Genomic DNA, 61408 nt, shown 5'->3' with positions numbered 1-61408 from the left:
TGGACAGTTGACGCCCCATTTTAATTAAGTATATAGTATACTGCAAATCCAAATGGCAAACAAATTTGTTGGTTAAATGGTTTGGCATTGTTTTATTATGAAATCTATTAATGTTACATACCATACCACACACTCCCTCCATTCCCAGTCACTCAGTCATCACACCTGTCAGTAATCAATCCCATCATCCTCAGTATTTAGACAGCTCCTCATTTTGCATTCTTTATATGAACATTTACAATAATTTGCTCAGTGAATACAGTTTCTAACAACATGATCAAAGTTATATGCCAGTGCCAGATTTTTTTATTTGTTATTTTTAAATGATAGATGAACTCTGAGTGATAATCAGTGACAGAAATGTGCTTGTTTCTATTTCCTGGCTCTAAAAGTGACAATTCAGTTGATATGTAAAATGGGGCATATACTCTGTTTTATTGCTTTAAAACATTTTTTACATAATTTTATTGTAATGCCTTAAAATATGTAATTAGCTCAGTGGTACTCTGGTTTATGCCTCCAGTGGTACATACTCACTGTAGGCCGCCTTCTGTCCCCATTTTAAAAATTGTAGATGACTGTTTTTCAAAGTCTTTGCTAACCTGATAATCTTTATGTGACCTCGATTTTCAAATGTGTGAGCTGAAATTTAAGTGACCTGTCTTTTAATTTAAATAGCAGTTGAAAGCTAATTTCTCCCTGTTTTTAGATCATTTAACTTGAAGATTAAAAAAAAAAACCTCATTAAAAATAATAATAATTCATCGGAATCAAGAAGGGGGAATGTCCAGAATTTGCAAACCAACACAATCTGTTGGTGACAGACATTTGTTACTGAATGTGATGCTTCACTTCTTTAAGTAGGACAAAAACTGTGTGGGAAGAAAAGACTGATTGTTGTGGGTTTCTGTGACATCAAGAAGACATTCCACAGATGTGTCACAAGAGATCATGTTTATCTGCATTTTGCACATGTGCAGAAACTGATCTCAACCTATTTAAAACAACAGCTGAAAACTTTTTTTCCAGTATAATTTCTCAGTGACCTATCAGAAAACAAAGGGAGGACATTTCACCGTGGTGTCACTTTAGATTCAGCTCTGAGCAAAAAAAAAAAAAAAAAAAAAAGAAAGAAAGAAAGAAAAATTATAAATGTACTTACTTTAAAGAATATTTACAAATGTTTCAATGTTTTTTCTTTGCATTCTCCTTTCTTCCATTTTGTCTGATTTTATGGACAGTGTCGCCCCCTTAAGGCAGCGTGATGAACAGCAGAAACGTGCCCAGAATGTTGCAGGAAAACAGAGTACTGTATGCAAAAATAAATAAATAAATTAAAAAAAAATCTTTCTTAACTCATGTTAACACCAGGTTTCATTTAAAGTGATAGATTTAGAGTTTAGGTTACACAGGCTAAGGGGTTCAAAAATCAACAGAATGCAGGCAGGAACACAAAATCACCACTGCAAAATGTAAGAATCCATATTATAATTCAAAATTACTTGAAAATAATGTGCACAATGTACAGCACATGAGGAACGTCGCCGTACAATCACAGGCCACTTGAAGGAGTGGGAAAAACTATGCTAGCTAGCTGTATCATCTACCGCCGGCTTGTCCAACCAGTTGACCGCGGGCTGAGTTCCGGTTGATCACAGCTCTGAAAATAACAGTAATCTCGATCAAAAGCAAAATGTGTACAAAAATTTATAAGAAATGAGTTTGTGACTAAGTTAGCATGCTGCACTAGCAAAGACGCTAACCAGCTATGGTTTAAACCTGAGATATTTTCATCTACCATGTTGGGAGCAGATTAGCTAGCAACCAGAAATACACTGCAGAAATGAACGCTGTACACATCACGTACCTTCTCTATCAGCCACAATTTTCAGTGTTTTAGGGTATTAATCAATAATTGTAAAGAAGTGATTGATTGATTTTATTTTGCCAAGACACACACACAAAAAGTAAACTGTAAAAACACCACATAATATTGCAGCAAATAAAAGTTGTCTTAGCAGAGAGTACCAGAAAGACAAAAATTTTTGTCTTTTTCCACTGTGGACGCGTAGAGGTCCATACTTCTTCAGAGAAAACAATAAAAACACAACATACAAAATAAATCCATTCAATAAAATAGTAAACCATGTCATACCAATAGTGATTACTTTAAAAATGAGATGTAAACAGTATAATATCCCAGATTAAGTTCAAAACTTAAAAATAGTCTCCAATAAAAGTCTTTAAAACTTATCCATATAATGAATATCAACAATTTTTCATAAATTAGAGGGCTGGATGTCCCCCTCTCCAAACATTTGTGGTGTAAGTATTGACCATGTTGTGTTGCTGACATTGTGTGACATCATTCATTCCCATGATGGCGGCCTGAGCTAGCATGACTGGCTGTTTCAAATGGGTATTAATGCCCCCTCTGGTCGTTGTAATCTCTGTGGTTTGTACACTGTTTAGTTAACACATAGGGAGTAACTACTGTCAGGCTACTGGTCCATTGGATGTTATCGTGTTAACTAGTTATATTTCTAATCTAGTTTTAAAAGGCACTGGGTCAGAGGTTAGGAACATAAAACCTGGACAAGATGCAACTCTACTGCAGGGACACCACACAAAGACAAACACACTGAGTCACACACTTGCAGTCAATTTAAGGAGGGAACTGACATAACCTGCCACACAGCAAGTACTGGGTTGGAAGCAAAGCAAGGACCTTCTCGCTGTTAGGCAACAGAGCTAACCACTAAGCAACCATGCTAAATCCAAGATTTATACACTAAAATACATTCATGAAACTGGACTGCACAGTATTTTGTACAATAGGTTCCTGAGCTAACAAGTCATGAGGTAGCTAGTTTTCTGTATACCACAATAATAGCAAAAGCTGAAATATGCAAAACTGTAAGAATGTTCTAGTGACAGACATGAAAGAAATACAGTCAGCACCATGATTAGCATAATGCAGAGAGCTTTGACCACAATTGTTTCCATTAATAGTGGCCAAGAACCTTCAAAACATTCTGTTCAGTTCCACCATGACAAATAGTATTTTGTTGAAGTTGCCATAGTTTTACCGTTCAGGCAACTTTAATGTTTTAAGACATATGTTAGGGTGACAAAATGTCCTGTTTTCCCAGGACATGCCCTGGTTTCTCTGAGAAGCCTGTCTTAATTTGTGTCTTTGGTTATAGAGTTTATTTTGTAATATAACAATTTTCTATCCATACAGAGGAAGCATACTTTAAATGTATTGAAATTATAAGGCATCGTTGAGTAAACTTCAAGTATCTCATTGCCAGACCAAGTGTCGTGGTTTTTCAGTACTCAAAATATGGTCACCCTACATACGTGTACATGTTGGACCACACAAGACAATGGTCTACAACATTACCAGCAGCCAGGAAAAGAAAGTGACAACCAGTTTTTTCCCCAGTTAGTCTTAGTTGCTATTACCTCCCTACCAGCTATATTGATCATAACGCCAGCCACATATGTTTTTGAAAATCAATTAATAACTTTTTTAAAACAACATAATCATAATAATGTATGTAAATGTTGGCGTCAACTGATGTTTCTTGGAAAGAGGGAACTTTTTTTGATTAAAAGCCGCACACAGACCTCCAGAAGATTAGAATGTGCTTTGCCTGTTTCCCCCCGAAATGCAAAGTTGTATGCAAACTCTGAGCCTTAGCAACTGTTTGCACGGCAGTGTGATTCACACAAAACAGACACAACACATCCCTTTGTTTTACCATTTGCTGTTATGGGATAAATGCAAAACACAGTATTTTATTTTGAATATCTTCTTTGGTAATGTTGACATGAGTATGTTGTTTTATATATATATATATATATATATATATATATATATATATATATATATATATATATATATATATATATATATATATATATATATATATATATATACATATATATATATAAAGTTTGGGCACCCCTGATGATTTCCATGATTTTCCTTTATAAATAATTGGTTGTTTGGATCAGCAATTTCACTTAAATATATCATATAGCAGACAAACACAGTGATATTTGAGAAGTGAAATAAAGTTTATAGGATTTACAGAAAGTGTCCAATAATTCTTTAAACAAAATTAGGCAGGTGCATGAATTTGGGCACCCCAACAGAAAACAAAAACATCAATATTTAGTAGATCCTACTTTTGCAGAAATAACAGCCTCTAAATGCTTCCTTTAGCTTCCAATGAGAGTCTGGATTCTGGTTGAAGGTATTTTGGACCATTCTTCTTTACAAAACATCTCATGTTTGTTGGTTTCCGAGCATGGACAGCCCGCTTAAAATCACACCATAGATTTTCAATAATATTCAGGTCTGGGGACTGAGATGGCCATTCCAGAATGTTGTACTTGTTCCCCTGTATGAATGCCTTGTTTAGCAGTGTTTAGGGTTGTTGTCTTGTTGAAAGATCCAGCCCTGGTGCAACTTCAACTTTGTTTTTTTTTTGTTTGTTTGTTTGTTTTTGTTGTTGATTGTTTGTTTTTCAAGCTGTAACAATGAATGCTTTTTATCAATTAAATATTATTCAGTGACGATTACTCGGAGTGTTGTAGTTTACTATTACAATTATGCACTCAGTGGAATTGACACATAAAAAACATCTGTGTACTTTTTATTTTCTTAATGCATGGCAGAGTTGTTAAAGTGACAAAGATATAGAGTGTAATGAATTTCATGCATTTGCATTCTGCTGTGTGCAAGTGTAATATGGAGAAAAATACAAATATTGGATTTTGAACTTGGTATTTGTAGATAATATCAAATCTACAGCAGGTAAAATAAGTACTGAACGCATCACCATTTTTCTCAGCAAATATATTTCTAAAGGTGCTGATGACATAAAATTTTCAGTGAATATAAGAACCCAAGTAATCCACACATACAAAGAAATCAAAACAAAGTACAAAAATTACGTTATGTGTCATAAAATGGAATGACGCAGGGAAAATATACTGAATACATTTACTGAAATTTATTTAATAATTTGTACAAATGCTTCAGATCGCCTTCTTATGGAAAAACTCACATGCATTGATCAGGTGTAATTTTGGTCCATTCTTCCACACAAATCTTGAAGGTTCGGTGGACCTCTTCTATGAACTCTGATCTTTAGTTCTTTCCATAGATTTTTTTTTTTTAATTGGATTCAAGTCAGCTGATTGGCTGGACCATTCTAGCAGCTTTACTTTCATTCTCTGACCCCAGCTGAGTTTTTCTGTCTGTGTGTTTAGGATCATTGTCTTACTGAAATGTCCACCCTCGTTTGATCTTCATCATCCTGGTAGATGGCAGTAGATTTTCATCAAGAATGTCTTGGTGCATTTTCCATTCATCCTTGATGATGAGTATTTTCCACAACATTTTGAGTTCCTTCTAAATTAAAAGACATATTCCAGCTGATAACAGATCTTTTCCTGGTCATGATTAAAATCTGAACCCTCATGCTTTTAATATTCAAATCTGTGACATTCGGTCGACTCTGTCAGAGGCACAAGTATTAATGTGTCACACACTGAGAGGAAGGACACAAAGTGAAGGTGAGAAGAAAAATTACAACATGTAAGAATTTTACTGTACTCTGGATTAACATTAACTTTTCAAAATTGTTTGATGAAGGACATTTTTTCTCTTTTTTAGTGTTTCTGTTGACTTTTGTAGAAATAAAACTAATTTTATATTACAATTTGTAGGTTGTTGTCACGTCTGTCAGAGAGATTTTCAGCACTAACGCTTGTACTTGGTAAAGTTATGCTGATTGCACAACCAAAAATCAGAAAAGTGGGATGCTATGGAAAATACTACTAACAATAAAAAAATTTTTTAAAAAAAATGCAGTGATCTTTACATTTATTTTGACTTCTGTTTCATTGAAGATGGTATGAATGAAAGATATTTCATGTTCATTCCAACTTTATTTCATTTATTAATATATATTCCTGCATTTCAGGACTAAAATACATTCCAAAAAAGTTGAAAGCAGGGCAATTTATTGTAAATATAAGGATTAAATAATCACTTTTACAGCCAGGTTTTTTTTTTTTTTTAAGACCGGTCAGGGGATGGATACATGAACAGGATCTAATAAATATCCACCATTTGAAGACATTTCAAAGCATTTTTTTTCCCTACATATACATATAACAACAACAACAACAACCACAATGAATTTTTTTTTAACAATTAAGACATTATTCAGTGAGTATTACTCTGAGAGTTGCAGTTTTACTATTACAATTCTACACTTAATGGAACTGAGACATTAAAAAAAAAAAATCTGTGTGCTTTTTTTAATACATAGTGAACACAAACATTAAGAAGCAGAATGAATTGTGGGAGTTTTCTTAATGCATGGCAGAGCTGTTAAAGTGACAAAGCTATACAGTGGAATGAATGTCATGTGTTTGCATTAAAGTGTAATATGGAAAAAATACAAATATTGTATTTGGGACTTGGTATTTGCAGATTATAATAAATGCATATGTATATACAGACAGGCTGGTTTAATAATTGTACTTAGTTCACTGAATGTTGAAGTGAGTTTCTTTTCACAGTGCAGTGATGCTGTGGTTTGTGCTCCTTGTTTTGGGTAAGTTCTTGTTGTCCCTACATGACTAAATTTTATTTTTGTTTATTTATTTTTGTGTGTGTGCTTTTCAAAAGTACGTTGTTTTACGTGTTGACAAGTCCAGTCAGCTTCATGTTAATATGCTAAAACTTTTATCCTACAAATGTTTGTTTTGGACGGTTTGTCGTGATATTGAGAGTTAACTTTGGTTTTTTGGGATGCGTGGGGACTTTACTTTTCTAGTTTGGCAGAAATCCATTTGAAAGTGTTGTGAACATCGCTGCCCCTTTGATCTTTGATATTTGATATTTGACTGTTTTTCTGGAATGTCAGCATCATTTTTATCGTATTTCATCCTGTGAAAGCAGTTAATACCGCAAATACAAAATCATGCGCCTCAGTGTTACATTTCAGCGTTTTCTCTGATTCCAGGTCAGTGTTTGTCGGTCACGTGTCAGCTGTATCACTACTACTTTATTAACCAGGAGAAGACCTGGGAAGATGCTCAGAACCACTGCAGAGAGAAACACACTGACCTGGCAACAGTGATGAGTATGGAAGATGTGACAAGCCTCCTCAATGCTGCATCAGAAAATACAGGTGTGAAATTAACTTTTTTTTTTTTTTTTTTTTACTTTGTTTCACTCCACACTGCTCACATAGTCAAGAAGAAAAAACTCAATGCTGTCAGAGGTAAAACATTTGTCACTTTACAGGTTAAAGTGTGTGTTTTTTCTTGTTGGGATGAAGACTGATTTCCCAGAACGAGAGCACAAAAATCAGCTCAGAAATATTTGACTGAGGTTTAACACTCCAGTTTTTTTGCCTGCGTGCAGGCAACACACGTGAAGCTTGGATTGGACTAAAGAATGACGGCAACTTCACATGGCGCTGGTCTCTGCCAGGGGTGGACGGCAAAGAGACGAACTGGGATGTAAATCAACCTGATAACCCCAGGAAGGAGAATTGTGGGACCATGTGGAAAAGTGGCAAATGGAACAATCTGGTTTGTAGCGAAATGAGAAACTTTATCTGCTACGATGGTAAGAATACATTTATCTGAATTAGTTAAATTATTCTCAGCATGTTGCCGTGCATTTACTGTGCATGTGTACGTGGCATAGAACCGTTAAATCTTAACACTTTTGACACTGTTTTAATGGAATCTGTACAGTGGTCATTGGCCACCAAAGCTCCCTGAGGTGAAGCTTTCCCCACTTTCTCTCTTTTTGCCATGACTGTTATGTTTCATTTCATGGTTGTTTTAAAGTCACGTCATTTGTGTATTTTACACATAAACGTCTCCTATCGCTGATACAGACAGGGAGGGAGGGAGAGACGGCTTCCTCGTAAAGTGTTTTTCTTCCAGGTGTAAAAAATACGATACTGACCTGCAAAAATGTATGTATTTATTTGAATATGATGTCACATTGTGTCTTTGCTCCACAGAGACAAATAAAAAATTCCATCTGATTAAAGAAGAAAAGAACTGGTTTGAAGCTCAGCATTACTGCAGAGAAAAACACACAGACCTGGTCAGTGGAATGAATCAGTTAAATCAGGAAGAATTAAAAAAAGAGGCAAACCCCAACAACGTCGGTTCCCAAGAAATCTTCATCGGTCTGTTCAGCGACACCTGGAAGTGGTCAGATGGGAGGAACATGTCTTTCAGACACTGGCATCCAGACTTTTTTACAGATCAGCTAAATGTCACACGATGTGCGACGACCTCATTCAATCAAACTGCAAGAAACAGCAAATGGGGTTACAATGAATGTAACCAAACAAAAACGTTCTTCTGCTACAATGTTGGTAAGTGAATCATGAAAGACTCATCAAACTCCATCCTGACTGGAACCAGTTAAAACCAGTCAAAAAAGAAAAAAAAAAATGATGGAAACTATTAACCTGATGCAGTCCAGCAACATGCACACGATCATGTTTTATTTTTCCCATAATTGTGAAAAATTAAACAAATTAAAAAGTAAAACTTCAACAAGAAATCTGAAATGAGGTCAGATTAAAAAAAAAAAATCCCAGTTACCTCCACTGAGACAATTTAGATTTACTCCATTTTTTACAGAATTTATTTATTTATTTATTTTTTAAAAATGACAAGTTTTCACCAAACTTTGAATGACGGCTCTGACAGCGAATAGAAATCATAAAAGACCTGCCAGCATAAAAAAAAGTAAATAAAAATAACCTTGATGATCCACATTTGGATTGGTTGAACGGTTGTTTTTCAGCACACAGATGTTTTAAAAAAAGCTTCTGCTTTCAGAGCTGGTCCTAATCAAAGCCAATAAGACCTGGACTGATGCCTTGGATTACTGCAGAAAGCACCACAAAGGTCTGGTCTCCATCACAACCCCTGGAGATCAGATGTTGGTCCAAGACATGTTGCAAGAAGCCACCACAGAGTACGTTTGGCTGGGACTGCACTACTCCTGTGTTGTGGATTTGTGGTTGTGGGTCACTGATGAGCCGTTCTGCGACGACAGCTGGGAGCGGTACCAACTACGCAGGAATGAATGTGGCGTTTCTGCAGCGATGAGCACACAAAGCCCATACAACTGGACCACCAAATGTGATCAAACACCCTTTAATTTCATCTGTGTTAAATAGTAAGTTGGAATGTTGCTCTATAAAAAAGCCCTCCGTAAAGCTAGGACATCTTTCTACTCATCACTAATTGAAGAAAATAAGAACAACCCCAGGTTTCTTTTCAGCACTGTAGCCAGGCTGACAAAGAGTCAGAGCTCTATTGAGCTGAGTATTCCATTAACTTTAACTAGTAATGACTTCATGACTTTCTTTGCTAACAAAATTTTAACTATTAGAGAAAAAATTACTCATAACCATCCCAAAGACGTATCGTTATCTTTGGCTGCTTTCAGTGATGTCGGTATTTGGTTAGACTCTTTCTCTCCGATTGTTCTGTCTGAGTTATTTTCATTAGTTACTTCATCCAAACCATCAACATGTTTATTAGACCCCATTCCTACCAGGCTGCTCAAGGAAGCCCTACCATTATTTAATGCTTCGATCTTAAATATGATCAATCTATCTTTGTTAGTTGGCTATGTACCACAGGCTTTTAAGGTGGCAGTAATTAAACCATTACTTAAAAAGCCATCACTTGACCCAGCTATCTTAGCTAATTATAGGCCAATCTCCAACCTTCCTTTTCTCTCAAAAAGTCTTGAAAGGGTAGTTGTAAAACAGCTAACTGATCATCTGCAGAGGACTGGTCTATTTGAAAAGTTTCAGTCAGGTTTTAGAATTCATCATAGTACAGAAACAGCATTAGTGAAGGTTACAAATGATCTTCTTATGGCCTCGGACAGTGGACTCATCTCTGTGCTTGTTCTGTTAGACCTCAGTGCTGCTTTTGATACTGTTGACCATAAAATTTTATTACAGAGATTAGAGCATGCCATAGGTATTAAAGGCACTGCGCTGCGGTGGTTTGAATCATATTTGTCTAATAGATTACAATTTGTTGATGTAAATGGGGAATCTTCTTCAAAGACTAAAGTTAATTATGGAGTTCCACAAGGTTCTGTGCTAGGACCAATTTTATTCACTTTATACATGCTTCCCTTAGGCAGTATTATTAGACGGTATTGCTTAAATTTTCATTGTTACGCAGATGATACCCAGCTTTATCTATCCATGAAGCCAGAGGACACACACCAATTAGCTAAACTGCAGGATTGTCTTACAGACATAAAGACATGGATGACCTCTAAAACTGAAGTTATTGTACTTGGCCCCACAAATCTTAGAAACATGGTGTCTAACCAGATCCTTACTCTGGATGGCATTACCCTGACCTCTAGTAATACTGTGAGAAATCTTGGAGTCATTTTTGATCAGGATATGTCATTCAAAGCGCATATTAAACAAATATGTAGGACTGCTTTTTTGCATTTACGCAATATCTCTAAAATCAGAAAGGTCTTGTCTCAGAGTGATGCTGAAAAACTAATTCATGCATTTATTTCCTCTAGGCTGGACTATTGTAATTCATTATTATCAGGTTGTCCTAAAAGTTCCCTAAAAAGCCTTCAGTTAATTCAAAATACTGCAGCTAGAGTACTGACGGGGACTAGAAGGAGAGAGCATATCTCACCCATATTGGCCTCTCTTCATTGGCTTCCTGTTAATTCTAGAATAGAATTTAAAATTCTTCTTCTTACTTATAAGGTTTTGAATAATCAGGTCCCATCTTATCTTAGGGACCTCGTAGTACCATATCACCCCAATAGAGCGCTTCGCTCTCAGACTGCAGGCTTACTTGTAGTTCCTAGGGTTTGTAAGAGTAGAATGGGAGGCAGAGCCTTCAGCTTTCAGGCTCCTCTCCTGTGGAACCAGCTCCCAATTCAGATCAGGGAGACAGACACCCTCTCTACTTTTAAGATTAGGCTTAAAACTTTCCTTTTTGCTAAAGCTTATAGTTAGGGCTGGATCAGGTGACCCTGAACCATCCCTTAGTTATGCTGCTATAGACGTAGACTGCTGGGGGGTTCCCATGATGCACTGTTTCTTTCTCTTTTTGCTCTGTATGCACCACTCTGCATTTAATCATTAGTGATCGATCTCTGCTCCCCTCCACAGCATGTCTTTTTCCTGGTTCTCTCCCTCAGCCCCAACCAGTCCCGGCAGAAGACTGCCCCTCCCTGAGCCTGGTTCTGCTGGAGGTTTCTTCCTGTTAAAAGGGAGTTTTTCCTTCCCAGTGTAGCCAAGTGCTTGCTCACAGGGGGTCGTTTTGACCGTTGGGGTTTTACATAATTATTGTATGGCCTTGCCTTACAATATAAAGCGCCTTGGGGCAACTGTTTGTTGTGATTTGGCGCTATATAAAAAAATTGATTGAATTGATTGATTGAATGTTTTTCTTTGTGTTTGTTGAAAGTCATTTTTGGAATTGTGAGCACCTGAAAACACACGTGTCAGCTGTAATATTGCAAAACTCCCACTTGTCTCCTTGTCTCTATTCAGGAACGTCTGATTACAATAGTCAACGGCCAAGCTTTGGCACTGTGTGCAGGTGCCAAGTCCTGTTGGAAAATGAAATCTATTCAGGAACGTCTGAGTGTCTCTTCGTCGTTGTTGGATCCAGGAGACGACAACAAGCTGTGATAAAGACATTTGGTTTTTGTTTGCATTATTTCTTTTTATTTCTATCCGTGTGTTCAGCAGATGGAGAGCTGGTGGCTGAGTGGGATAAGGACTTGGGCTCCCGATATGTAGATTTGGGTTTGATTGTCTCAGTCCACATATCTGGAAATGTGTCCCAGCCTCAGCTGGCAAAGAAACCTGCAATGGACTGATGTCCTGTCCAGGGGGAGTCCTGGACTCGTGTTTTATGTGGCAGCATCCTTTGATGAGCACCAGTTAGCTTCAGGACCTACATAAGAGTCACTATGTTTGTGTTCCTATCAACCCCTGACTGTCTATTATTGACTATTGTAACTTTTTTGTTTGTTTGTTTAAGAAAAATAATTTTCTACTGTTTACAATCTGGTGGTGGTTCTATAATCATATTTTTTTGGTGTGATTACATTTTTGGGAATTTTGCTGGAATGGTGATTGGATTGTTGCCATGTTCAATAAACTATCATAGTGATCCTCTCTGTTTGCCTTTTTTAAAGCACTCGATATTCCATATAAAAACATCACATTCAAATTTAAGTCAGTGTTGTGGTTCAGCCAACTCACATTTGACCCCAATGACTCTGTCTGTAACACAAATGTATCCATTTCCATAAAAAGAAATGGTCTTTAAACGAAAATATGAACAAAAGTGAGAACTTATACTTTTTAAACATAGAAATAATACCTTAGGCACAACACAAGAGTTTTGAAAGTACATTATTCAGTCATGTTTATGCAGTGGCGGCGCCAAGGGGGGGCTTGGAAGGGCTTAAGCCCACCCAATAATGAGCCAAGCCCCCTCACAGCCCCCCCCCCCCCCAATAATTTTGCCAATAATGTAATAGCGACTGATATATTTGTGGATCTCAACTGCAGTTTTACGCTGAGAATATCTCAGTATTGCGTAACTGAGCAAAGTGATGAATGTGCGTGTTCGGTGATCCACCAATGCTGAATCACCCTTCACAAACAGAATTTTCAGTTTTGCAAATTCAGATCAGGGAGACAGACACCCTCTCTACTTTTAAGATTAGGCTTAAAACTTTCCTTTTTGTTAAAGCTTATAGTTAGGGCTGGATCAGGTGACCCTGAACCATCCCTTAGTTATGGTGCTATAGACTTAGACTGCTGGGGGGTTCCCATGATGCACTGAGTGTTTCTCTTTTTGCTCTGTATGCACCACTCTGCATTTAATCATTAGTGATTGATCTCTGCTCCCCTCCACAGCATGTCTTTTTCCTGGTTCTCTCCCTCAGCCCCAACCAGTCCCAGCAGAAGACTGCCCCTCCCTGAGCCTGGTTCTGCTGGAGGTTTCTTCCTGTTAAAAGGGAGTTTTTCCTTCCCACTGTTGCCAAGTGCTTGCTCACAGGGGGTCGTTTTGACAGTTGGGGTTTTTCCGCAATTATTGTATGGCCTTGCCTTACAATATAAAGCACCTTGGGGCAACTGTTTGTTGTGATTTGGCGCTATATAAATAAAATTGATTTGATTTGATTTGTTTGTGGTTCACAAAGCACGTGTACAAATCAAAGGATATTTGTAAATCACCCTCTGTGCATTTGCAAGTATTGAGACAAATTTAACTCCATACTCCAAAAATTTAGGTTTCCTAAATATTTATTACGACCACTCTTAAAACTTCACTTATCTTTATTTATACCTATGTGCAAGTTTACTGAACTTGCAGTCATTCTAAGTGATGTGTGTGTGCATTGATACCACATTTTAGAGGCGCACGGGTGACTAAAACATATACCTTGGTATTTATACTCAACAAAAATATAAACGCAACACTTTTGGTTTTGCTCCCATTTTGTATGAGATGAACTCAAATATCTAAAACTTTTTCCACATACACAATATCACCATTTCCCTCAAATATTGTTCACAAACCAGTCTAAATCTGTGATAGTGAGCACTTCTCCTTTGCTGAGATAATCCATCCCACCTCACAGGTGTGCCATATCAAGATGCTGATTAGACACCATGATTAGTGCACAGGTGTGCCTTAGACTGCCCACAATAAAAGGCCACTCTGAAAGGTGCAGAATTTGTTTTATTGGGGGGGGATACCAGTCAGTATCTGGTGTGACCACCATTTGCCTCATGCAGTGCAACACATCTCCTTTGCATAGAGTTGATCAGGTTGTCAATTGTGGCCTGTGGAATGTTGGTCCACTCCTCTTCAATGGCTGTGCGAAGTTGCAACGACGAACTGGAGTCAGGTCGAGACCCCGATGAGGACGACGAGCATGCAGATGAGCTTCCCTGAGACGGTTTCTGACAGTTTGTGCAGAAATTCTTTGGTTATGCAAACCGATTGTTTCAGCAGCTGTCCGAGTGGCTGGTCTCAGACGATCTTGGAGGTGAACATGCAGGATGTGGAGGTCCTGGGCTGGTGTGGTTACACGTGGTCTGCGGTTGTGAGGCTGGTTGGATGTACTGCCAAATTCTCTGAAACACCTTTGGAGACGGCTTATGGTAGAGAAATGAACATTCAATACACGAGCAACAGCTCTGGTTGACATTCCTGCTGTCAGCATGCCAATTGCACGCTCCCTCAAATCTTGCGACATCTGTGGCATTGTGCTGTGTGATAAAACAGCACCTTTCAGAGTGGCCTTTTATTGTGGGCAGTCTAAGGCACACCTGTGCCATCTCATACAAAATGGGAGCAAAACCAAAAGTGTTGCGTTTATATTTTTGTTGAGTGAAGCAATTTACTATATGTTGTTCATTTTGACAACATTTTGTGGAGCCCCTCCAACTTTTACCCCAGCCCACCCCCAACAAAAATCTCCTGGCGACGCCACTGTGTTTATGCTACAACCACCCCAAATACACATTTCTAGCTCCACCCCTGACAATATTAACACATGGCTCCACCTGATCAGTAAGGTATTTATTCAGTTCTGTACTTTTATTAACATTGCAAACTCTTTTCCAAATAATTATGAACTGATTTCCTGCAATATTGCAGTGCGGAACACCTGTTTTGTTGTTGCTGTTTTTTGTTTGTTTGTTTGTTTGTTTGCTTTTTTTTAACAGGAAGTCCGGTGTAGTTATCTTTTGAGACACGAGGGGCGCCCTTGAGCGCAGCAGTGACTTTTTTTTTTTTTTTTTTATCTGAACCTGCCGCTGCAGACCTCCAACCTCTAAAGTTTGATTAATTTTTACTTTTCCTGATGGAGGGACCTTATCAGCACCCCGTTTTCTTCGAGTGTCCACCTTTGGACCCCGAGCAGAAGAAGAAATTAAAACATTATTTTCACATTCGCCAGAAGTCTGGAGGAGGAGACTGCGGCTCTCTGACCAACATCCGCGACAATATTCACTGTATCGCTTTTAAAGACCAAAAAGGTACGAAATAGAATGGAAAAAATATCACTTGTCTTTGGGTTTTAGTCGTTTCTTTGATTGAATGAGGTTTAATTTGGTGTTTTATGCTGCGTAGTGAAAGTGAAAGTAGAAAATTGTCACGTCAGGACTTGTTATTTTTTGTGTGAATCTTTTTGTTATATTAAAGTCTGCGAGCCACCAGTTTGTGTGAGATGGTCTGATTATATAGTGCATTTCTGAGTGTGTGTGTGTGTCTGTGTCTCTTTCTCGGGAGGGACACACACACACACACACACACACACACACTGGTAGTCATATAATTAGAATATCAAGCAAAGTTGATTTATTTCAGTAATTCCATTAAAAAAAGTGAAACTTGTATATTATATTTATTCATTACACACAGACTGATATATTTCAAGTGTTTATTTCTTTTAATTTTGATGATTATATAACTGACAACTAATGAAAATCCCAAATTCAGTATCTCAGAAAATTAGAATATTACTTAAGACCAATACAAAAAAAAAGAAAAAAAAAAAAAGGATTTTTAGAAATGTTGGCCAACCTAAAAGTATGAACATGAAAAGTACGAGCATGTACAGCACTCAGTACTAGTGATGGGCCAATGAGGCATCATGAAGTGTTTTACTGCAGCAGATAACAGAATATTTGCAAAGGAATCCTTTCAAATCCAGTTACAAGCACCAAGATTTTGGTGAAGGTCTAGTGGTTAAGGCATTGGCTTGAGACCAGAAGATCCTCAGTTCAAATCCCAGCCTGACTGGAAAATCACTAAAGGCCCTTGGGCAAGGTCTTTAATCCCCTATTGCTCCCGGTGTGTAGTGAGCGGCCTCATATCGGGGTGAATGTGAGGGATTATTTGTACAGCACTTTGAGCATCTGATACAGATAGAAAAGCGTTCTATAAATGCAGTCCATTTATCATTTAAAAACATGAACTTTATTAGAATTAACTATAAATAACCAACAACCAACCAAAGTACATCACGCTGCCACTCAGATTGACAGTTGCTGTATTATGTTGTTTATCATCTGCATAAACTCAATTTTTGGCCTGTTTTGGCCCCACTGAGCTGGCTGTGCAGAAACCGCTTGTTGCTGTAAAATGTGCACTCTGGATGAAAATGACTGGCAGCTGGTCGCTTTGCCTCTGTCTCTTGTGGCTCATGTAGGTGTGATAGAGTCAACATTCTAAATAATGTTGTCAGACCACCCTCTGTTGGACAAAGTGTGTAATGACACCATTCCAACAGCCGAAGTGTTTTTCTGCATTGCTTATTCATTAAAAGAAGTTTTCATATCAGCTAAAATAATGTAGATGCCAGTGTTTTCGTGAAAGGATCATGTCAGCCAACATGTCGATCCTGTTGGGAAAGTGTCAGTACACGGACCCACAACAGGGGGCGCAAATGAACGGACAATGGAGAAAGTCAAATAACAAGGCTTTACTGTTGTGAACGTGCACAACGAATACAACCAATCACGAAATGGACAACAGTCAATTCACAAAAGTGTCGTGTGGGCAGGCTCGAAGATAGGAGACGCCTCTCCAAGGTAAGACCCGAACCACACGGCTTCCTCCGCCACAGGACCCCGGAAATACTGGAGCCGCCAAGTCCCGAACTCCCAGGTGGCCACTGCCTCCGCGTGTCGGACCTGGTACTGCTGGCGAGGAACAAAGGACAGTTAGATGGGGGCGCGTTTGCACCCAAGACTCCGAACAGCAGGGAAGTTACCTCCACCTCTCGTTGGAACAGTAATCCACAAGCTATACACTAATCCAAAAGGATACACTCCGTCAGCTTTGATACGTTACCTCGTAGGTAGAAACGATATCTCGGCAATGAGGTGGAGGTGCCGTCCTGCTGATATACCCCACAGATGATTGCCGTCAGCTGTCTCAGGTGATGGGTGACAGCTGTCACCGTAGCTGCTCACGTGAGGCGGCGGCGCCCTCTGGTGCCTGGAGCCCGCACTCCAGGCAGGGCGCCCTCTGGTGGTGGTGGGCCAGCAGTACCTCCTCTTCAGCGGCCCACACAACAGATCCAGCTTTATATTGTGAATATAGTCTCACATTCCCTTAGGGTTTTTGCTTTTTTGTTAGTTTTTTTTAAGCAACAGAAGCGTTACAATAGCAAAGCTGTGGCAGCTGCATCAATGGTTAAGACTTTTACTGTGAAAGTCAGAAGGTCACTGTGGTGCACAAACTTAACAGGACTTAGTCCAGATGGACGTTTTCTTCAAACTACAAACATTTTGTTTGGGAATGTGTTTAGCATGAATTATATTGCGTGTATCACAAATTGGACTTAAATGGTGACAGTTTTTTTTTTTTTTGCTTATTGCTGAAGTCTCCTTATTCATCAACTGAGACAGATGTGGAAAATGCTGGGATGAAAAATACAGCTTTATCAGACTTAGTCAGTGAAGAAGTTGAATAATATGTTGAAAAGAGGAGAATAAGGAGAAGGATTCTTGGGGCCCATGATTGACAGAGGCCCCTAATACAATTATAATACTGAGAAAATAATATGGGGGGGGCAGTAAGATTTATTTTCATGGCTCCCAAAATCCATAGCGGCGCCCCTGTCCAGCAGCTCGTTTCTCATCACAAAAACATGCTTCCTCTTTCCTCTGTTAGCTCAGCAAAGAGTCCTGCAGAAATCTGAGCATGAGCTGATGTTGGGCAGCAGCTCTTTGGTGTTCACTGTCCGGGGAAGCCTGGAACCTCCGTCGTCCGCTTCATCTCCAACCCACCCGGTCAGCTCCTCACTGGACTTTAAAGGGTCGTCACAGGTTTGAGAGTCTGCAAAAACTGTCTCATCCATAAGTAACTTTTGCACACTGGGAAAAATGTTTTTAAGCAGTGTTAAGACAGTTAATTATCATCAATCAAAAAACATTGTCCTGTCTTTGAGAATAAAATATTTTCTCTTTCCAACAGCAGAGCCAGCAGCAGGTTGTTTGTTCGAGCCTGCCACCCTGTGGTGAAGATTATGAACTGCAACTTGATACCTACCTCCTCAAATACCTAAAAGAGTGTCCGAGGGCTAAGAAAGAACTGGACCTGGAACTCGCTGCTGTGTCTTGTTCTGCACAACTTCACCCAGACGAGGGTCGGGTTGTAATCAGGGCATCAAACCCAGCCAAGACTCCAGGTGGCTGTGGAGCCAGGCAGTGGAAAGCTGAGGTAGACCAACTTTTTCAGCGACTAAAACAACGCTACATCTGCCACTTTGAAGTAGACCCGCTCAAAATCAAAGCTCTGCTTCAGTCCTCCAGCTTGGGTCAGCTCACAGATGAGTTGAAGGTGTACAGTCAGGTTGGGATGGCTGTTGTGGTTGGGGAAGAGTCTCAGGTCAATGCCAAGTTGAAGGACTTGGAAAAGTCTCATGTTAAAGGTCAAGGGTCCAGCGTTAACAAGAAGCAAACCAGAACCTGTAGGCTTGGAGAGGCAAAGCTCCGCCTACTCTGGGGGGACATCAAACACAGTCTTGGGCAGGATTTTCCTGAATTGAAGGTTAAGCAAGGAGATGTGGGTCAGGTAATTCTGGAAGGTTCTGTAGAGGAAGTTTTTAAAGCTGGGCAACTGATATCGAAGAAGGAGAAACTGCTATTAGAGAGGACTCTTTCTGACTTCAGCCTACGTCTTCTGTCTTTCCTGATGAATGCATATAGAGCTTCTGGGGTACTATGTGCCTTTCTCGGGGTTGATGGCAAGGTGGAAATAGAGTTGGAGAACACAGAACTACGTATCTTCTCCCTGTCCTCTAAGAAACTGGATGAAACTGAAAGGGCACTGCGGGAAAAGTTCAAAGAAGTCAAAGTGGATGTTTCAAACTGTTTTGCGTTGATCTCTGATCTTACACAGAAGCTGGAGTCCAAAGCAAAATTGATGAACCAAGGGAGTTCCATGGTTAAGTTTGTGATTGCATCAGGTGACCGCGTGTGTATATTTGGCCACACTAAAGCAGTCGATGAGCTACATGAAGCAGTAAAAGAGTTTATATTGGACCAGTCAGTTATAGAAAGTACAGTCACTCTCCCTTTCCCAGAGTTGGTACAAGACTTGCCAGAATTTCTGCAGCTGCACGGATTTGACTATAAAGGGGTTACTTTCCATCCTTTGCCATCATCTTCTCATGCTATGGTGAGCCTGGAAGGTCCCTCCAACAGAGTGACTCAGGTCATAAGTACGCTGGATCTACTCTTACGTTCCATTTTTCGAGACACAGTCACGATTGATTTACCTGGAGCTGTAGGGTACTTCCAAAGTCAATGCGGTAGAGAAGCTCTACTAAATGTTGGCGCTTCTCACAAGTCTCTCATACAATTTCAGGACCAGCATCAATCAGCCACAAACAAGTTTGCATTGGGAGCTGAATCAGGTAACCAAGGGAAAGCAGTTGCTAGCTATCACCTTCAAGGAGGTCTCCAAGTGCTGGTGTGTCTAGGTGACATCACCACACAGCATGCTGATGCACTGGTGAATGCTGCCAATGAGGATCTAGATAACTGCGGAGGTGTGGCGTCCGCACTGAGTCATGCAGGTGGTCCTGAAGTACAGAAGGAATGCAGTGCTCTAGTCAAGCAGATTGGGAAGATTCCTACAGGTGATGTGGTTGTGACCACAGGTGGGAACCTAAACTGCAAGAAACTGTTGCATGCTGTTGGGCCTAGGAAAGGAAAAGTAGGTGGCAGAGAGACGGTTTTGCTAGAAAGAGTTGTCCGATCAGCTCTTAAATTAGCAGATGACATGGAGTTCAAGTCGATAGCCATGCCTTGTATCAGCTCCGGGGTTTTTGGGGTGCCTGTAAGAGTGTGCAGTGATGCCATTGTAACTGCGATTAAGCAGTTTGGAAGTCAGGGAGGACTAAGTTTGAACACAGTCATCCTGATTGATAACAAAGCAGAGGTCGTGAGGTCCATGCAAGAAGCATGTGACAGGATTCTTCAAGGAGTGAGTACAACAGACAGCCCAACAGGTGGTCTTGGATTCTTGGGGGGAGCTGCTGCCCCAAACACAGTGGAAGAAACTACTTCTGGAACTGCTGGCGACAATGTCCAAGTAGCAGTTGTTCAGGGAACCATTGAAACTCAACAGGTGAGAAAGCTTTCAAAGCCCTTAGAGCTGTTTTCTAGTTATCACAAAGCAGATTCCGTGAAAAAGTAACCCTAATCTTCACCAGGTGGACGCCCTGGTGTCGCCGATGCATGGTCATGATCCTCTGTCTTCCCGCGTTGGAAACGTTTTGTCTGATGTGGTTGGATCTCCGATGATTACAGAGTTTCATAAGGAAGCACGATGGCCGACTCTGCCTGGTGAAGCAGTCCTCATCGAGGGCTTGCTGGCTGCTCCGTCTAGAGCTATTTTCTTCCTCACCCTTCTTCCTTGGGATAAGAATCCACAAGGACGTGCAATCCAGGTGAGGCACTGTAACTAGGCTCAGTGTGTGCTTAGTTTTTCTTTAAACTATGCTAACTGGGTAAACCATGTGGCAGCCTCCTATTGTAAAACGAGTCTCAAAACATTTCTCCAGGTTCTCAGACAGGGTATCTCCAGGATTCTGGATTCTTGTGAGAACAAAAGGTTTGAATCTGTTGCACTTCCTGTAATTGGGATTGGTACCGTCCTGCGTTTTCCCCACAATGTGGTAGCCAGGACCTTACTCCAGGAAATCCAGGCATTTGAACAAAAGCGAACAAGAAGAACACGATTCCTGGTCCGTATCGTCATTCACCCCAGCGACAAAGATTCTACCAAGGTAATTAAAATGCTGTAGTGCTGTTATACATATATACATATACATACACAGCAAAACGACAAACAGCAGTTGGGTCACATTTTGTTATCAGTTTCACATTTCACCAGTAAAACTGAAACTTTTAGCCTCGTCTCTACAGGCCTTTCAGTCCGCCCAGGAAACTGTGCACCTCAGAGGATTTACAAATGATTCCAACACACATCAAGGTTGGTGTCAATACCTCCTCATTGCTTCAGTCTGGGGACAGATTGTTTTCTTCCCATATTAGTTTTACTGTCCTTCATCATGAATTAGTCTAATTTTGGTCACCCGGAGGCAGGAAATCACCAAACTAGTATCTCTATATCTCTATATACAGTGCATCTGGAAACTATCTGTGTGTGTGTGTGTGTGTAATCTCGCTACATCCATATTGATTGATTGATATATATATATATATATATATATATATATATATATATATATATATATATATATATATATATATATATATATATATATATATATATATATATATATATATATATATACGAGGTCTGTCCATAAAGTATTGTACCTTTTTATTTTTTTCAAAAACTATACGAGGTCTATTAGAAAAGAAACCGACATTTTTATTTTTTTTAAAAACTATATGGATTTGAATCACGTGCGATTACATCAGCCAACCTTGAAACCTCGTGCGCATGTGTGAGTTTTTTCACGCCTGTCGGTTGCATCATTCGCCTGTGGGCAGGGTTTGAGTGAGCACTGCTCCACCCCTCCTGTCGGAATTCCTTTGTCTGAGAAGTTGCTGAGCGACTGGCACTGTGCTTCATCAAAAAAATTTTCAGAAACTTGAGGCACATCGAAGTGGACACCATTCGAGAAATTCACATGGTTTTCGGTGAAAATTTTAACGGCTGATGAGAGATTATGGAGTGTTACTGTCGCTTTAAGGACTCCCCATGGAGCCGGAGGGCACGCCGCGCTCCGAGGCGCCGTCGTCTGCCTGTTTCGAGCTGAAAACTTCCAAATTTAAGCCTCTGTTGACCCAGGACATCATGAGAGAACAGAGAAGTTTCAGAAGAGGTCGGGATCAGCAGTTTATCCGGACATTCCACTGTTAAAGGAGATTTTGTAATGAAAGACGTGCGGACGGATTCGCAAATCGGCATGCAGCCGCTCATGGCGCGGCGCCACAGAGAAACTCCTCCGTTGGAAGCCTTACAGGACAAGTTGGGACATGCCCAGCTGTTACACAATTTGTCTTATACTCAGTCAACTGGTAAGCACTGAAAGCCGAGATAGGCATGTCCCAACTTGTCCTCTGGCACTCAGAAATGGAGCCGTTCTTTGTCTCGCTTGCCGTCTTGACGCGCGAAGCCTCCGTGCGGCTTTCCATGACAAAATCTCTTGTTAAAAGTGAAATCTGACGGAAAATGGCTGATGTCCAGCTCTTGTGATAACCAGAGAAATTGCACACGACGGTCCCGGATCCACAGAGCCATCCGTTTAGAAATGATCTGGTGGTTTCTGCCTCTCGTGGGAGCACGGTGCGCCGTGCGCCATTGTGGGCTGTCCTTAAAGCGATAGTAACACTCCTTAATCTCTGCCAAGCCCGTAACATTTTCACCGAAAGCCATCAAAATTTTTCGAATGGTTTCCAGCTGCCTGTCTCTAACAGTTTCTGAAAAAATTCTGATGGAAAAAAAGTCCAAATCATTCCGCCATTTCATCGCAATGAAACAACAACGAGAGGGGTGGAGCAGTGCTCACTCAAAGCCTGCCCACAGGAGAATGACGCAACCGACAGGCATGAAAAAACGCACGCATGCTCACGAAGGTTCAAGCTTGGCTGATGTAATCACACGTGATTCAAATCCATATAGTTTTTGAAAAAAATAAAAAGGTCCGTTACTTTTCTCACAGACCTCGTATATATAAACAACTCATTCACTTTACAAAATCATGGAACATCAAATGCATGAAATCATAACAAATTCGAAGATTTAACTTGTCTTTTTTTATTTCCATAAATCTAGCTTCCTTTTACCGCTATGTCTCCTCAACTCAAACTGAGGTCATCGCAATGCTGGGCGGAGTCAAGCTTGAGATGGTCTCTGGTGACATCATCAATGAGAAGACTGATGTCATTGTCAACACCACTGACTTTTCTACCAATCAGTCTGGTATGACTCTGTCCTACATCCTCACATTTAGCAGTTTAAATATATAATAATGCAACATCTTTCATTCATGTCACTATCCGTATACTTGTTACAGCAGCATACTCAACATTTTGCTGTTTGAGACCAATAAATACAGTTAGCGTATGTTATTACACTGCTAACAAACATTTTACAAAGCATCCATTATACATTGTGGGTCGTAATGTAGCATGCATGCTAATTATTTATATTAATCTCAGAAATCAGCTGTAAGTTTTTCTCCTTTTGAAAGTGTTCTAGAATACGTACGGAGCAGAGCTTGAATGGTGTATTCTCAAATTTCTCTGCAGGTGTGTCCAAAGCCATCCTGACTGCCGCGGGGCCCAACGTCCAGGCAGAGCTAAGCCAAGGTGAGTCCCCTCATGGACTCAGATTTAAAATGTGTACTCATAAGACGACATTCTCCCAGTGGGTAGTGCGGCTGCAGTTTTCCTACCATTAACCAGCGAATTAAACCAGAATGTGCTGCGTCTATCAAATGTAGAAGAATGAAAAACTGGTTATTCCTTTGCCTTTTGAGGCTTTTTTTTCATAAAGCAGCTTTAATTTTCAAAACTTGTGCCACTAATTTGTTGACGTGCTCTTTGTCGTATGAATTCAAACGCCTTTTACTATGCAAGTATTTGAAGACTGACACGCAGCAGTTTTGCAAGAATATGCAGGTTTGAAATTTTACTTTGATCCCATTTTTCATTTTTCCGAAACTGGTTTTCTTTCCACGCCTCTTGGTTCCATAGGTATTGCATATCAGGTCAGGTTGGGGAACACGCACCGGTGTCACACCTGCTACAACATGGAACCACACTAGGTCCAGGATGGCAACCACTCAGGCTGACAAGCAGTCCAGCTCAATTTCCAGTACATCTTAAAAAGCTTTCCCCATGATGACCTATGACCTCTGCACACACTTTCCACCGAAGAGTATTTGCAGTTTTACGTGCTGTTTGATAGTTCTCTTTTTTTATTTTATTTTTTTCTTGCTTGTCAGTGGGAATTCCACCAGGCTGGATGTACATCACAGGACCGGGGCAGCTTCACTGTCGAGAAATCATTCATGCTGGTTTTAAATGTGATGCTCAGGTCTTCCGCAAACATTGCAAAAAGATCTTGAAGTACTGTGAGACCAAAGGCTATCAATCAGCTGCCTTCCCAGCCATCAATACCGGTTTGTACTGTGTATGAGCGAATGTGCACATGATCAGTCAGTCAAAGCACCAGTGGGAATAACATCACTCATGTATTTTCAGGTGCAGGTGGCATGGACTCGGATAAGGCCTGTAAAGCCATGCTGGACGGCTTGGCAGCAGCTATTCTGGACTTGACACCAAATGTCTTCTCACTCATCCGCATCATCATTTTCCAAGAACAGGTCTTCTGTGCTTTCAGGTCAGAAAGGACTCTGATCCACACAGGAATACAGAGTAGAAGTAGACAATTTTTGTCGTTTGAGTCGTGGTCTTTGACCAGGCAGGCTGCTGGGTGTTAAGAGTTTACTTGTTTTGTGTTTCTGAAGGTCTGAGCTGGAGAACCGTTTAGGGCAAGTCGACCCCTCTGGCATCACCTGGACAGGTTTGTTTTTACTGATAATCTATGAAAGATTTGTGTTCAGTGCGGTTGATCAACTTCCGTTGTAGTGCCAAACCTTCAAGAATATATTTGACAAATGATGAACAAGCTGTGAACCTTCAAAGCTTGAAAATCTTATCATAGATTTATCATAGATACACCTACTTCCTGCAGGGTGTTCTTTATTTGTACATCTGCTGTCACACTGTCTTCATCAATAAAGCACTTTGTTTTTGCTTTTGGGCTGTCCACCACCACTTTAAGAATTTACCAAATAGTTTGTTTAGCCACAGGTCCAGTGGGTTTTTTTTCAGTTGTGGCCTGCTAATGCCATATTGTTCTGAATATAAGATTACATTATTGTTGTTTTTCCTTGGAAAAGCATCTAAAAAAAAGTGGGTCATCTCATATTAATAGTGTAGGCTTTTACATGTCAATACATCTGCAACAGTTGATGGCACCAAATACCTGTGAAATGAGTGTTTCACGGGACTGAATGGACTCACCCCTCCAACTTTCTATAGATCAGTGTAAATTTTAGTGGTGATTGTGGCAGGTTTTTAATCACTGTCATCGAGTCATCAAACAACTCTCAGGCAGCCAAGAAAGATGATGTGACAGAGTGTAATGTTACAAGATGGCAAGCAGAAAAAGACGGCCTTTAAAATACAAAACAAAAACCATTTAAAAACATTTTCTTTATTTAAAAAAATTGTTTTCATAAAGTCTTTTTTTTTTTTTTTTAACTTGTATTTGGAACAATGCTTCCCTGATTGACAGATTTCAAATGTGATGCAAAAATAAATTCCCAACAATATATGAATTACATATTGAGAAATTGACACAAATGGTCACAAAACAGGTGAGACGCTCAATGTCTGAATTACTTTTTGGTATCTTAACATGTGCTGCAGTTTGTAACATCAGTTGCCACGTTGGTATTTGTTGTCTCACTGTTGACCTTTCTCCTTTCTCTGTTCACAAAAGTGCCAGGAAAGCTCAAGAAGTTTAAACAGCATAGATTTTCAAGATCATCCACATCTTCAACATCACAGGATGTAAAATTCACCTCCTGGACGTCGCTGCCAGCTGTGATCAGGGTGATTACTCTGAGTCCAGATGCTGTCAGGTACATCAAGAGCGACTTGGAGAAGAGTCTGCAGGTGTGCCTGGTAGAGAGGGAGGTGGATGTTAAGGATTTCTCCAGACTTGGCTCCATGGAACTAGAAGAGGTGCAGACAAAAATCAGAATCTTGGGAATTCAGCTAAAGAGAGGACAACGCATTAATTCTGCATCTAACCTAGCTTCTACTGATAGCAGCAGCACTGGAAATCCAGCGAGAGCTGAGGCTAGAGATCGGTCAGGGTCAAGGGGTGAGATTTACATCCTGAAAGGCCTAAGAGAGGATGTTTTGAGTGTGGTAGAGCTGATTCACAAAGCTCTCCAGGAAGCCCTTCACCAGGACATCCAGGATCAACAAGAAGTCTTGTTGGCTTTGACAGTCCAGTGGTCAGTTCAGGATAGGGACGGAGTCTGGCAGGATCTGAGTCAGCATGACAACTGCATCCTGGAAGATGCTTACAGTATGAAGAAGGTGTTCACTGATGTGGCGGCACCAGGAGACGGCGCACAGCTGATGGTTAACCTGACGACAAAAGAAGCTACAGATCGTCAAACAGGCCAAACGTACAGAGTGAAAAGAACTGAGATTGACAGTATGGCACAGTTTCACAACACACACTCTGCTTTCTACATCAGCATTAAATATGTTAAGTTGTGAATTTTTTCAAACATGTCTGCTTCTACGTTTAACCATACGTATGCCACTAGCTAAAAAAGGTGTACGCCTCCTGTTATTAGACATGGAGTTGCCCTCACACTGGGAACTTATGAATGAAGACGAGCACTTCAGAAAGATCCAACTGAATCCAGACTTCAGGGAATACCAGGAAGTGGCACAAGGTTTCCTGAAAACGGCCAAGAATTACACCATCCACAAAGTGAGTCACACTTCTAAACGAGAGCACGTTTTACTTGCAAACATGACTTTGGCTAGTGTGCTGCGACTGGCGGAGAGGAGGCAGAGAGAAAATAAATCGTGCAAAAACGGGTGAGAAGGTGATAACTTTCTCATGTGAAATGTCACTGAATTGATCCTCCCGACACATGCGCGCATGTCGGCTGACTGTCCGCTGAATACCGTGAAGAGTGGTGGTGAAAATACGCCCACAATTCCTGAGCATTCTGCACACATATCGCGCGGGAGCCACTGACATGGTCCAATTTGTGCATGAATGTTGCACGGTATTCTCACGGATGTTCAGCACCACTGGCTTGGCTGAAATGGTGACCCGTTTGGGCACACAGTGCTCAGGACGGATGTGGACTATTACATTGTTATTACGTCAAAGAGGCTGTGAAAATTCCCCCAACTTTAGGTAGAAAAAGCACTATAAATAATAATTAAAAAACAAGAAGAAAAGTGTGAACAACCACTCATGGACTGACAGAATGATGTCCAAGAGCTGCGTCTCTCAAGTTACATTGACGTCCTCACAGACAATGAAAATCAAGACAAGAAATCTGGATCACCTCATCCACATTCTCCACACAGGTGAAGACCACTGCCCCTGTCTGCATGAGGGACGCAGTAGGCCTGGTAGCATTAGACTTAAGTCCACAGTGGCATCTCTGTTGCTGGACAGAACACATGCAGCACCTGATATGCATGCACAGGTGGGCCATGGATAAAACTTAGTTCCATTAGATGGCACGGCTCCTCCGTGGCCGGACAGGATGCGTCCAGCCCGCTCACGCGTGTGCCCATGGGGTGTGCACTGTCCAGGAGCATTAAACTTAATTTCCACTTCTATCCTCAGAAAAATAAATAAATAAATAGAGGTAAACACAATGAATCTGGTTCGTGGAGCTTGTGCATTCAGCTCGTTGACCATGATGGAAATTATTGGTTGAGCTAATAAGATTAATAAATGGAATAGTTTTGACTGTGGTGAACGTTTGGTCTCCAAAGTAAAGGTCAAACAAGGTCGACGTCCATTGGATTCTATGATGTATGACATATGTTACCCTGTAACATAACTAAGCACAATACATGGGCCAAACTATTCCTTTTCATAACCCTGTTGACTCAACTAATAATTTGCAGACTTTTTCCCAAAATTGGCGCAACTTTAGCTTTTGACCCCTGTACAAACTGAAACTGACCTTTGTCACCATTTTTTGCTGTTTTTACCCCATAACTCCTAAACATTCAGTCATAGATAGTCCAAACTGTACCTTTTGGAATCATTATGATCAAACACATAATGTTGCATAGTTTTCAATTTGATTGGCGCATTTTTATTTTTGACCCCTGTGTAATTCTTCACTTGACCCCTACCTGGCCGCCTATTGGAAATTCATGTGGCTAGTCGTTTTTTTCAAAAGAGTATTGTCTGAGGAGTATTTCTGTCAGATTTGATGCTTGTATCACCATTTGCACGATTTTGCTCTAAATATTCTCTTAGCTGCTGCACTATAAAAGGAAACGTGTGTGTCAAACCTTCACAAGTTGTCCCACATGTTGCGCACATTCTGAGTCGCAGAGACTACGTGGTGAGGAATACAAGGCACCAGGAAGTTTATGGCACAAATTTTTTTTGGTCTGTGCAAAAATCAAGCTACACGCAAGCGCCATCCCTCGGCTGAGGCGAGGGGATGGTGTTGTTCCCAGAATGTCGCAGCCCAGTGAAAGCCTTTAATCTATGGCTGTTTTCTCATTTCAGATTGAACGTGTGCAGAATAGCTTTGCGTGGCACGGTTACAGTGTGCGTCGCCAGCACATTCTTGCCAAGAACGGCGCGGCAGAGCTGCGAGAGAAGCTTCTCTACCACGGCACATCAGAGGGGGCGGCCATCTTGATTGAAAAGGACAGATTTGACAGAGCCCACGCAGGCATGCACGGTAACATCCTCTGTTGTCTTTTAAAAGTTGTGGTGCATTCAAGATGTGCTTCAAGAAATGACTGTATTTGCACATTAAAAGACATCCCGTTGATTACCCGCCCACCCTGCTTGTGTATGACGTCATCAGTTTGTGCTGGTCTTTTTGTCATACTCATAGCTCCACGACCAGAGCTCCGCTAGCAGTGGCTGCTAGTTGTTGCGGAGGATGTATCTGTCCTTTCTGAGTATTTTATTACAAATATATGTGTAATAATAATAATATGACTTGATGTACAGTGAATTGTCCGAGTGTATCGTCTAAGAAGTCTGCAATCCCATTATTTCCATCAAGTGAAAGTTTTGGTGTTGTTGAATTTGGTATGTTAGCGAGATTAGCATTTTAGCAGCTATCAGTAGGCTGATGACTTCCAGTTTAGCTAATCTGTGATTACTGAGGAAGTAATACCCAGACCCAAGCAAACCATCATTAAAACCATTGCCTGGTCCCCAAAAATGAGGTTTAATAAAACACCTGAACAAGGAGGTTAGCCCATTAGCTTTAAGTGCAGTAACTCTATAAGATAGGAGCGTGTTAGATCTGCTTTCATCCCACCAAGGTCACGCAGGGTTTATCCACCTCATCAGGACATGAAGTGTGTTCGTTGAATGTAGTACCGACGGTTCATCCGCCCAGCCACTTTTTCGGCATATGTACAAGCAGAACACCAACGCACGAGTACAGTAGAGGATAAAGGTCAAGATGTAAAGCTTTATGGCCTCATAAACAAACTTGTTAGAAAAGAGAGGCCAGTAAAAACTCTCACATATTAAGGATGGAACTAAAAGGACAATTTTAAAGTCACATTAAGATCATTATCGTCAACTCTGATTGCAGTGTGTGTGTTCGACCTGTAGGGGGTGCAGCATTGCTACACAATTTGGCTGCAGAATGACTTGTCTCTTTGTCTGCTACAATTCTCCCAACAGCAGCCAACCATGGAAAGGGAGTTTACTTCGCCGTCAACGCTGAGTATTCGGCCCGTTGTTTCTCACCGCCTGATACGTCGGGCCTGAAGCGGGTGCTCGTGGCGCGTGTCCTGACCGGCCGTTACACAGTTGGTGTGAAGTCCATGGTAGCCCCTCCTCCTCGTGCAGCTGACCCCACTGACTGCTATGACAGTCTGGTGGACAACCAGCAGAAGCCCACCATGTTCGTCATCTTCCACGATAACCAGGCTTACCCAGAATACCTCATCACTTTCAAATGAGGCAAACCAGTGCAGTACCTGTGAAATCAGGCTGACTTTACGCTTCACGTACCTGTTCACTTAATTTTCTTCAAAAGTATGTTTGAGGTGTTCGGGGTCTGATTTGGAGGGTTTTTTAAATATGTTTTTAAGCTTTTTAGCCATGCAGATCAATTCTCTATTAAAACAAAATGAAATGCAAAACTGCAGCATCTGAACAGGTGTTGAGACAAACATACAAATAATGGATGTTTATGAGTGCACAAAAAGAATATTTAGGTTACTAGTTATTCTGTTAAAGATGGAATGCAACTATTTTAATGACTTCATCAGAGCAGTGGCACATATTTTCAGTTTAAGCTTAGAAACACAACAAATAAAATATGTTAAATTGTACCAATATTTAAAAAGTTAAAAAAAAAAGTCAAAACAATGGCATTTGCAGATTTGAATAATCTGCATGAATGTCTAGCAAATTTCTCATTGCAGCAGAGCATGTGGGTGCACAAACACTGGAACGACGCCACAGATGAGCAATACACAGCGGAGTAGAAAAAGATTTAAAGAGACGCAATTGGACACAATTTTATGATTAATTTTTCGTGTTTTACACAGTCAAAAACTCTTTGAGGCACCAGTATTTTGTTTTCACGGTTGAAGCCAAGTTGACTGTGTGGTGGAGATGTATTGATCATCTCCAGCACTTTGAGTAAAATACTGGCTGAGAATTCATCAAACTGTTTAATTTATTGACAGGTTGATATCATACAATCTAGTAAAGCACCATGCAGGGAAAAAAAAAACAAACTGAAAAACAATATCAAACGAGGGATACATTTTTTTGCTTGCAAATGTTAGAGGTTCAACCACATGTTTTATTATCCTTCAGCTTGAAGACTTCACTCTGGGTTTTTTTTTTTCACAGTTACCATAATTGATTACAGTTATGTTTATTTTGTCATTTAATTCGGTAACTCCTATTACATGTAGCTAGTTACTCCCCAACCCTGTGTATGACACCTGAATAGTTTTGTTATTTGATATTTTATTTAAAATTAGTGTTTCTTCCTGGAACAGGAGGATGAAAACAGCATGGCAGAGAAAACCCAACACGCTGTGTGTGGAAGCACACGTCGCCTTCCTTAATGCAGCGAAAAATTGTGATCGGATCTTCTAATTGGTTTACAGTGTATTGGATTTAACTTCCATGTAGCATGGACGCATTTTTCCAAAAATGCGTTTTTCAAAACATCTGGCACCAAAATGAATGGTAAATGGAACCAAACTGCATGAAAAATGTCAGTCATAATATTTTTCTGTACAGTAGGTCAAGGAATCAACGCCATGTGACGTACAATCCACCAATCAAATGCCAATCTATTCTAGTGTTATATAAAATTAATTATTACATGAATGTTGAGTACTGTTGCACTTCAAGGAGTTAATCTTTGTAATTGATCTTCTTGGTGAAATGTTTATTACTGAATACATGATGATGCATATTATCTTAAAAGGTTTAAATAAATCAATACACAATAAAATAAGTCTCATCGAAATACTGTGCTGTGGTTCTTATCTTTCTTTAACTACAAATTATTTCTTTTTGTGAAAATTTTATAGTCGAGTTGATCTCGTGAGGCAGCAACATACAATTTTCTGACAATAATGTATTAGTGTACTTTGTCATATACTCATTTAATTCTTGAGAAAATAATTTGATTATTACAACACAACTCCGAACCACACTTGAAATGTGTGTGTGTGGGGGGGGGGGGGGGGGGGGGGATTTGCTCAAAAACTCAAATCTGTATTGCCTCTCCTTGTGTTTGCCAAGAGTCTTTGGAAATTTAATCTTTCTGACCCAGTGGCTAAGAATAGCTACTTGTTTATGTCTTACACCAGTTGGAGACGTTGAATCTGAGAGAACAACCAGCCAGAGGTAAGGAAGGATTTGTGCTCAAGTCCTATGTAGGCCACGAGACCCACTGTTGGATGCCATTATTATACATAATCTAAAAAGTCCAAAATATCCACGGGCATGGAGTTCACGAGGCAGTACCTACCAATGGAATGGGAAGAACGATGGAGGAGAGAGAAAGAGAGGAAGAAACGAGCAATTGAAGAAGGTGGAGAGGCGATGGAAAGAGATAAGCGAGAGCTGAGGTGGATTGTGGCCTACAATGACTCCAGGATGGGGTTGGTCAGTGGGCGGGGTGAGACAGCAAGGACGGACATGGGGGTGAAATATGTTCACCCTGCTCATGGAGAAAACGAGGAGGAATTCCAAGACCAGGAAAACACCCGCATATACAAGTCTGAAACCTATCCCAGACAGGTATTCCAGGTCCTGAAGGAGTTCTGGGATGTCTCTCTTCTCACAGATTTGACTCTGAGCCTTGACACTGGGAGTTGTGTCCATGTCCACTCCCCTGTCATGGCTGCTGTCAGCTCCTTCATCCAGGAGAGACTAAGAGAGAAAAGTGATGAAAGAACAAATGATGGCAAAGGAGTAGACAACAGGTGGTCAGTGATTCTGGGTCCTGAGGTAGATCATGTTGGGCTGCAGGCAGTTCTGGAGTTTGCCTACACGGGTGCTGTGTCATCTTTGACCAAAGACACTGTGGACCAAATTAAGTCTGCAGCTCTTGTACTCAGAGTTCCCAGAGTGCTGGATCTCTGCAATGATGCAGAAAGGTTGAAGGACAGAGGAAGTGCTGATGGAGAAGACAAGCTGGTCTCCACACTGGAGCAGAAGAAGAGTAATCTTCAATCTATTGCACAATTGTGGGAAGACAGAGTTGGCTGTGACGTGACTTTGGATGTGGATGGGACTTTATTCCACGGTGAGTAGACAAAAGTCTGGCTGCAGCCATTTGAGAGAGTGGAGCTCCACCCTGGACTATTAACAATGTGACCTTCACCACAGACAAAAACATGAAAGCTGACAATCACACAAATAACTGCTAAAAAAATTCCAAGGGTGGAAGTCACGTGCTTCTGGTCAGGAGGAGACCTCCTCTTTCTACACTGTCTGTAGCCAGACCCTCATGAATACACAAACTAAGATCAGTATTGTTTTCTGCACCATAACTTCCAGATTGTCACTTTTTTTTTTATATAGTTTTGGACATCTTGGGATTTATACACCTAAAAAGCACATGTTCATTATTAATAATTATTTATATCGAGCTTTACCACAAATTAAAACGCTAAATAAAATAAACTTTAAACTTCATAAATGAATAAATGCCAATCAGAAAAGCACACTACATGTGTTTGTGTTTCCACTGCATCAGATAACATCCAATGTGTTGCCTATTTTGCTTATTTTTAAAATTGAACATTTCTTATGGTACACACCACAAACTGAGTGTTTCCTGCTTAAATCCACTGTTCACTTCTCCATGTTTCTGTTGGCCAGCAATCAGTGTCCTTCTTTTGTCCGAGCGGCAACAAAAAGCATCCATTGTCTGTTCCATTACACATTTATTTGTCCAACTTGCTTTTTTAAAAAAAAAATTTATTTAAATGCTTATGTTCACAGGGGGGTGGCCAAGTGGTTAGTGCACTTGGTTTCAGAGCAGAAGGTACTTGGTTCAAACCCCACTCCTGCCACATTTCTCCATGTAACGTGGAGTTGTGTCAGGAAGGACATCTGGCATAAAACTTGTGCCAAATCAACATGCAGATCCACCTTGGATTTGCTGTGGTGACCCCGAGTGAAAACAGTGGAGCAGCCAAAGTGACTTACTTTTTATGTTAAGTAACAGCAGAGGCTGTGGTGTGCACATGTCCTACACTGAGTCCCTGTCTGTTCCTGAACTCGCCCTGGTACGGTACTCCTGTGGGACTTATAGTCTGGAAAATACCATAATTTGTTGGCATGGTAATTCTTTTGGCTGTCTTCTTCTAGTCCATAGAGTTATCCTGGCTGCAAGCAGTGACTACTTCCGTGGTATGTTTACCAGCGGGATGAGGGAATCCCATCAAACATGTGTTGCTCTTCCCTTCTTGTTGGCTTCTGAATTGGAGGCTCTGATTAGCTGCTCATATAGCGGGACCCTTCTACTCAGCTGGGACTGCATCTTTGAGATCACCTGCACTGCCCTCCAGCTACAGTTCCAGGATGCCCTCTCCCTTTGTCTCGACTTCATGCGACAAGAAATGGATGCAAGCTCCTGCCTGGACGTGGCATCCTTTGCTGAAGCCTATGGGATGTCAGAACTTTTTGAGGAAGCCAGTGACTTTGTACTGAGGAACTTCTGGGAGGTGTCAGCCACAAAGAAATTTCAGGACCTGCCAGCAGAGAAGCTCCTTGCGTTCCTCCGCTGTGATGCTCTGTGTGCGCCCTCGGAGTTGGCTGTATTTCGAGCTGTAATCTCTTGGCTGGAAGCTGATCCTGATCAAAGACTAGGCCATGCTGGCTCATTAATGTCTGAAGTCCGATTCCCCCTTATGACATTTCGGGAGTTTAGGGAGGTCAGAGCCATTAACCTGCACTTGGAATGCACTGGAAACAAGGAGGTGGAACTCTATGGATCTGCTCTTAAGGAATTTGGTTTTACGCTTACAACTTCGGAAGATCGGTGTCGGATAAGGCGACCCAAAGATCCTCTAGTTGTAGTCGGGGGGGACCTGCTGTCCCCAGATGTGGGTCAACGAATACCAAGCAAGGAACTGTGGTTCTCCAACTCTCTACGCAGTGGCACAGGGTTAGTGAAGTACATTGAGTGGAGGAGGCTCTGTGAGTTGCCAGACAACCCGACGTTCAGACATGGAGTTGCAGTTATGAAGGGAAAACTGTACGTAGTGGGAGGATGTCATTTCTACACCAAAGATGACGTCATGAAATCTGCCTACAGGTAAAGTCCAACCATAATACATGACTTTGGTCCAACTGTCTGTAACGTTGAATCTGAGCTCTTACTTTCTAAGTCTTTATCTCTCTCTCACATACAATCAAGTTACGACCCTTTGACAGACTGCTGGAAGAGACTTGCTGATATGAATGAGTTTAGAAGTAACTTCTCCGTGGTAGCACAAGAAGACTGCCTGTATGCCATTGGTGGAGACAAACAGATAAATACGAACGTAGACAGCGTGGAAATGTACAACGCACACACAGACTCCTGGAGGTAAGTTTTAAACATCAAGAAAGGTAAATTCTGACACTGAACATGGCTTCATCATCTCCAGAATGTCGACTTTCTAATTAATGAAAGTCGACAGTCGACATAATGAAGCAAGAAACATATATATTAATTATAACTTAAACATCCCTGAAAACCTACTCCCAAAATGAAATCACAGTATGTGACTACATGAACTATATGCTGTTTTTGTAGTTACTTCCAACTGCCACATGGTGTCACTGCAGGATGATAGAGAAAGCTCTCATCAAGGACCAAGACTAAAGTTTTATCATTCTCAGTTTTATCGGAATTTATGCCAAATTCATGATTTTTTTTTTCAATTTTATAATGCACTGACTATGTGTCCATAGACATGGACAACAAGAAATACTCAAATAACATAACTATGTGAATTCCTTTAGAGTAATACTTTATTACACAAAATACATTATGGCAGTGGGAAGAAAGGGTCGGTAGCCAAGTGGTTAATGTACTTGGTTTCAATGTGGAAGGTTCCCAGTTCAAACCCCATCCCTGCCATATTTCTCCATGTAATGTGGAATTGCATTAGAAAGGGCATTTGGTGTAAATCTTGTGCCAAAATCAACATGCAAATCCACCTTGGCTCTCGACCCCAAGTGAAAAACGAGGAAGCAGCCGCAGGGACTTACTATGGCAGGGGGAAGAAAAGTTACTCGGATAGCACATAAAAAATACACTAAATATCAAATAATATAATTAACCAGATTCATGGTAAACAATAAAAGAGAGATACATGCAGAACAATTCTCTAACTGTCCACCAATGTCAGCTGTTTTATGTGGACACATTGTCATAGTGGTTTAATTATACTTGCTACCTGCCATGTTTGACTTTCACCAGCTTTGTCCAGCCCCTGGACCGGGCTCTGAGCGGCTATGCCATCACTGTCAAACAAGGCGGGATTTTCATCTCTGGAGGTTTCAACTGTAAGTATGAGTGTCTGGTTTCCATGTTCCTGTACCACCCAGAGAGGGGAACCACCTACCTGGCAGACATGACCCATGATCGGGCCCAGCACTGCATGGAGGCCCTGCACGGCCGTCTCTACGTGGCTGGTGGAGTGTGTAACCTGAGGACTTTCTACACCAACCAACAAACTTGTGAAATCTATGATCCTGTGTGCGATTCTTGGACAATGTTTGCATCGCTGCCTGTACCCCATGTTGGTGCTGCCTCAGCTGTCCTGGAGGACAAGATCTATGTCCTGGGAGGATATTGCCAAGAGGACTACAGTGAATCTGGACTGGTCCACCGGTTTGATCCCAGCATGCAGCGATGGGAGAACATGGGAAAATTGCCTGGTGCTGTCACTGACATACGGGCCTGTCTGCTCCATTTGCCACAACACATTAGACAGTAGAAGGACTGTCAATATTCTAGAACATTACAGGTGAAAGCCAACAGAATGAGTTTTGGTAATCGATGCATGTCAAAGAAAATTACAATAACCAAACTTTATATTTAAGTTACAGTGAGGCTTTGGGCATATTTCAAGCATGTTCTGTCAAACATTGTCAATATTTTAAAATATTACAGGTGAAACCCAACAGAAAGATTTTTCAAAATAAAACAAGCCAAATATCAATTTCTGTTAATTTAATTTTCTTTGCTAAAGTGTGGCTTTGTGCGCGTTTCAGCAGTGTTTTATCAAATTAAATAGTTCACAAAATACAGATTGTATGAATCTATAAATTGGCTATATCTCTAAAAGAATTATAGTAATATTACCTTTTTGTAAATGTCTAAATATGGCAGCAAAAATGATAAAGTATGATCTTTCAAACCATTTTGAGAAAACACACAGAATGACCATGTAAAGAAATATTTTTTGTACAGTTTTATTTGTGAATCCACATCAACATTTTGTAAGCAGATTTGAGAAATAATTTAGTTTATTACAAATGATAGAAAACAACACAAGACCATAAATGTATTTACCTTTATGTAAGTGTTACTGACAATTAACTTTGAATCATCCCAGCATAAAAATACACAAAAACACAATCATAAAAGATAGCATCCATCTGCTGAACTGCAGTTGATTAACTGATTAGCTGATTGACATAAAACTGATTTTGAAATACAATCATTTGCAATGTTTATGAAGGAAAAATGTGAATATTTAACTGGGTTCATCTTCTAAAACATAAGGATTTGTTCAGTTCATGTGTTTCAAATTATTAGCTCAAATCCCCCGTTTTTGACCCCCCCCCCCCTCCAATTTTTGTGACTTTTAGACTTAATGAATGAGTTTTTGAAAAAAAAAAAAAGAAATTTAGATTTACGTTCTGTTCAAATAATTGGATAGCTATTTGCTGCAGCTAGCCAGCTAGCTAGCCAGTTAGAAAACGTACATAAAAACTTTAAGATGTATTAATTAAAGAGTCGTTGGCTCTGACAGTGACTGAACAATGTCTTACATTAGCCGTGACTAATTTGGTTTCGAGTTTTAAATATATGTACCAAAATCTTATTCACATTTAGCCTAAATTTATAAAGTTTCAAAGAGTTTGGATTACCTTTTTTAAAATAAGGCTTTTACAGTTAATTTGGATTTCAAGTTAAACCTCATCAACAGCCCACAGTTGTATGATTATGATTTGTTGTTGTTTTTTGCCACAACTGGTTATATGCGAAAACCACTAAAGACAGCTGAGGACACAACACCTTGCGGCCACAGCCTCACATTGACCCTGTCTCCTTTATTGAGTTCAAGGTTCACTGCCCAGTTGGTCGAGTCGTGATCAGCTGGTAGGATTGTCCAGTATATGCAAAACCCATTCTTCGCCAGGCTGGCTCTTAAATTGATGTTGTTGTTGCCGGTTACCATGAAGAAAAAATGGTAGACTCCCTCCACCGGAGCAACGAAGATTCCTGCAAGAGTTCAAAATGTCACAGAACTTCAACAAGAGGTCATAGTTTTTGATATGGCATTCTGTTTTTGAGATGTTTACACCAGTTTTTGTGGGGGAAAAAAAAAAAATATTTTCTCAACCCTCACATACAAAACGGCAAATTCTGAAAAGTAGATGATTAAAATATTTGATTGGAAATGACTGTGAATGCTCTAAAAACAGACTGAATCACCTCTTGTCTTCATGTCATGAAGAAAAATTCTGTGTCAGAAGTATATTTTATCTACTGAACTTTGTAATTTATGAAAATCATAGTGTTGTAATTTAAAAATTAGAAATCATTTCATAGCCTGAATTTAAAAATGCATCCACTTCTTTTCAATATTATTGACATTTTTTTTATGCCAAAACTGTTGTATGTTATTAGAAAACACAATTCTGCAGACATTGATAAAGAAGAAAAAAACTTTCAAATGTGTATTATTCAAACCTTATATTGCATGAAAGCATTATTACTCCAAATAAAGAAAAAAATCAAGGCTTGGGAACTTACCTGTTTTGAGGCTGAAAGCATTGCCAACATTTGTCACGACTTTGCTGAAGATCAGATCGGTTCTTTGAGTTTGACTGTAAGGATCAATTAGCGTTGCAGAAAACGCCACATTATCTTTAGCTAAAGGGGGAAAAAGCAAACATTGTTACACAGATGTGACTATGTAAAGACTTTGATACACACACACAAACACACACCAGCCACTCTATTAGGTAAACCTATTCAACTACTTGTTAACACAAATAGTTATTGAGCCAACCACGTGGCAGCAACTCAGTCGTGGTGAAGACGACTTGCTGAAGGTCAAACTGCGCATCAGAACAGGGAAGAAAGGAGATTTACGTGTCTGTGAACGTGGCATGTTTGTTGGTGCCAGACAGGCTGGTCTGAGTATTTCAGAAACTGCTGATCTTCTGGGTTTACAGAGAACGGTCCGAAAAGGAGAATATATCCAGTGAGCCGCAGTTGTGTGGATCAACATGTCTTGTTGAGGTCAGAGGTCAGAGGAGAATGGGCAGACTGGTCGAATGAGCAACTGTGTGATGTCACTATCTATATGGACCAACATCTCAGAGGAATGTTTCTATGCCACCAAGAATTAAGGCAGTTCTGAAGGCAAAAGGGGGTCCAACCCAACAAGGTGCACCTAATAAAGTGGCTGGTCAGTGTACATGTGAATGAATGAATGAATGCATGAAGAACAGAAAGACAATTACCATTTCCAATTGTGTTCTGCAGTTGTTGCTCAGTTGAGTTGAGTCTCTTTTGGATCTCGGTGTTGTACGTGGACAGCCTCTGAACTGCCTCCTGCAGCGTGGAAATCTCAGTTGCCTTGTTTTCCAGATCTGACTTTGTGCGGCTGACTTCTTTTTCCAGTTTTTCCAGGCGTGTATCAAGGTCAACAGTGTTTTCATAGTTTGAGCAATCTGTTGGCTCTACTTGGATTACTGGCACTGGATCACATATTCGTGTAAATCGCAGTTTGGAAGATGCAGCTCCAAATAAAATGAAAAGAAAGACTGTCTTTGACATCATTTTTGGCGGTAATAAGTTGAGGTCTGCTCCCGTTCGGCAGTGAGAAAGCGACTGTGCTGTGGGTTCAAGAGTCTCCTCCTTATAAATGAGAGGGCAGAGCAGGAGGGGTTCTTCATGTCCTTCATGGGGACTCCCTCATCGTGCGAGGAAATATTTTTAAAAACCTGCTTGTCAACTCTCTATTCTCTGTTTTTTGTAGAGAAGAGGAAGCACTTTTCCATTTAAAAAAAAATGCTTTTATTATCAGCAACTTTTTAAGAAAAAAAAAAAAATCCCCAAATTGCTTCCTGATCGCCTTGTTTAGCAGCAGCCTGACTCGTGTGTGTGTGTGTGTGTGTGTGTGTGTGTGTGTGTGTGTGTGTGTGTGTGTGTGTGTGTGTGTGTGTGTGTGTGTGTGTGTGTGTGTGTGTGTGTGTGTGTGAGAGAGAGAGAGAGAGAGAGAGCATGCTCATGTGCGAATGAGAGTCATTGTTCAGATGGAAAAGCTGTAGACAAATGCAGTCCATTTTTAATTTATTCTGCCAAAACCTGTAAACGTCCGGCAGACGTTGGAGTAGGACAGTTGCAGAAAAATCTTAACTGACATAAGAAGTGAGTCCCATACAGGCCCTGAGGTCCACCCTGGTCAGTGTTTGTGCTGGGATACCATAGTGTCTACGAGTGCCCCTGGACGGGGAAGACGGGGCATCACACATGTAGATGCTGACAGCTGGCTGGACGGAAACAATGCAGATTGAGTGTCTAGTCCAAGGACACAGACAGGTAGGCTAAAACACAGTCCTGGAATCAAACCAGAGTTTATGTATTGATGGTCCATCTACTGTCTTCACTTGGACACAGTCTGGTCAGAAAGACCTGACTGTGTCCAAGTAAAGACAGCGGGTGTTGCATTGGGATCCAGTCCAATCGAAGGACAGGAACAACCCTTGAAGATTTCTTGAAAGTTGTTTTATACGGCAGCTGCACGCGTCAGTTATTCACAAACAACTTTATCAGGTTGATGACTGATTTTGGAAAGAAGGCAGGAATGAAAACCATCCAGTGAAGAAAACATTTACAGGTCTTATCAGATGTCACAAAGCTGCTTCTTCCTTAAAGCTCTTTTTATCATGTTGTGCATTGTTGAATGTGAGAGGGCAGTGACCCATTTAAACAATGCCAGTCTTGTCCAACATAATGCCAGTCTGAAAAAAAAAGCACTTTGAGACACTTGGAGTGTCATATTGGACACTGCCGTTATTGTGGTGGAGGAGACTGACGGCAAATTCACTTAGTCGTGTCGCCTGCTTAGTTCACTCATCTGAGGTTGGAATGAGGAACATCAGTGGTTGGAAAGTTGTCAGAAGTCTACATGGAACAAAGAAGTGGAAAAACAGATTTTAAAAACACGTCTGACAGCAGTGAAAGAAATTGTTCCAAGATAACTGTTGTGTGTTGGGGGGGTTTGGCTGGACATTTTGGTGTTCTTTTCTTTTCTTTGCTCTCCAGGTGGTATGCAAACTGATTTATTGTCTGTGGAGAAGGTGCTGGCAGAAGAGTCCTTCACCCTCATCAACGTGATATGCAGCACCTGTGGATGATGCTCACGTGCAACCTTAAAGGCTTTCAGCTGAAGCAGATAATGAGATGGCATTCTGCATTTAAGCCATGTGTGATTCAAGCAGAATTGCCGGGAACTCGACCTTGTGATGTTCGTTTGTGAGATGCTGAGGACCGCGCCTGGGTTTGACACATCGTGCCTGTGAAGGAGGACGGGTGAGGGACACATGCTGTCAGCACACATCAGAGGTGATTGATTGTCTGAATAAATGTTAATAGTAATGTGGTATTTTGTTACGCAGTATATTTGAACATTGATGAGAATTGTGCAGCTCGCTTCTCACGGCCGTGGCGTGCGGACTGATGATCCTCCACCTGTTGTGAGAAGCTGCTCATTTACATAAAGCTTAAATTCAGACCTGAATGTGTTGCTGATAGTGTGTGCCTTTGAAGGATATTAGTTATAGCTGCTGACTTACCTCACCTTTTCTATCCTTCACAGAATCGGTTTGTCGTGTACACCTGGGGGGTGTTTGGCGGTGAACGTGAGTCCAGAAGCGTCGGGCTTCGATCCCTTTGGGCGCTGGAGAGCGCGCCGTCCTTCACTCCGCCAGATAAATGCACTTTTATGTTTGTACACAGAGTATTGCACAAAAGGGGGAAAATAAAATTGTTTTGTTTTTGGAACCGCTTTCTGGTTATTTTAGCGCTGGGTTCAGTCAGACGCAGGTCCGCTCCTCAACCTGCGTCGGCACATAACAATAACCTTTTGATGGGCGTTCCAAAACTCACTCACAATGAATTGTGTGACAAATCTTATCTCATTACATCTTATGATATAATGTTTCCTCAACTGGACAAATAATAATAATAAAAAACATTTAGCACTGATAATGTTTTTAGTAGTTATATACAGTACTAACTTTATAAAATGTTTTTATTGTTTTACAAGATTATTAAAAATTACCTGATTTAAAAAAAACAAACAATTGAAGCTTATTTATACAAAATTGTTTAAAATATGATCTTTAATCTCCAAGTGAAGACAAATTATTTAAATTAAGCTAAAATATGTAAAATGGAATAATTGATCAATATTTTATGTTGACATGTTTTTAAGCCATTGCTGTGTAGATTTGGTTTTGTCACTGGTAGTTTTTTTGCTTGAAAGCAAATCTGCAACGTCTTACAGTCGTGTTCCCCTCTGAACTAGTAAGCCTTCAAAGTCCTGCAGCTACGCTCAAGACTGTGTGTGACTGGGTCATGTTTGATGGCACATTTGGTCTCATCAGACTCTAGAACCTTCTTCCAGTGGACTTCACAGTTTCCCATGTCTTTTTAATAATGTTTCTCTCAGTCTTTCTGCCACTCCACAGTAAAGTTGTGGCTGGAGAAGCAACCATGCAACATTTGTTGGAAGCTGCTTGAACCTCCTTCATCGTTGTCATTGGTGTCTTGGTGGCTTCCATCACAAGTATTTTTTTTTTCTGCATGGCCACTGATATTTTGATGTGAAAGTATTATTTTAGTTGAGTTTGCATCTTCTCCCACGTCTCTGATGGTTTCCTCCCATCACCAGAAAACATGCACGTTAGATGCTTTCTCCTTGTAGATTTGGAGCTGCTTCAGGAAGGTCAAAGACTTGCACCAGCTCAATGTACGGTCACGAAAATCAGGTTCATACACAATCAGGTGAGACAATCCTCTGTGAGGACACGAAAAGTAAAATGAACCATGCAAAAAGGATTATGTTTCTTTTATGTCTGTAAAGAATCTTGCATGATAAGAGAACAGCAGCAGATCAACTGCAATTACACTGAAAGATTTTATTTAATGCATCATTTCCTTTTAGGATCAGCATAGTGGTTCTCACCTCACAGCAAAGGAGGTCCTGGTGCACTTCTCAAGGTCAAGTCCCAGAGGGCACTGAAAGCCTGGATTGAAGCCTTGATCCAGACACTCAGATTCTCACGTGCTCTAATCAGAGCCGATCCACAAAATCACTGATTCCACAAACATCACAGGTCAGTTATCCTTTCCTCATGAACACTGCCACCTAACCACTGGTTTTCACAACCCTGTTTGAGACCCAGTCCTTGCTAGTATGAAACAGTGCAGGAGCTAGAACACATCCCTGAGGAACACCACCAATGGGCAACATTTAGAGATTCTACCCTAACTCTATACAGCAGTAAACATAAATAACTGAAAAAAAAAAAAATGAAAAGTCGATAGTAGTTACCAGTGGTTTAATTACATAAACAAGCATACTTATAAGGTTGACTCTTATAAGCATGACTTACAAGGTTGTTCATGGACTGGCGCCATCTTATCTGGCTGATCTGGTGGAATTCTACGTGCCGGCCCGGGCTTTGCGGTCGCAGGATGCGGGACTTCTCTGTGTTCCCACGGTGAAGAAGAAGTCATCAGGTCAAAGAGCCTTTTCGTATCGTGCACCCACCCTGTGGAACAGTCTTCCTGCGACCGTGAGGCAGTCTGATTCCGTGGACATTTTTAAGTCAAGACTCAAAACCTATTTTTATTCTCTTTCTTATGAATAGTTTTTATTTTTATTTGTTTTATTCTTTTACTTCTGTTTTTATTTATGTATTTTAATTTTTTTATTCATTTTTAATTATTTATTCAATTTTATGTTGACTTGTTTTATGTAAGGCGCCTTGAGACGGCTTTTGCTGTGATTTGGCGCATTATAAGCTAATTAAATTAAATTAAATTAAGCATGAGTCATTTTGTTTTCAAGCTAAATTAATGTCATTTACTCATTTTCCATTAAGATGACGCCAGCTGGGCTGTTGAGAAGGCTGAAATAATGTGCTCTCTGAGATCAAAACCATTTTGACTACAAGTAAATAAATAAATAGACTTCATCTAGAAATATACCAAAAGACACATCAGACAAATTACATTCTTGAACAGCCCTAAGCATGAAAAATCATCTACAACCCCAATTCCAATGAAGCTGGGACGTTATGTAAAATGTAAATAAAAACAGAATACAATGATTTTCAAATCCTCTTCAACCTATATTCAATTGAATACACCACAAAGACAAGATATTTAATGTTCAAACTGATCAACTTTATTGTTTTTGTGCAAATATTTGCTCATTTTGAAATGGATGCCTGCAACACATTTCAAAAAGCTGGGACAGTGGTATGTTTACTGCTGTGTTAAATCGCCTTTCCTTCTAACAACACTCAATAAGCATTTGGGAACTGAGGACACTAATTGTTGAAGCTTTGTATGTGGAATTCTTTCCCATGCTTGCTTGATGTATGACTTCAGTTGTTCAACAGTCCGGGGTCTCCGTTGTCCTATTTTGTGATTCATAATGCGCCACACATTATCAACGGGCGACTGCAGACAGACCAGTCTAGTACCCGCACACTTTTACTACGAAGCCATGCTGTTGTAACATGTGCAGAATGTGGCTTGGCATTGTCTTGCTGAAATAAGCATGGACGTCCCTGAAAAAGACGTTGCTTAGATGGCAGCATGTGTTGCTCCAAAACCTGGATGTACCTTTCAGCATTGATGGTGCCATCACAGATGTGTAAGTTGCCCATGCCATGGGCACTAACACCCCCCCCCCCCCCCCCCCCCCCATACCATCACAGATGCTGGATTTTGAACTTTGCACTGGTAACAATCTTGATGGTCTTTTTCCTCTTTTGTCCAGAGGACACGATGTCCACGATTTCCAAAAACAATTTGAAACGTGGACTCATCAGACCACAGCACACTTTTCCACTTTGCGTCTGTCCATTTCAAATGAGCTTGGGCCCAGAGAAGGTGGCGGTGTTTCTGGATGTTGTTGATGTATGACTTTCGCTTTGAATGGTAGACTTTTGAGTTGCACTGTGTTAACTGACAATGGTTTTCTGAAGTGTTCCTGTGCCCACGTGGTAAGATCCTTTACACAATGTTGTCCGTTTAGTGGCGCCTGAGAGATCGAAGGTCACGGGCATTCAGTGTTGGTTTTCAGCCTTGCCGCTTACGTGTAGAAAGTTCTCCATATTCTCTAAATCGTCTGATTATATTATGGACTGTAGATGATGTAATCCTTAAATTCCTTGCAATTGAATATTGAGAAACATTGTTCTTAAACTGTTGGACTATTTTTTCATGCAGTTGTTCACAAAGTGGTGATCCTAGCCCCATCTTTGCTTGTGAACAGCTGAGCCTTTTGGGAATGCTCCTTTTATACCCAATCATGGCACTCACCTGTTTCCAATTAACCTGTTCACCTGTGGAATGTTCCAAACAGGTGTTCTTTGAACATTCATCAATTTTCCCAGCCCCTGTCCCAGCCTTCTTGAAATGTGTTGCAGACATCCATTTCAAAATGAGCAAAATTGCACAAAAAACAAAAAAGTCTATCAGTTTGCAGGGCTGTATATAGGAATGTGAAAGGGGGGGTGCCGCAGGGCCCCCAGTGGGGTTGAGGGGCAATGCTCTTGTGGGGGGCTCAGGGGGGCGAAGCCCCCCGAAGCAGAAGCTTTTTGAGGATTTCGAGGGGTAAAAAGCTACATAAATTTCATTTGAAACCCAAAATGTATCATTTTAGGAAATACATTTTTATATACAAATAGTCCTTGCATGGGATTGGATCAGTTGCCATAAGAACCACCCAGGAAGAACCAAGATAACATTAATGCAAACTTTATACCTGCCTGTCGGTTGCGAATGATGCAACCGACAGGCATGAAAAAACTCACGCATGCGCACGAAGGTTCGAGCTTGGCTGATGCAAGCACACATGATTCAAATCCACATAATTTTTGCAAAAAATAAAAAGGTCGGATAGTTTTCTAACAGACCTCGTATTTAGCGGTATTAATATTTGCGTTTACATTATGAATATGTACGTATATGTACATTATGTATTAAAATAGCGGTATTTAATTTGGCGACCTTGTTTAACTCGCGAAATTTGCATAATAAATCCCACGCGAATATTTGCACCTTTACAGTATTTGCAACAGGAAGGAGAAGCTCCCTTTTTTTCTCAGCTTATACATACAAACATGTTTTTTCAAACCAGACAAGTGTAATTGTGTGTCTACATGGGTATTTACAAGCCTAATAATCTGTTTGATATCAGAGGAGGATAGGGACCAGGGAGCAAAAATTCTCAAACCCCATGGGAAAAGTTTATCTAGCAGTTTCCCCTTTCATCACTTAAGGGATTACTCTGGCAGAGGAAATTGAAACTTGAGGGTGTGTGATAATAGCTGTGTAACAGTTAGTGCTTGTTGCTTATTATCAATAAAAAGAAAATACATAACGTTGATATCCAGATCAGAAAAAAAATAGCAGAATTCTTGGGGGGAGAATCCCCTCTATATACGGGCATGGTTTGAACATTAAATATCTTGTCTTTGTGGTATATTCAATTGAATATAGGTTGAAGAGGATTTGCGCATCATTGTATTCTGTTTTTATTTACATTTCACGCAGTGTCCCAACTTCATTGGCATTGGGGTTGTACAGTTTCCTTAGAACAAATAAAACAACTCTCACTCATGATGAGGTTGTTTGATTACATTCCTCGTCTATAGCCCTGGCAGAGGTTTTGTTTCGCCTCACTTACCTTTGAAAATGGGAACTATGCAGAAAACAAGGATGTTTGTTTTATTTTTTTCCACCTCTAGCATGACTTTTTGACTGGGTTGTTGATTTGCCCCATTAAATAAAACCTATCCATTGCCAAAGTATTAAAGTGCGAAAAATATTAAAGTTGCTTGTATTTAATTAATGTGCTGTTTAATAATTCTTGTTGGATATTTGTTTTTTGAAGCATTCATTATCATAAAATTCTACAATGTGATGAAAGAATTATGGTGAATTAAATATTTTGATGCTTATGATGCAATTACAGCAAAAATGTAGCTGAACAGGAGGTTAATCTGCACATTTGGAGAGGCTACTTAGATTTTTTTTCAAATGTTTTATTTACTTTATTGTTTATTTATTTTGCTTTGACATTATTTTCAATGAGAAAAGCTTCAGATTTTAAATGACTGCACTTTGCTGCGGTGAAAGCTGCTTTTAATGTGTAAACCTGCTGAAATCATCTACAATCAGTACGCTAGGTGTGAGCGTACATAAAAGCATAACGTTTATTGAAAAATACGAACTTCATGTGGAAGAATAAATCTGCATTTTACACACTTATGGCGTTGAGTTGACAGATGCCCTTTCCACGACTTCTATAATGTAGCAACAGCACCCCCTTGTGGCCTTTCGTGGTAATTGCAATAAACACCCCCACATCAAAACTGTAGTTATTTATTATCTTACGTCCACACATTTTTAATACAGCACCTTTTAAAAGCAATGCATGTCACACTTGTGTGTGTAGCACCAGAATGTGCTTCATAACCTACAGCTGGAGACAAAACGTTGGTGAACATACTTGAAGCTGCTAACTAGCAAAAAAAATCCAGAGAGGAAAGTATTTGTGATTTTATCATTATTATTATTATTATGGATTATCATGCTTTCCAGGGTGTTGTATAGATCATTCAATCACATGAATGCAATTTTATTTCTGTTTGTTAGAGATAATTTAAGCTAGCTAGCTCATTTAGCTGCAAGGATACCTGAATTAGCTAGCTTTGCTTCTTTAGCTAGCTAACTAGTTTTGAGGCCTTTTCAATGTTATGCTGGTGTATTCCAACTTTGAGGTATTTACGCTTTCACGTAATATAATATTTGAAATTACACACATTGCAAAGCAGATTATGTGTGTGAAAATTGTGTTGTATTTTAATCAAAATATCGAATAGCTGGCATATAATTTTGAAATAAACATGAACAGCATGAAACAAAGTGTAGCAGGTATTTAAAAATCAAACCCAGTTATATAACTTTAAATTTTATGTATGAAGTGAGTGATGATTTTGCATTGGCATGGGTGGCATCAGGTTACATCGAGTGATTTTAATAAACTGATAAATTGGTCACTGGTAATTTAGGACATATTTGTTCAGGACTGTTGTATTTGAGCAATTTATCAACATTCTTTTGACAAATTCTTGCCTGCATCTTTAAATACTCACTGGTTTTGACCATTATGTTTGACTTTCTCAGTTATTCTTTTTCAAGTGAGATCTGGTCTGGTTATACCAGCTAGTTTGGCCTCGGTTTGATTTAATTGAACTTCTTTAATATATTGCTCAACCAAAACAATGGGTAAACAAATGCAAGTGCATGAGTAACACAAGATTACACGAAATCCTGAAATACCACAAATATACAACTTAAGACTTGAGCATATGCAGTGTGTATGTGATTTCTATTATTAAAATTCAGTAACGTTTGCTTAATACTCACCTGCTGAAGATACTTCATTTTGTGCTTTTTATTGTGAGTCATGTAAAGCCTCTTTGTAAAAAGCTTTATCTGTTAATATTTAATTGATATATAAAATTATTAACAACATGAAGGTCTGTCCTATTGAAAAATTGCAGGGACACAGTAGGAAAAACATTGAGGAGAATAGAAAGATTGACGACGGGAAAATTGTGATGAAAATCGAGGCATCTTCTCAGGTAATTGCTGCTTGTGTGCTTTCACAATTTCCAGTGTCCAAAGACTAGTGCCAAAAATACTTCTACAGACTTTTGGACAAAATCAACCGAGCACCAATAAAGGTTTTATTTTTCTGCAGTTTTGTATGTTTTTGTAGAGAAAATAATTTTTTTTTTTTTTTTTTTGTAGGTCCTCACCATGTCGATGTTAAAATGCAATGCATGTATTCTGCTACTGAGGTCATATTTATTACAGAGATGTTCAGTTACAGTGAGGTTGATAATCATTTTAACATCATCTCCAGAGGAACCCTATTTGGTAAACATTACAACTGGCACTTACGCATACTACTAATGTCAAATTCGGCGCAACTCAATCCTGCTATCAAGCGATAATAGGTGCCAACATATCCATCTTAAATTCGAAAATGTGGCGGTAAACACAACACACACGCTCGTATGTCATTGTTGGTGTCAGGCATGTTGCCCATATTCTCCCACCGCTGTGTGGCGGGATCATAACGATGGACTATCTTTGTGTCACTGTAGTCCTCCTGGCTGTACCCACCAAGCACATAAAACTTTTCTTCCAAAATGGCACCTCCTGCTCCGACATGAGGCACTGGTAGAGGCATGATGGTAGTCCAGGAGTCACAGATTGAGCTGTAAACCTCACAAGCTTGCAGGTCCCTGACAGACATGTTATCATCTGTTGTTAGTCCACCAGCGACATAAAGGCGGTCACCCAGAGCCTCCATGCAGTGGTGTGCCCGGGGATTCCTCATGTTTGCAAGGTAAGTGCTTCCTCTTTCTGGGTGGTAGACAAACATGGATGCAAGACATTGGGAGTTGATGTTCCTCCCTCCTGAGATGAAGATCTGGCCTTGTAAAACCTTTCCTACATGGCCACTAAGAGGGTGATCCAAGGGCCGGGTGTACCTGAAAGTTTGACGCTTCGGTTATATTTTGTCATAATTTGAATGTGTACAGCTTACATTTTAAAAACGAATTCAACAGAAGTATCAATATTAAGTAGTGAAATACAAATTATAAGCTTGTTTCTTCAATCAAGGTGCCCACCACAGATTCTGAACCAACCTAATGCTTCAAATATGCACCATTTACTTTTGTAAATCTCATCCTCTTTTTTAAATTATGCAACCGTCACCACCCACATACTTCCTAGCGTCTTTTATTTTGGCCCTCCAGCAGAGGGCACTGTGGAACCTCTTGAAAGGTTTTGACCTCAAAGATGGGAATGGCTGAAGAGGTTGTAATAATGTTTCCACCTGAAATCAAACAAAAGTGCAGGCAGTGGTGTAGATGGAGGCGGTCTGTCTATACATAAAACTCTAGTCAAATCTCCATGTCTTTATTGTGTCATTTTGCCTCGGGTTGTGTCTTGCTTGAACTTTGGCTTTGGCTACAGCAATCCCACAATTACTGGTGGTACTGTTTTGCTTTGTTTATATCCATAAGCTGTAAAAAAATGTACAAATTTGTATTTAATGTGGCGCATAAATAGTCCTTCAGACTGCTCTAATTTCTTGCATTGCACTTTTCTAATTTACTAAGTATTCTGCATTGTATCTAGATCATTGCTAGCACAGAATTAATGCAGATATGACCCATATTTGTGTAAAATTTCTGAAGAAAATTTTTTTGTTCCAGAGTTGACCCTGCTCTAGAAAACCGGAGTTGCTGTACTGTTAGGCTGCTGTTCCCCTTATTTTGTTGTACCAATGGAGGAAGAAGTTCCAGATCTTCTGAGCCCACTTTGTCAGATTATTCACAAGAGCAGGGTCCAATAGTGTTGAATAGTTTTGGGCAATATCAGACCGATACTAATCTGCAATATCAGCTCATCACACCCCTGTTATTAAAATATAAATACTCCTTTCATCATATGTACCTCCAAGAGTTGACGGTGGGACAGTATTGTTCTACACTTTCCATGTGGTTGGGGTCACACCATCCTCCAATAGTGTATAACTCTCTATCGAGCACAACCACAGAGAAAAGGCATCTCTTCTCCTGCATATCAGCGAGCCTGTTCCAGCTGTTTTGAAGAGGATTGTACCTGACAAATACAAAAAAAAGACCATAGAAATGCTAATAAAAAAAAAAATAACACAGATGATGATATCCCACATTTACTGGTGATGAGATCCAGATTACCAACCTGTAAACAGAATTTAGAGTGTCATCAGTGCCATAGTACTTTTTTCCTCCAAACAAGTACAGTTGTCCATCGAGTACTGCTACCTCATGGCTAAACCTCGCCGGCTCTGGTATCTCTCCCAGCCTCCTCCACTCCATGGCCTTTATTATCCCTGTGTGGTTCTTCAGGGAATTCCCAAACCACATGTCTCTGCTGATTCTGCGTGTCTTCAAGTCATCAGAAATCTGATCGCCTCCAACCAAGATGATGCTCTCTTTTGGGAGATAGACGCGGCATGGACTTTGTGTTGTCATCTCACTGGAGCAAAAGTCTTCAAAAATGGTGTTATAGAATTCTGCCAGGCTGTGATCAGACCACATGCTCAGAGATTGGACCTCTTTAAACTCTTTGCATGTCATCAAGGGAAAGTGGATTGTTTCCATCATTTCTTTAGCAAGCTTCAGTCTTTTCTTGGGCTTCGCTTGGATCCAAGCCACCACTGCCCTGAAGACAACAAGCTCTGATGGAACACACAGTGAACAACTGTTCAGGTACTTCAACAGCTGCTTTGCTGGTAGATCTTTGAACTTTGAGGTGGATGCCACCTTCTGGAATTGCCGCAAGACAAAATCATGAGCAACTTCAACAAGGTCAGAGATCTGATACGCCTCCGCAAAAGATGCAACGTCCAGGCAAGAGTCGGGGTTTATTTCTTGTTGCAAGAATCTGAGGCACAAAGAAAGGGCAGGCTGGCACTGGAGGTGGACGGAGGTCATGGTTAGCTCAAAGACATACTGCCAGCTGAGGGGCAGGATCCCACTGTAGGAGCAACCAATCAGAACTTCCAGCTCAGACGCTAACAGGAAGGGGAGGGTTACACATCGCTGGCGCGCTTCCTTCATCCCCAGAGTGAACATGCTGCGGAAGTAGTCGCTGCTGGCCACGAGGATGACCCTGTGTACTGGAGAGAAAATGATTAGCTCCTTTTTCACAATCAGGTGTCCATCTATTTTGCACAGAGAGCATTTTTTCATATATATCCACGTGAAGAACATATTTTCTTGCTGTTCAATTTGTCCATTTAATAATCCTACAATATAAAATTTATATTTTAATTTAAACTGATGGCATTTTCCCAAATTGGACTCACAATCAATCTTTTGTGTTGTCTGTGGACATGACTTATTTCAAAATTGTTACCATCTGTCATCAACATTGTGAGAGGAATCAAAAGGACCCCTCTGTGTTCCGAGAGGGACCGTGGAGGCTCAGCAGAACAGCGAACATGGAAGGTTGAGGCACTTTCCTCAGCTTAATTGAAGTTGGGATGAGCCTTAATCTCAAAATCAAAATCAAATCAATTTTATTTATATAGCGCCAAATCACAACAAACAGTCACCCCAAGGCACTTTATATTGTAAGGCAAAAGCCATACAATAATTACAGAAAAACCCCAACGGTCAAAACGACCCCCTATGAGCAAGCACTTGGCGACAGTGGGAAGGAAAACTCCCTTTTAACAGGAAGAAACCTCCAGCAGAACCAGGCTCAGGGAGGGGCAGTCTTCTGCTGGGACTGGTTGGGGCTGAGGGGCTCTATCTCAGGATAGAGTTGGGGAAATCTGTAAATCTTATAAACCCATATTGTGATATAAATGCTGAAATTGATCTTCCATGTGCATATGATGTCATAAGGAGCCCAAAACCATAACTGTGGTGCCCAAATGTAGTGGGACTGATGTCCTGGTATTTTCAGTGGTTTGGTGTGTTTGCTATAGACCTGGGCTCCATCTGTCCGTGGCTCCATGTGATTACTCCGCACCAAACCACTGCAGACTCGCGATATTTGAGATATACAGTAGTGTTCAGAATAATAGTAGTGCTATGTGACTAAAAAGATTAATCCAGGTTTTGAGTATATTTCTTATTGTTACATGGGAAACAAGGTACCAGTAGATTCAGTAGATTCTCACAAATCCAACAAGACCAAGCATTCATGATATGCACACTCTCAATGCTATGAAATTGGGCTATTAGTAAAAAAAGTAGAAAAGGGGGTGTTCACAATAATAGTAGTGTGACATTCAGTCAGTGAGTTCATCAATTTTGTGGAACAAACAGGTGTGAATCAGGTGTCCCCTATTTAAAGATGAAGCCAGCACCTGTTGAACATGCTTTTCTCTTTGAAAGCCTGAGGAAAATGGGACGTTCAAAACATTGTTCAGAAGAACAGCGTAGTTTGATTAAAAAGTTGATTGGAGAGGGGAAAACTTATACGCAGGTGCAAAAAATTATAGGCTGTTCATCTACAATGATCTCCAATGCTTTAAAATGGACAAAAAAAAAAAAAAAAGAGACGCAGGGAAGAAAACGGAAAACAACCATCAAAATGGATAGAAGAATAACCAGAATGGCAAAGGCTCACCCATTGATCAGCTCCAGGATGATCAAAGACAGTCTGGAGTTACCTGTAAGTGCTGTGACAGTTAGAAGATGCCTGTGTGAAGCTAATTTATTTGCAAGAATCCCCTGCAGAGTCCCTCTGTTAAATAAAAGACATGTGCAGAAGAGGTTACAATTTGCCAAAGAACACATCAACTGGCCTAAAGAGAAATGGAGGAATATTTTGGGGACTGATGAGAGTAAAATTGTTCTTTTGGGTCCAAGGGCCGCAGACAGTTTGTGAGACGACCCCCAAACTCTGAATTCAAGCCACAGTTCACAGTGAAGACAGTGAAGCATGGTGGTGCAAGCATCATGATATGGGCATGTTTCTCCTACTATGGTGTTGGGCCTATGTATCGCATACCAGGTATCACGGATCAGTTCGGATATGTCAAAATACGTGAAGAGGTCATGTTGCCTTATGCTGAAGAGAACATGCCCTTGAAATGGGTGTTTCAACAAGACAATGACCCCAAGCACACTAGTAAACCAGCAAAATCTTGGTTCCAAACCAACAAAATTAATGCCTCGCAGATGTGAAGAAATCATGAAAAACTGTGGTTATACAACTAAATACTAGTTTAGTGATTCACAGGATTGCTAAAAAAGCAGTTTGAACATAATAGTTTTGAGTTTGTAGCATCAACAGCAGATGCTACTATTATTGTGAACACCCCCTTTTCTACTTTTTTTATTAATATCCCAATTTCATAGCCTTAAGAGTGTGCATATCATGAATGCTTGGTCTTGTTGGATTTGTGAGAATCTACTGAATCTACTGGTACCTTGTTTCCCATGTAACAATAAGAAATATACTCAAAGCCTGGATTAATCTTTTAATCACATAGCACTACTATTATTCTGAACACTACTGTAAGTTCATCTTGGAGATCAGAGGATGACAACCTGACCTACTTTTTCTGGATCAAATCTGGTCAAAGCAAGAAATATTATGTGCACATTCATTCACCAATTCATGTTTGTCCTATAACCTTCTCAGGTGAGTTCAGAGGACATCAACCTTGTCCTGCTTTTTCAGGGTCAAATTGGAGGTGATTCACCTGCTAATAGTGCCTGTCTCTCTACAATACCTGGAGCTTTGGGGCCTACAGGATAGATCTCTTGGACATCTTGTCTGGTGTACTGTGGGTCTATAATGTCTCCTCACCATGAATTGATACTCCATTGGCATCCAGAATGACATCACAGCCCACTCTGTGCACCCAGAGCTCTTTGATGGACTGAAGACTGATCGCCCTTTGCTCTGCTGAAGACAGTTTGTCCTCTTTCTTTTGATCTGACTTCTCCACTTCCTCACTGCAGAGATCCAGCACTCTGGGGATGCCCAGCGTTTGAGCCGCTGCCTTTATATTGTAAACTGTCTCTTTGTTCAGAGATGATAAAGCTCCAGTGTAGGAAAACGCAACCACGGCCTCCAGTCCTACATGATCCACCTCTGGACCCAGAGACACAGAGAAATGACTGATATCACAATCTTTGCTGTCACTGAGGTTGTCTCTCACATTATCAGTCAGATGTTTTCGGATGAGGGAGCTGACCGCAGCCAGGACAGAGGAGTGGACATGGAAGCTCTTCCCATCACTGGTGCTAAGCGTGAGATCAATGAGAATGGAGGAGTCCTTGAACTCCTTCAGGGTGGAGAATATGTCTGTGGAATAATCACCTTTATGGTAAACCTTTACCACATCATCTTCTTCACCGTCTTCATCCCCTGAACTTTCTGTTTCCTCACCTTCTTTAGACTCTTCCTCGCTGAGTTTTTCCTGACTATCTGGAAGCTCTACATTTCTTCCTGTACAAATTTCTCCAACATCTGGTTGCTTCCAATCGTCTGTCTTTCTTTGATCCCTACTTTCTTTGCTTTCATCTGGAGAAGTTTGAGGTCCCACATCATCATTACTCCAGGTTTTTCCCTCTGCAGATTCCAGTTCCCCAGAGTCCTCGTGTTGTTGCTCAGCATCATCTTGAGCTTCAGCTCTGTCAACATTTTGACATCCATCTGCATATTTTTGTACTTCATCCTCCAATCTTGACACATCGGACTCATCATCAGATTCTAACCTATCTGATGGGTTGTCATCTTCACAGCTTTCTTCCTGTACCATCTTCACCTCCTTCTCTCCCATCTCATTCTCACTAACCTTCTCCTCTAACTCATTTCCACCTTCATTGAGCTTCTCCTTCTTTTCCATCACATCTTCTTCCTCCTCTATCTCACCATGTTCCTCAACCTCTGCTTCACTCACTCTTGCATGTGGTTGTTCCTTGACCTCCATCTGAGCCCACCTTCTCATCCTCTCCTTCCGTCTCTTTCTCCTGTCCTCCTCCAGCTCTCTCTTCCATTCCTTCCACCCCTTCTGGGGGAATAGATCAGCTACAGCCATAAAGCCCGGTAGGACTCGGACCAAACTGGCAAAAACAAAAATAAAAGCACAGAAAATGATGCTCCAGTAATAATCCCATCTTTGGATGATTTCTTCTCGTGGTGCATAATGTCTCCTTCCGCCTGCGGCCAGCTGGTTAACTCTGTCCTGCGTCTTTCCTCATGCATGTGAATATTCAAGGCTGTGTGTCCTGTGTACAAGAACATGTTGCTATATACAGCTAACTGGAATTCTAAACTGTTTAAGGGCACCAGCCTCAAGATGTAAAGCCTGGAGGCCTCGACGGTATACAAAGGGCCAACCCAGAACAGCAGACACCGGATCCCTGCCCGTCTCAAACCTCCAACCAAGACATGTCGGGGCACTTGGCAGACTTCTTGGTTGTGTGCCATCTGACTTGGGATCAGTGTTAAATGCCTCGAGGGTCATTAATTGGATCGTGTTGCTCCTCTGCGTCCAAACACTCTGGAATCTGGGTCAGGGATTGTGCGTGTGAGGAGACCAATGGGAAAGAAACAACAGTTTGCCTTCTGAACAGAGAGAAAAGGCAAACAGGTGGTTCCCAATCCTGACTAGAAAAACAGCTCCGGAGGAGGACAAACGACTCTTACAAACAGGATCTGTACTCGCGTCAACCACATTAATGATGTTTCCTTCAGATGAGTTCATACGTCCAGTGAAGTTTTCTTATATCACTTATCCAAAATTTAAATCATTTCAACTGTGATGGGAAAATTCAGACATAAATCTCAACTTCATTTCATGTTTTCCAGGAGGTCACCGAGGTAGAAGAAGGAAGAGACAGTTAGTGTGCTTGCTTCCACAACAGACATTTCATTGTTCATCTATGGCAGAGAAGAAAACAAATTCAATAACTGCAGTGTGTCAACACTAGTAGTTTTGAACCCAGCCATTCTCGTGATGTAACATGCTGTTTCTTTATTTAGACATCACAATTACTTGCGGACGTAACGTTAACAAGCTTTAAGAAGCTTTAACCAACTTCACCACAAGAAACCAGCAAATTTTTTTACAATTAACAGAATAAGTAGACAATTATTTATCGTTACAGTTGTCCCAGAAGCCTTTGCGCTCCTTTGGGATCACTGCATTGCTGTCTTTATGAAGACAAAATCTCTCCTAATGAAATATGAGCAGAAAAAATAGCGTGCTTTGTAATCACAGGCGGATATCAAAGTGCTTGTTGCAGAGGCCAAAAGCTGTCATTTAGTTCACACGGGTGTCTTTTATAGATTTTGACAACAGTGAGGCTACACGCCTGTTACAAACTCAACATAATTACTAATTGTGTACTTATTAATTGGAGGGTTGCATGCTGTGATGGCAGCAGTGCTGTTGTGTGTTGGGGGGTGTGGCTGGACATTTTGGTGTTCTTTTCTTTTCTTTGCTCTCCAGGTGGCATGAAGACTGATTTGTCTGTGGAGATGGTGCTGGCTGAAGAGTCCTTCACCCTCATCAACATCATGTGTAGCACCTGTGAATGGTGCTCACGTGCAGCCTTAAAGACTTTCAGCTGAAGCAGATAATTGGATGGCGTTCTGCATTTAAGTCATGTGTGATTCAAGCAGAATTGCCGGGAACTCGACCTTGTGATGTTCGTTTGTGAGACGCTGAGGACCGCGCCTGGGTTTGACACATCGTGCCTCTGAAGGAAGAAGGGTGAGGGACACATGCTGTCAGCACACATCAGAGGTGATTAATTGACAAATTGTTGATAGTAACTTGGTATTTTGTTACGCAGTATATTTGAATTGTGATGAGAATTGTGCAGCTCGGTTCTCACTGCTGTGGCGTGCGGACAAGTGATCCTCCACCTGTTGTGAGAAGCTGCTCATTTGCATAAAGCTTAAAATACAGACCTGAATGTGTTGCTGATAGTGTGTGTCTTTTGAAGGATATAGTTGTAACTGCTGACTTACCTCACCTCTTCTATCCTTCGCAGAGAGTCGGTTTGTCGTGTCCACCTGGGGGGTTGTTTGGCGGTGGTACTGGGTCCGGAGGCGCCGGGCTTCGATCCTTTTGGGCGCTGAGAGAGCGTGCCAGCCTTCACTCCACCAGAAGGATGCTATTTTAGTTTTTACACTTATTATGCACCAGCGGGTGAAATAAAGAAATTGTTTTTGTTATTGGAACCGCTTTCTGGTTATTTTTAGCGCTGGGTTCCGTCTGACGCAGGTCCGCTCCTCAACCCGCGTCGACACATAACAAGTGCTTTCTCATTGCAGAAGTACAAGTTGGTAAATTACACACTTTACGTAGAAATTTTTGTCCGCAGGTTTTTTGCACAAATCTGGGCCCTGGAACTGAGTCAAGAAAAGCAACCAGTGTACCGTAATCAAAGTGCAGATCCATATCCCCCCCCCCCCCACCCTAAAATAAAAGGTGGAAACCAAAAGAAATGATTTCAAGTAGAGAAAAAAAAAAAAACTCCATACATCAGAGAACAGTCAAAAGGTTTCTGTATGATGTCATAAAGATAAATTGCCCTAAATTTTTCTGAAGTGGCAGCAGGAACATTTCTAGTACAGTTTGTAGAAGAATTAACACTTTAATACAATGAAACAGTAGATTCCAATACCACTCTGTGGTCCAGAGGTCAGAGTGCACACTCAGGTACAGAACTACAACTAAAGTTAGATGAGACGGAACGCAAACGACCCCCAGAGGGAGCCTGAGAGCAGACTGTCATTCACTGTGATTATTTTTAGGAAGATTACATTTGCTTTTCGAGACTCTTTCTGGAAAGCTGACCTTTGATCTTGACGGAGACGGTGATTATAAACGGGCACCTTTAATTTGTGAGCGCCCTGCAGCATCCCGCTGAACCTCAGCGAGTGGATGGAAATGAAGACGCACTCCCACCTGCACGACAATGACTCCACTTTCACCACCGCACACAGGGACGTTCAAACGAGTGAGTCAGGCTGTTAGTCAACCTACGCACAAGAAGGCATTTAAAACAAGAAACCCGGAGCTCTTAGCGACACTATACATTGTTTTGAAGTACAAAGTGTATTTGTCTGCAGACTGAGCCCATTTGCCAGTAATCCATAAAGTTATCCTGAAACTTCTTACAATGACTTTTCAGGGACGGGGCCAGTATTTTCTGATCCGGGGGGGGGGGGGGGGGGGGTCTGCAGTCCGGTACCTGAAAATAAGTACAACTCAGGGCGACTCACAGCGAAACAGCTTGTATGAGCGAAACACGAAACATCGCACTGACGGGCAGGCGTGCATGATCCCGGTGCGACGGTTCGTGCACGCGACTCTGTCTTTCGAGCAGGAACACAGTGCGATCTGCTGCAGCTGCTCGCCCGTGTTCCACGGGACGAGATGTGGAGGAAAATAAAATAAAAACCTCCTGTATAATTAGTGAATATCACCCGTTGTCTTCTTGTTGCCAGTGGACAAAATTGGAAAGTTTTAACTTTGTTTTCTATCCGGGTGCACATTGGGGATTTCACAGGCAGCAGTCAATATATAACAGGACATAAGAATTATCTGAATTATTTTAACGGGGCCCAAACAGACAAACTCACAACTTTGAAAGCACAAAATAAGTGTGCGTTTGCTCTTGTCGTCGTTTTTGGGGGGTTTTTTGTGAGTGAAAGTGCAGCATTTCTGGGTTTCTTGGCGTTTCTTTTGTCAGCGTACATGTTGCTTCGTGCCATTACAGCCTGCGGGAAGGTTTCCCTCTGAGCAGCTCGCACTCGACTTATGGAAAGTCAGATTCCACTGCAGCCCTGATTGTTACCATGACAACACAGGGAGAGGGGGAGTGATGAGCGCTAACCTCGTGAAGGGTCCCACCCCCTTGGGCCCCGTCCTCCAGAGGAGCAAACGCTGATGGGACAGAGTCATTTTTCTTGTTGATGTTGTGGTCACAGTAAGTGACTCATGGCAGTGTTCTAAACAAGCTGCAGTGAAATTAAGAGTAATTTCTCTGAAAATCTGCCAGATACTGTGCAAATCAGCATTTAATTAATTGCCCTTAGAAATATTACTGAATGGAAATCATAAGGAAATCAGTAAATAAATAAATCCAAACCTCTCTGACAATCAAATTCACAACAAAGATAGAAATGAAGTTTTTTGTTGTTTTTGCCAGTCCAGTCTGCAGTTTTCATAAAGGAATATGAAAGAGCCAGATTCCACCAGAACCAGGCCTTTTATTATTATTATTATTAATTCCAGCTGGTCAGTCATAATTTGAGACCATACTTGCCCTCGACAAGCAGGGTGGTGGGAATATTGAGCAGTGGACATGAGAATTTTGAAAATTTTCTCTTTTTTTTAATAATGTTTTACTGCTGTTGAACAATTTTTTTGAAAAAAATGCAATTAAAACAATCAAAATTAATGTAGTTTCTTGCTATTATGACTCTAGCGACTCATCAAGTGAATAACAAACACAAAGCAACGGGAAAGGACTTTTAGTAACTGGACTTCACAAAATTGTCTACAACTCGTCTTCCACCAGATCCATCCATCCATCCATTTTCTTCCGCTTTATCCGGAGTCAGGTCGCGGGGGCAGCAGCTCAAGCAAAGTCCCCCAGACCTCCCAATCCACACACACACCTCCCCCAGCTCCTCCGGGGGAACCCCAAGGCGTTCCCAAGCCAGCCGAGAGATGTAGTCCCTCCAGCATGTCCTGGGTCTTCCCCGGGGCCTCCTCCCAATGGGACGTGCCCGGAACACCTCTCCAGCGAGGCGTCCAGGGGCATCCGGAAAAGATGCCCGAGCCACCTCAACTGAGTCCTTTCAATGTGGAGGAGCAGCGGCTCAACTCCGAGCTCCTCACCCTATCTCTAAGGGAGCGTCCAGCCACCCTGCGGAGGAAACTCATCTTGGCCGCTTGTACTCGCGATCTCGTTTTTTCGGTCATGAGCCAAATCTCATGACCGTAGATGAGGATCGGAACGTAGATCGATCGGTAAATCGAGAGCTTTGCCCCCCTACTCAGCTCTTTCTTTACCACGATGGTCCGATACAGCGACCGCATCACTGCAGATGCTGCACCGATCCGTCTATCGAGCTCACGCTCCATCCGTCCCTCACTCGTGAACAAGACCGCGAGATACTTAAACTCCTCCACTTGAGGCAAGGACACTCCACCGACCTGAAGAGGGCAAAGCACCTTTTTCCGGTCGAGAACCATGGGCTCGGATTTGGAGGTGCTGATTTTCATCCCGGACGCTTCACACTCTTCCACCAGATGATTTAAAAATTAATGTACAAAGAATTTATCATCAAAATACAATCTAGTTTTATTGAACAGCTTCGGCCGGATGAAACACACGGGTGATTATAAAGTACACATGGGAATACAATTTAAGACATGCAGTTCAGCAGGCTGGAAGAGCGAAAGAAAAGGTCAGTCAGTTCATCTTGTACACAACAATTATCAATCCTCCACGAAGATGCAAGCAACAGCAACAGGATTGGAAAAAAAACTGAGAACACTTTGTTCTACGTTAACATTGAACATACAGAGAAATGGCTTTTTCCAGCTGGAAATAAGAAACATGACTGATTGTCAATTTCACTTCTTCTTCACTAATAACGTAACATCTCAGCTGTACAACACGTCAATCTGTAACTGCTAAAAACTGCTTTCAGACCGTTTGGATTTCAGTGTATCTGAGGTCGTATAACTTCACTAAACGTGAAGACAAACTGCAACCAGGACAGAAAACGTTCGTCTCTAACATCACTTAAAATCCAAACTTTTAACCACTTTGTTCAAATGGGAGATGTGCTGCCATTAATCCCTCCTGCTATTGCTTT

The 61408-nt window shown here is 40.9% G+C and overlaps 5 protein-coding genes across 6 annotated transcripts; 3 read left to right on the top strand and 2 right to left on the bottom strand.

Annotated features, from left to right (window-relative positions):
• Positions 1–5569: 5569 nt before the first annotated feature.
• On the top strand, positions 5570–11765 carry LOC117505016 (C-type mannose receptor 2-like). Its single transcript, XM_034164538.1, has 7 exons — positions 5570–5614; positions 6607–6641; positions 7053–7220; positions 7457–7663; positions 8070–8432; positions 8905–9247; positions 11628–11765. Coding segments are annotated over exons 2-7 (1110 nt in total). The 5' UTR covers positions 5570–5614; positions 6607–6613; the 3' UTR covers positions 11629–11765.
• A 3156-nt stretch (positions 11766–14921) lies between these two features.
• Positions 14922–31389, top strand: LOC117504962 (protein mono-ADP-ribosyltransferase PARP14-like). Of its 2 annotated transcripts, none has more exons than XM_034164455.1 (15): positions 14922–15143; positions 17788–17942; positions 18094–20250; positions 20336–20572; positions 20687–20911; positions 21051–21117; positions 22933–23079; positions 23409–23468; positions 24107–24283; positions 24366–24504; positions 24632–24687; positions 25672–26400; positions 26546–26685; positions 28471–28648; positions 29617–31389. In XM_034164455.1, exons 1-15 carry the CDS (start codon positions 14969–14971, stop codon positions 29895–29897), a joined length of 4923 nt encoding a protein of 1640 aa, XP_034020346.1. In that variant the 5' UTR covers positions 14922–14968; the 3' UTR covers positions 29898–31389. The 2 variants fall into 2 exon arrangements, with proteins under 2 accessions (XP_034020346.1, XP_034020345.1); XM_034164454.1 differs by having other exon boundaries at positions 18091–20250.
• A 480-nt stretch (positions 31390–31869) lies between these two features.
• On the top strand, positions 31870–36482 carry si:ch211-63p21.8 (kelch-like protein 33). The gene is made up of 4 exons (XM_034164995.1): positions 31870–32719; positions 33790–34738; positions 34841–35011; positions 35891–36482. Exons 1-4 carry the CDS (start codon positions 31915–31917, stop codon positions 36408–36410), a joined length of 2445 nt encoding a protein of 814 aa, XP_034020886.1. The 5' UTR covers positions 31870–31914; the 3' UTR covers positions 36411–36482.
• A 402-nt stretch (positions 36483–36884) lies between these two features.
• Positions 36885–39539, bottom strand: cbln11 (cerebellin 11). Its single transcript, XM_034164546.1, has 3 exons — positions 39175–39539; positions 38459–38578; positions 36885–37924 (listed from the first exon to the last, which is right to left on the bottom strand). Exons 1-3 carry the CDS (start codon positions 39491–39493, stop codon positions 37677–37679), a joined length of 687 nt encoding a protein of 228 aa, XP_034020437.1. The 5' UTR covers positions 39494–39539; the 3' UTR covers positions 36885–37676.
• Positions 39540–48756: 9217 nt separating this feature from the next.
• LOC117504764 (kelch-like protein 33) lies at positions 48757–55598 on the bottom strand. The gene is made up of 4 exons (XM_034164264.1): positions 54362–55598; positions 50771–51710; positions 50501–50668; positions 48757–49527 (listed from the first exon to the last, which is right to left on the bottom strand). The coding sequence occupies exons 1-4, from the start codon at positions 55596–55598 to the stop codon at positions 49005–49007; spliced, it is 2868 nt and encodes a 955-aa protein (XP_034020155.1). The 3' UTR covers positions 48757–49004.
• Between the last annotated feature and the right edge of the window lie 5810 nt (positions 55599–61408).

The sequence above is a fragment of the Thalassophryne amazonica genome, chromosome 23 (assembly GCF_902500255.1).
Source record: "Thalassophryne amazonica chromosome 23, fThaAma1.1, whole genome shotgun sequence".
In the NCBI taxonomy this organism is placed as follows: domain Eukaryota; kingdom Metazoa; phylum Chordata; class Actinopteri; order Batrachoidiformes; family Batrachoididae; genus Thalassophryne; species Thalassophryne amazonica.
This window is presented reverse-complemented; position numbering and strand designations above follow the sequence as displayed.

What these genes read in the sequence shown, in the direction of transcription:
- LOC117505016 (XM_034164538.1), top strand. Translation starts at nt 6,614, where the DNA reads ATGCTGTGGTTTGTGCTCCTTGTTTTGG. An exon ending in GTTTGTGCTCCTTGTTTTGG is followed by an intron (nt 6,642 to 7,052) that starts GTAAGTTCTTGT and finishes CTCTGATTCCAG; the next exon opens with GTCAGTGTTTGTCGGTCACG. An exon ending in GTTCTTCTGCTACAATGTTG is followed by an intron (nt 8,433 to 8,904) that starts GTAAGTGAATCA and finishes TTCTGCTTTCAG; the next exon opens with AGCTGGTCCTAATCAAAGCC.
- LOC117504962 (XM_034164454.1), top strand. Translation starts at nt 14,969, where the DNA reads ATGGAGGGACCTTATCAGCACCCCGTTTTCTTCGAGTGTCCACCTTTG. An exon ending in CTTCCCAGCCATCAATACCG is followed by an intron (nt 24,284 to 24,365) that starts GTTTGTACTGTG and finishes ATGTATTTTCAG; the next exon opens with GTGCAGGTGGCATGGACTCG. An exon ending in CAGGTCTTCTGTGCTTTCAG is followed by an intron (nt 24,505 to 24,631) that starts GTCAGAAAGGAC and finishes GTGTTTCTGAAG; the next exon opens with GTCTGAGCTGGAGAACCGTT.
- si:ch211-63p21.8 (XM_034164995.1), top strand. Translation starts at nt 31,915, where the DNA reads ATGGAGTTCACGAGGCAGTACCTACCAATGGAATGGGAAGAACGATGG. An exon ending in GGATGGGACTTTATTCCACG is followed by an intron (nt 32,720 to 33,789) that starts GTGAGTAGACAA and finishes GTCTTCTTCTAG; the next exon opens with TCCATAGAGTTATCCTGGCT. An exon ending in GCACACACAGACTCCTGGAG is followed by an intron (nt 35,012 to 35,890) that starts GTAAGTTTTAAA and finishes GACTTTCACCAG; the next exon opens with CTTTGTCCAGCCCCTGGACC.
- cbln11 (XM_034164546.1), bottom strand. Translation starts at nt 39,493, where the DNA reads ATGATGTCAAAGACAGTCTTTCTTTTCATTTTATTTGGAGCTGCATCT. An exon ending in GCAGAACACAATTGGAAATG is followed by an intron (nt 38,579 to 39,174) that starts GTAATTGTCTTT and finishes TTCCCCCTTTAG; the next exon opens with CTAAAGATAATGTGGCGTTT. An exon ending in TGCTTTCAGCCTCAAAACAG is followed by an intron (nt 37,925 to 38,458) that starts GTAAGTTCCCAA and finishes GAACTCTTGCAG; the next exon opens with GAATCTTCGTTGCTCCGGTG.
- LOC117504764 (XM_034164264.1), bottom strand. Translation starts at nt 55,598, where the DNA reads ATGGCTGTAGCTGATCTATTCCCCCAGAAGGGGTGGAAGGAATGGAAG. An exon ending in ACTCTAAATTCTGTTTACAG is followed by an intron (nt 50,669 to 50,770) that starts GTTGGTAATCTG and finishes TGTATTTGTCAG; the next exon opens with GTACAATCCTCTTCAAAACA. An exon ending in CCCACCGTCAACTCTTGGAG is followed by an intron (nt 49,528 to 50,500) that starts GTACATATGATG and finishes TCAAACTTTCAG; the next exon opens with GTACACCCGGCCCTTGGATC.